The sequence below is a fragment of the Glycine soja genome, chromosome 16 (assembly GCF_004193775.1).
Source record: "Glycine soja cultivar W05 chromosome 16, ASM419377v2, whole genome shotgun sequence".
Taxonomy (NCBI): Eukaryota; Viridiplantae; Streptophyta; class Magnoliopsida; order Fabales; family Fabaceae; genus Glycine; species Glycine soja.
In genome coordinates this window covers 21,379,199-21,451,287 of record NC_041017.1, presented here as the reverse complement: position 1 = coordinate 21,451,287, position 72,089 = coordinate 21,379,199, and the positions used below count along the sequence as shown (strand labels likewise).

The window sequence follows — 72,089 nt, the reverse complement described above, 5'->3', positions numbered from 1 at the left end:
TCGAGGGTCTGATATTATTAGAAAATAAGGGTTTGATTTTATTAAATGTGAGAATTTTGTATTTGAGAATAATACGCTAAATGAATGTATGTTGAATGTTAAACAGAAAACAATAAAAAATAACTTACATTTTGGTCTAATTTTTTTAACTTGCTAACTCATTGACTCGGTAGTAAACTTGAGAGTTTATCGAGTTTACTTAGAGTTTATAAAGTTTATCCAAAGTCTACTGAAAAAGGAGTTAATTTACTCAAGAGTCAACTCGCTAAGGACAAGTGGACTCATAAACTCGTAAGAGTTAACGAGTTAATTCGAAAGTTTGATAATCATGTCTATTATTGTTTTTTTCTTATTGGGGGACGATAACCTATCCTTGAATCTTGATCACTGAAAAAAGTGCTATAGTTAAATAAAACATTGAGACCAATGATTCAAAAAAATGTTAGAACTTAGAATAGTTTGGCTCATTCACTTATTTGGCTACAAATATAATGCAAGTATGTGTGCAGCCTTTGTTGCATATTTTTTTAATATCAAAGAACTATGATGTTAATTGGTTGACTGTATAGACCAGAAATTTGTACATTTTTCTTTTTTCTTTTTTGAAGTTTTATCTCGGTGGATGATTGAGTTGTCCATTTGTTTGGTTAAAAATAAATGATGAAAGATAAAAGAAATTTCTAATACAATCCCATGTAAATCTTTTGGAATGCATTGCCTTGGGTTGTGATTTGTGACTTGTGATACATGAACCATAGGCATGCACTTATCATGATTTTGTTGAACGAAGCTGAAGTTATAGTCTCGTATGAATTTATAAGAGATTTTGCTTAGATTGATCTAGAAAGTTGCAACAGAACTGTATTTTTACAAAGTTTGGTGTTTCAAGCATTGAATGAATGTAAAGATTAATAGATAGAAAGGAAGAAAAAACACATTGAATTCTAAGTTCTAACAAAGCTTTAGTCAAATTGAAAAATGATACCATTCTATGTTGGTAATTCGTTTCTGACAGTGAATCAGGACTGGTAGCTCTATCAACTATTCAGAATTTGCTTGTCCGTTCCTATCTTGCTGCAATCACTTTTAGTGTCATCATTTCCCGATCTTGAAATCTTGACATTCCAAGAATGAAGGATAAATTGAACAGTTTTTTCGGTGTTGGAATTTGGGATTTCTACTGACATACATGATGCACATCAACTAAAAACGTACTATGAAAAAGAGTCACGGGTTCTATCTTTATGTGAAGAATTATTCCCAATATAAGTATGGGCCCGTAGACTTTCTTCCATGGCTCATTGGACCCAAATTGCATTTTCAGATCCGCCCCTCAATAATGTGTGCTATGAAATAACTTAATAGCGATTTTTACAACGTTAGCTATAATTGAATTTTCTTCTAATTGAACCAAAAATCAAGATGAGAAATAATATAGTAGTAAATAGTAATTAAAATAAACTAATACAAATTAAAAATCTTTGTCAGTTGTATTGAAATGTCCATGTAGTGGAACCTTGAAAATAAAATAAAAAATAAAAATACTACTAATATCAGAAAAAACAAAACACGTGATTTTTTTTTATTATTTTTCCAAAAGATAGAACAAAAAGTTACATACTTTATATTTTAATATATGAATTTATCATAAATTTAAAATCTAGCTGTATCATATTATAACTACTGCACCTTTCATAAATTCTTTATATTGCTATAACATAAATATTGATCTTAACCAACATTATTACACATACAAGTCTCCAAGTCTCACATTGTATGATCCAATGTACTATCTTAAAAGTCAAAAACTTAATTCCAAAGAAAAAATATATAAATTAAATATTGAGCTAGCCAAAGTGTATATTTGTGACAAGAAAATGAAGATGCATTAGGTAGGTACCTTTATATCCCTTTGGAGAAGTCTTGTAGAATAGCCTATATGATACTTTCTATATGTTATCTCTTCTGAAACTTCAGAGTCAGCGCCAGGGACGTCCCTGATAACAACAAAGCCACACAAGAATAGCCTAAATCTCCCCCTAAAAATTTAGTAGAAAATGTGTAATTACACTTGATTTATTAAGTGAAAATTGAGAGAGAGAGAAAAAAAGAAGAAACAAAATAAATTGATAAATATGACAATTGATTTAGTAAGACATGAATAGAGAAATAGATAAAAGAAATGCACTGGGAAAAAGTGACAGAAGACAAAATAGGTACATGTTTAGTATTTTTCTAAATAAAATGACAAGTTATATAGTAATGGTTTATTTTCTACAATTGGAATTTAGTATTTATTTTCTTCCTCAAGATGGGATTGAAGTGGTCGGCTCTATTTCATTCTGTCAATTCCATCTTCAATCTTGTTCCTATCTTTTTCAAGACCGATATCTATCTTTTTAAATAAAAAAAATTGAAACATTATTCTTGTCTTTAAATTAAATTTTGGTTATTGGATGAAATATATAAGCACTTGATTAATTATTTAGAGTTGCATAGATATTTCATGCATATGCATTCTCGACTTGGTAGTGTCATCGACAGTGAATTGACAATTTTATAAGTGATTTTTCCTCTCTCTCGTTGAAAAACATGAATCATAGTTCTAATATTAAAAAAAATTCAATACTGAAAAGATGCAATCTTCATTGGTGTAGCAATCAGCTATTAAAAAAAACAAATAATAAACTTTTTTGCTTGAGCATTAAAATTTATAGTACATTAAGACATGCTGGAATAGAAAATAAGTCCATTTAAATGATTTTGATAGAAAATAAGTTGAGGTTTTTTATTTTAGTTGCTTGAAATTTTGTTTTCAAAGCGTGTAAAGTATATTTGTGATTGTGGTTATGTTATTTATATTTCATGCAACTATTAATGGGGTAAGTATATCTATGATTGTGGTTATAGTAAGGTTTTTTATGTCATTTTTTTCACCTAAAGTATGATCATGATTGTTACTACTAATAATAGAGATCATGATAAGATTAGAATTTGACTAAACATGAATGTTCTTATTTTTGAATAAATATAAAAAATATGAACAATATTTTTTGGAATCGTCCTTGGATGTAAGATACATGTTATAGTGGTACAAGCGGTTTGAAAGAGCCTTTTGTCGAGGGAATTGACCAGTTTGTAGACAACAAGATTGTTATCACAATGATGGAGAATCAGATGTCTTTGTGCTAAATGCGATTGTACGTAGGATAGGATTGTCAAGGTTCACCTTTACAAAAATGGGTTCAAGCCTAACTATTGGATTTGGACTGATCATGGTGAATACGTGCCGCATCTGGATTTAAATAAGGGCAACAGTTACATGGATACTTCAACTAGTGTAGAATATGTGGCTCAAGATGAACAATTTTTGTTAATGCAAGACATGGTGTGTGATGCTCTAAGACAACCTCAAGACATTTGAAGAACCTCCAAATAAGGATACTCAAAGATTTTATAATTTATTGGTGGAGGCCAATGAACCGTTGTACCAAGGGGCAACAAACTCAAAATTATCAATATTCGCGAGGCTTTTAGCTTGGAAGTCCAATTGGAATGTTCCTAACGAGTGCTTAAAATTTGTTTCAAAAATGCTTTTAGATGCAATACCTATAAAAGATGGTATGCAACCTTTGATTGATGATCTGAAGAAATTGTGGAGTGGTGTTATGACTTACGATGTTTCAAGAAAGCGGAATTTCATGATGAGCGCAATTTTGATGTTGACTATTAATGATTTTCCTACTTATGGATGCAAACAAATAGCACGCCCCTCTACTAAAATGGGCTGGAATTTCTGTATACCTAATCTATGCAGAGTCGGCCTTCTATTCAGCAATACAGGATGTTCTTGCATAACTTCTTGAAGTATTTTACATACAATCAATTCTTTTTCCCAAATTTTACTCTTAGCAATTCCTATGTTTGAAGCAAAATATTTTCGAATTAGACCAGGAATTAGAAATGTCTGAAAAAAGAATTAAAGAAATAGGGGTGCAGTTTGGTTTTGATTCATCTTTTGATGTGAATTGTATTGGGAGAAGTGACGGTCTTACCCTTCTTTGAGAAGTCCTTTTTTGATTGTCATCTTTTAAATTTTTCTTTGAATCTCATCAATGAATAAAATTTTTCCCCTAATAATAATAGTTGGCGTTTTCATTGGTTACTATAGTTTTCCTTATAGAAGTTGGCATAAACGTTCCTGGAATCTTTTGGGAAGTATCGTTGATTGTTAATGCTTTGCCTTGGTGTTTCATTTGTCTTTGGCCTAGCATGAAACTGAGTCTATTGGACGACTATTGGAGGCGGCTAATTGGCATAAGCATTGGACATGCATAATGTCAAGTTGGAACTGGATTGCAAGCAAGTGGCTGATGGAATAAAGGCACCGGCTATACAGCAAATGAATTTGGTTCCATTCTATTCAATTGTAAAGATAGTTTATCTTATATTTACAATTCTATTAATTTTATCTAGAGATAAGCAAATTTTGTGCCTCATAGTCTTGTTAGAACGTCACGGGACTAGACTATGCTAATTACCATACTTTTTTTTTTTTGAAATACTTTTGATTTTAGTTCACTTTGTATTCGGTCTATTATTTAGAATGAAATAATATAAGTTCCTTCTCTTTAAAAAAAAAAAACGCTATCACTTCCAATTAACAATATATTAGTATTATCATGAACAAATTAAAGAAAAATAACTTATAAAACGTTTACATCAGAACCTAGAGGACGGACATTAAATAATAAGACTCTTGTATTCACCGTTATAAACAAGAGGAAGCCGGTTTTAGTTTCTTTTTATAGTCTTGGTCTCAATTCAAATATTCCTTCATCCTCTCGCTCTCATCCATGGCGTTTAATTTTCAGACTTTGTTCACTGCACTCATAGTAATTGCCATGGTTTTAGCTGGTTTTGTGGTTGCAACATACTGCATCTGGAGCAAGGTCTTGCACACCGAGAAAAATAGTATCACAGCCTACCAAAAGGCATTAGCAAAAGCTACAAGCACAGAAATCAAGTATAAGAAGAAGCATGAAGACGTAGCTGAAGGTCATAAAGATAGCACTTGCCAATGTTTTAAAAACCAGTCCACGGCCGTGAATTCGGGCGCAAAACTAAGATTTTCAGGATTCTCACGTCCACAATGCAACCCCAATTTTAGCCGCATTAACCGTATTAATCCGCAATTTCCCACAACATCAAAAATCATGACGAAACCACAACCGCGACCGCAATTTACAACCTTGACACCTGTGCCTGGGAGACTTTGAGGAGGGTGAAGTTGACAACTGGATGAACTCTTTCCATATGATGCAATTAGCTCTCCTGGTGTAACCGCAACCAATTGATGTGATTCCATCAATTTTTCCGTTTACAAAATATATATCATTAATTAGAACTTTATAATTTTTAACTTGGTACATTTGGGGCATGTTTTCCTTTTCTTAACTAGGATGTATTGGGATTGGAGAGTAAGTAAGCACCTTTATACTGAGCAAATGCTTTTGATCTTTTGTTCATTTAATGCCCCTAGCAGTGCATGCAACACTTCCTGTTGTTATTCTCGTATACGCGTTCCTTTTTTTATGTTTTTTTCCCTTACATGTCAAAAACATAGAAGGACTAGAGAGACAACTGTGGTAACACCAATAGCACCGCGGCTAGGACGATTCGCACACCAGTAATTAGGACAGTAACAATGCCCCCACAAATTGTCAAGAAACTTGAGGTGAGGAGATCTTGGTTCACGTGGCTTGGACATGCTAATAGTTTTATAGCAAGTCTTGCAAGTAACATCTGTTAGATAAAAATTAAAAAACTAAAAAAGCAAATACTAACAGTAGTAATATTTTCACATAGAATCAAAACACATACAATGCTTATAACAAACAATTAATACAAAGGATAAATATAATAAAGGAAGAGTTTAGAAAAACCTGGGTTGAAACCTTAGTGAGAAAAGGTTTCACTATATTACTTGTGATAGCCACAATAATGATGGCAACAACAATGGTGATTGTGCAAGACTCTATTCTGTATTAATTTTTTAAGAAATTGAATGTTAATTCCCGATCAGTGTTTTAAGCCTCAATTACTGTTTTGTATAATTACATTCAGTTTTGGATATAAGAAATTGGTTGTTTAGAATGTTCCTCATTTATGTCAAGAATTATAACTTGTTTGTGCTGTGGGCACACTTGACCCTTGTAAAAAATTAAAATCCATATTGATACTTGGAAAGAATTTCATGGGAGTTTTTTCTGACTTGTGTGATTGACGATGTGGAGTTGAATTACATTGTATGCAAAACTCTTCATTTCCAAAGATATAGGGGGGGAAAGCTGAATTATGTTTTGTTTTTGTTGTTTTTACTAATTCGGCTTTTGAGTTGCACTCTAACTACACCAGCTGAATGTCAGCTTAATTAATAAGAGAATTGCTTAACCACGATGTGCGATTCAACTTATATGATCATATGAAAGCAAGTTGATATTGGGAGATGTTTAAAAATCAGAATTTCTATGGAGTTTATATGCATAAATTTATAGAGGGATTAATAGGTTAGTCCGCAATTTAAATGGACTCGCTAGTGTTGGGATGGGGAATGGCAAGGATCAAGTTCAAATTTGGACAGTATTAAGTCAATGGCCCAAACAAAGTCACAACGGTTCTAGATTAATTATAACTGGCCGCAGGAAATTTAGTGATCAGGGTTTGCAATTAAAAATTGAAAACCAACTTTAACCACACGACGATTCATCATATGCCTTCAACTCTACTCGCACAATTTCCTGTCCCCAGCAATATAGCTAAGAAAGATCAAGTTCAATGCCTGGAAAGCGTGCATGCTAACAATTAAAAAAGACAACTTGAACAACCAAGGACAAAACCAAAGAAATAATCAAAACAGACCAGAGTGCTAATTAAATTAACAGACTTGAGTTCAAACAAAAATTGTAAGGGTGGTGCTTTAAAACTCATGATCTCCATAAAGCTAAGGGCGCAGACCATCAAACAAAAATTTCTCACAACTATAATATGGATTACAAACTGTCTTCTCAAGGACCTTATTTCTTGTCCTCCTTCTCTGCTTCAGCAGCCTTCTTTAGGCGGGCACCATGGTGGCGTTTGTTGGTGCGTTCAAGACGAAGCTTATAGTATGCTTTGAAGGCCTTCATTTCGTCTGTTACCTTAACAAGGTCAACAGTTGGCTTCTCCCTCACAATGGGCAAGAATGGACCCTGGACTTGAGTGGCATTTGCCAGCTCTTCAAGGCTAGAATCACCAGCCTGCAAAGCAAAATTAGGGATGTAAACAATCTCAAACTTCAATGTTTACTACTTACAAGGTAATGATGACCATAAAATAAATAAAATTTGCACATAATCATCAAATTAATGATTGAAGAATTTAGCTTTACCTTGACCTTGTGTGCCCTTCTTGGGAACACAACCAACTTAGCCTTGTAGGTTTTGAGCCTCTGCACATTGGCCTGCAGACTCTCCAAAGAACGATTCTTTCTGCGGTGATCAACAGAAATCCCAATAGTTGGAGCAAGTTTCTTGGGAATTCCTGCAGCCTAGGATATATAAAAGAATTAGTCTGTCAGGAAGAAAAGATATAAAGGAAGAATTTCTAATGTTTTAGACAGCTTTTTTATGTATTTGCTGTCTTAACTTTCCTTTTGGTCCCTTTCCAACATGAATCATGTAAACTTAAATGAAAACAGAGATAATTTAGAATTTCAATGAAATCAACATTTCATAAAGTATAACAAGCAATGTCCATGTTCGGTGGTGTACAATATAGAGCTCTTCCATAACAAGAATGCAAAAAAGAAATAATGCATGGGGCTCCCTTGCAGTTATCTTCAGATATTTATGAATGAAGAGGGCTTAGCTAGTATGAAAAGTACAGACAGATATAACTGTCAAGCCCATTGTATTACGCCACCAATCAATGATCCATAGCAAGTCATAACTCATAACAGTTGCTTTTGCAAGAATGGGGTCAGAATAAGTCATTTTACCTTCAATTCTTCCAGTGAAAATCCTCTCCCGGCTCTGACTTTCATGTTGTATTTCAGAGTCTGGCCATGAACAATAGGCCTGAGAGATCCAGCAGTAGGCCTGGGGAAAATCTTGACAGCCTTCTTCTGCCGAGCTGAAAAAGTGTTACCCACGAGTCAAAATATAAAGATACACACAACAATTGTTGACAACTCAAGCTGATTCTTGTTTCTTGAATTACAAGTATTAAGCCAGACTGATTAATTAAGTATTACAATGTTAAAAAAGAGCAAGAGATTAGGTTAAATTACCCAACCGTCTTCTGGTCTTTCGGGCTGGTTGATTAAACCAAGTCTTCACATAGTTTTGCCAGTGTTTCCGGAAGTGCCCATTGGGGATAACATTATTATGCTTAACCATTGCTTACCTACAAATTACAGCAATAAAAGAACAAATAAAACAACAGGGTCGACATAAGATCATATAAAAAAGACAAATCAACTACAAACCCCAATTAACATACTATACCATTTTAAACTAAATTGATACAAATTTAATATTCTGTATGATAAAGCGCGCTAGAATGATACCAAAAGAAAAAATCCAGTTCTCCAGTGGTTGTAAAATCCTAGAGGTATCTATCTAGGAAAAACCATTATCATTTTTTATACAGTTATGATAACAATCATTGTTTTAATACTGTTCAATGTAAATTTTTATACAAACACAAATAAGAATTTACCTTATCATCACATCGTATAATTTATAAGTTGACGTGATAAAATGGTAAAATCTAATTGGACATTTGCATGAAAATTGTTTTGCACAGACCGTGTATATAAGCTAAACTAAAAACAACAAAAAAATCAGGTTATACATTGGATCTAAAACATGTTAAGAAGATAAAGTATACAGCTTCACATTTCGCATCTTCCTGTGAATTCAATCAAATTCTTAATCATGCCATGTAGCCCTTTAATTAAAAGATTTAATCCAAAGAAACAAGCTTATATCTTCATGTACTATTACAATGTTAGTATCAGCAAGCATAAAATATGCTGAACGGCCTGACCGCACCAATCTTACTAGAACGGTGGACATAATATACTTCATACGAATATATCAACATTTTTTAATTATTTGGTACAAAACAAAATTAATAAACAAATAAATAAATAAAAGGGTTCAAAAATCATATTTCAACACTACAACATCACTATAGAAAACGAGACGTAGTTCATAGTCTAACGAAAGATGCCGCCGATAAAAATAAAAAAAAACAAAAAAAAACTAGGTATACACAAAACAATAACGTGTCTCAGTCACATCTTTCAAAACCAAAAGAAACACAAAAGCCACAAACGGCGATAATTTGAACATCTTTAAGTGAATCCCAAACACAACTATGATTTACGAGTAGAAACCAAAAACGCAACGAATTAGAAGAAAACAAAACTCTAAAGCGATGAAAACCACCTGCGGATGGCTCTTCAGCTGAAACGGCGAAGAAGTGTGGCTGCTGCGGAGAGACACATTCGGCAAAGAAAGGAAGGGTTAGTGTTAGGTTTTTAAAGGGGCTTCTCAAATATGGGCCAGCCCAACCGTGTATGTCTTTATGGGCCTCATTAAAATTAGTTCGCATTTAAATAGCTATATATAATCATCTTAGGAAACTCTTGTGCTAATTGCACGAATTTTGTTAATGTCGTTTTATTAAAAAAAAAATATTATTAATAATAAAAAAATGTCTACTTATTTTTTGATAAATTTAAACCTAACATTATAAACTTTTTTATATTATTTTTAATTAGGTTTTATCTTAATAATTAACATTTTTCATTTTCAAAATTATGAAATTATTTATTACTTTCAAATTAATTTTACTTTTCTTATAATTATTTTCATGATTTTTTTTTATTGAAATGGTTGGTTATGCTTTCTTATATCAATTAAATGGTTGATTTATTTCAATTGATTTATTTGAAAATTTAAAATTTCTTAAACTGAATCGCTTATTTATTTAATTTAGCTGTATAATATATCATAATTTAGCATATTTTATTTATTTTTATTTATATTTATTAAAGGATAAATTATATTTTCTTCGCTTATAATTTGTCTGAAAAACACTGATTAAAATTTGATATGTTACCTCTTTATACTACGTTTCATTAATTGGCCATCTTGATATACTTTAGTCTATTTTTTAATATTACACATTCAAAATATAAAATTACTATTTTCCACATCGTTGTTTAATTTAAAATTATTTTTTTCCAACTTCTAATTTAAAATATAATAAGGTAATTCTCTAAAGTTATATAAAAAATATTTCTTTCATATACAAACAATATATAATATAATTTTAATACATATGGAGAATGCTTAACAAAAAAAAATTATATTTTTATATTATTTATTGTCACTTAATATAAATCACAACATTATACGTGCACACACACACATTAACATTATTTACAGGATTCATTTGTTATATAAAAAAATGTTGTATAAATATATAGTAAGTAAACAAAACAAAAAATTAAAACAAATAAAGGCTTAATAACATTTTCATCTTCTTATGTGATTTTAGTTTACAGTTTCAAACTATTTTTTAATCTTAAATGTTTTATTATTTTATATGTGTATGTGATTATTAAAATACTAATAAGCTGACATACCATGATTGGTGCATGTTGGTTTGTTAGATAAGTTGACATATCATACATACATGTATAATTGACATTGCTTATAGTTAAGGATTTTCGGTGGTCATCCACTTGTGTTGAAGGTTTTCGTGGTAGTTAACCCCTATAGATGTTAAGGTCTTTGTAAGTCTTACTAAGGTAAATCATTACCTCACACTCATCTATTTCTAATACAACTACACTTTCTTCGTAAGGTAAACTTAGGTCTCCACCAATAGTTAAGGAAAAGGATTATGTTAAGGAATGTACTTAAGTTAATCACTTAAAAGGTGAAAATCTCCTTGAAGTAAGCATTTGCATGGTATAACATAATTCATGAATATGTTGCATTTGGATATTTTGGTTTCGAAGTGGATGTTGTTATGTAATTTGGCAAAAGGTTTCCATATTATTAGTGTTTGTGAAATTTCAAATCTCTTTTGAAGTTTATTTTTATTATTTCATGTTGTCATTTATATGTTATGTTTTTTAAATAAAAAAATAAGCTTACCTTTTTTGTTCTATTGAACTATGATAATTGTGTTAGTTGAAATGGGAGCAAACAATGATGTAGCTTCAGATAAACATGTTTTCATGGTTGAGATGGACTTGTTGGTGGACTTAGTATCGAGATTCGACCCTTAATCTTTTTGCTTTGTTGTTTGGATACATGTTGTATTTATGGTTTTGTTGTATTTATTCTCTTAAGAGAACCATTGATACTTGTTTTATTTGCTTGGATATGCTTATGTTGTAGTGCACCAGGCACAATACTATTTATGTTTTATATGACTTGATGATGTTTTTATTTCATGATGGATAATGATTGATGACATGTTTAGAATTGCTAAAACTAAATGAGAATTTTCATTAATTAAATTAAATTCAAGAGTTTTGAAAGAACTTAAATGAATCCTTTTGGGTGATAGCCATAGTGTCCTTTAACAATTTTTGGGTCGTTACAATACTAAGCATTCAACATTTTAATTACCAAGCTTTTATCACATGTTTCAAATTTCAATGGTACCATGGAAAGGATTTAAAATACAAACGTCATTTCAAGAATTATATATATAAAAAAAATCCCCACTTGGTCCAGGTTAATCTTGGTATGGGCCATGTGACACGGTTCTAGTTACATATTGATTGATGACAGGTGGAAGACATCATTATTTCCAATAATGAAAGATAAGCCAAAGGAGACGCCACAAGGGTGATAAACAACCCCTGATAAGTCCGAACAGGTTTAGCCTGGAGAATACCTTCACGGTACACATGTATTTATTTGAAAATTTGTTCATTTCATTGCAATTTCATGTGCATATAGGTCATCAACCTTTAATTATTCTAAATACACCATTAACTTTAATTATGGAGGCAAAACATTAATTCCTAGTGGTGCGCATTAAAAGGCACCAAGGCTACCAACCACTAAAATAAATAAAAGAAAAAAAATGAAAATAAAACTTTATTTAATTCTAAAAAGAAAAAAGTTAGCAACAGCACCCTTTAGCTAATGGGTCTTCAATAATAATCCTGCACTGAAATAATTTGGGTTCAATGTCCTTCGCTGTAGGTACAACTTCAAGAATTGTTGTTGCCACTTATTATAGGGTCTCCTTTGCCTTTTTGTTTATAGGTTCTCCTAGTCCTTGTGTCGGTCCTAGAGCTCCAATGTCTTAATCATCATCAATTTTGGTCAAACTAGATTGAGTCAACCTAGATTTATCTAGGTCGATTGCATAACTGATACGATGACCTGATACGATGACATGTTAGGACCAATTTTATCACTTGTTTGTAATTTGATCGACTGATTCGAGTCGATTTCACAGACACAATTAAAAAGTTGAATTTGGTTCCTCTATAATTAAAAAATAATAATTTGATCCCTTATTTTTCAAAATTATCTCAATCTCGCCTTTGATATCCATTTGAATTTAAAGTCATTATTATAAATATCAGTCATTTAGATTTGTGAATACCTACAATTTTGAATTGCTACTATTTAAATTTTAAATTATTTAATTTTATAAATTTATATAAAAAATTAAATAAACATATATAGTGTTGGTTATAAACCACCACTGATAAGCTCAATGGATTTAGAATGGAAGTATCTAATGATGAAATGTTCTCATCATCCTCGATTTTGGTCAAACTAGGTTGAGTCAACTTGGATTTATCTGGGTCGATTGCATAACTGATATGATGACCTACTAGGACCAATTTTATCACTTGTTCATAATTTGAGTCAACCTAAATTTCACTTTGAGGGACTAAAAACAATAATTAAAAAACCAAAATCATAAGTGTCTCAAATTTGATTGACTAAAAAGATATTTAAACCTTGCATATACACTAGACCAAAAGGACAAGAGAAATGATAATACTATCATATCTTATTGGCACAATAAACAATGATTATAACAAAATAGGATAGTTGTCCTATCATATCTTGACCACCAAACAATGATTATAACAAATATTATAGTAATGGTTAAAAATCATCACTATTTTAATCTTAATTATATTGATGATGTTAAGTTTACACCAAAGGACCATTTTGAAACTTTTTAAAAATATAAAGGACCAAAATGAACTTTTTAAAAGACGAAAGACTAAATTGAACAAAAATAAATAAAATAAAAACACCAAAAAAATCATTTAGCCTTTTATAATTTAGAGGGCTTCATTGAATTTTTCAGAAATAAGAAAGACCTAATTGAACACTCTAAAATAATTAACGGTGACATTAATAATTAATCCCAATTTATATAAAGAATGATCAAATAACAAACAAATAATGGAAAAGGAAAATGTATTTTGATGCTACAGTAGAAAGCAATGCTATCAGACTCGACTCAGACCAATCGGGTCGACCTAGTGACTGGAAAACGATCACCTAACTAGTCTAAGCCACTAAATAGATTGACCACACAACAGACTCAGTTTGACTAATCGAGTTCAGAGGTTGAACCGATGACCCAATTTGACCTGACGAGCCATGCACTTCTTTTTATAGAAGAGCAACATCACTCATACAAGGAAAATCAATTTACACCTTACACTTGTGCTATTTATTGATTTGCTTACTACTTTTTTTTATCAAGCGTAGATGCATCTTGGCATTTAAGATGATAAAGTTGTTGTCACTTCCAATTTGGCTCTTTTCTTTATTTTATATTGTTACCTAGAGTAAAACTTGTATTTACCTTATCTTGTCCAATAAACTTATTAGTTTGAAAAATGATTATTCTTTATCAGAGCAATAATGAGATGAATGAAAAAATAGTCTTGTCTATATAAAATAGTTCTTTATTAGAGCAATAATGAGATGAATTCAAAAATTGCATTGTCTAAATAAAATAGTAGAATTTGTAAAACTTTGTTGAGTTCATTGAATTTGCTTTTATATTTGCCACTCATAATCATATATTAATAAATAAATGGTAATAATATATTTTAAATTCTAACTTAAGATTCTGTACACTGAATTTTGAACAAATATGTTGCTCATCAAAATTTTTAAACAAGTTCATAATTGGTTCCGTGCATTTTTTGTTACAAAACTCATTATAATCTGTTCATAATCAAAATTCTTTGAAAAATAATTTTCAATAAAAATTAAAACAAAACTATTTAATCTATTGTGTGCATAGTATATCTCATATAGAATTTTAACATTTTCAATTTTGATAAACTTTTTTAGTAGATGCAACAATAACATGAATAGTTAATATTATTCTATAAGATGTAATGCATTAGGAAAACAATTAAATGTCTTCAAAGAACTCAATATCATAAAACTTTATTTTGATTCAATTGTTAAAACCTCTCAATTGGCTTTTAATTCTTCAAATAAAATTTGACCATCAAGAGCACAAGAATTATCATGTTTTAGAGAAGTTTCATTTTTTATTGTTTTCTTTAATGTTCCTATTTATCCTTTTTATATTATGCAACCCAACCTAACATAAACAAATTTTCAGGTCCCATTGGAATTGCTACATTATAACATTATATAAAAAAATATTTTAAAATTTTATAGATGTAATAAAAATTTGGTGCCCCTTTAAAAATGATCTCATCACCTCCGTGGTCACCCACCTTAACCATGCTCAAGGTCACCAGTGACTACTGAGGTTTGGTTGAGATGAAGAAAATGGAAAAGAATGAAATAAAGAAGAAATATTTGAATTAATGTGGAGAGAAAGAGGGTGGGTAGACCTTGTTATTTTTTGTGCCTTAGGTGAACAAAAAGAATTATACCCTCGTAATCATTTGAATTTTATCCTTCTTGCAATTTTTGTGGCAAAATCATTAATAATTTGTTCATAATCAAGATTTTTAAATAATCATATTTAATAGAAATCAAACCAAGTTTATATAATCTACCTTGTGTCATAGTTTCTCTTCTCATCGAATTTGGCAGAACCTATTCATGGCGGTGGTCCTCCGTGAACTTCTCCACGTATGGTGGTGGAGTATACCTACAAAGACACTCCGACACTTAAGTTAGTGGGATAACAGTATACAAGTATCATAATATAGGTTGGATTACTAGTTGGTTTACTTAAACCTTAATTACTCCCTTTTATAGAGGTAAAATTGGATATAAGATATCAATTTCCCTTTTAAGATAATGTAAAATAGGAAAAAAATATGATTTTATCTTATCTTTCCTCTAATAATAGATAACATATGGTTTTAGGGGATATCTTTATCTTTTTGGTAAAAGATTAAGTTTCCCTCTAACCTTAATTAAATCCATTTAGATTCTTTGAATCCAAGTAGCCTACTCGATCGGCCACCGAGTACGAAGGCTTGCCAAGTCCGAGTAATACACAAGCCCCTCAAGCTCTAAAGCTGGATGTATGAGCCTTTTTATGTATCAGTGAATGTTCAAATAATGATCTTTCTCATCGTCATAGCGGTTTTGATGTCGTCAATGACTAAGAATCTAGTATTCCCCTTGGTGACAGTGTCGTAGTTAGTGGTGTTATTCCTCTAATCGTTGGTGATGCCACCTCTGCTGGTGGTGTTGGTGCTACTAAGGGAGAGCGTCACCCAAACACTAGAGTTTGCTTCTTCCCAAGGGAGGACGAGGTTAAGTCCCCTCTACCTGTTCCTCCTCATAATGTTATTGACCTAGACTCGAAGGCTACTGTCATCCAAGTTTTGGTTTATCGTCCATTTATTCCTCATCCCCCTTCTCCTAGAAAACCTAGTAAGGTCAGAAAAGAGTTCCCTCCTACAACCCTTCCAGGCTACTCTTGGGTTCACGAGGAATTCCAATTCTATGAAATTAGTTTCCAAACTTATGAATCTATCATTGACATCCTTGAGTTTGTCAAGCTCTATCACATTGATGGACTGAATGTGATGGTCATTGAAACTTGTCTTGCTAGTGAGCATGTCTTTATGCACGCTTATTTGACCAAGACTCACTTTATGTATATGTATTTTACTCTCTTCTCGAACCTACATCTTACTGCCCCTTTTAATAAGTTTGACATAGATGTTCTTTGTGAACTTAACGTCACCCCTACCCAGTTGCATCTGAATGTCCGGGCAGCCATGTGTGCTTTTAGGGTTTTATGTGACAAATTCTTTATTACTCCTATCGCTTCCAAATTCCTCCATCACTATAATGTGAATATAAACAAAAAAAGGGTTGGGTTTCTCTCCTTGGCATTCCCAAACAAGCTATTATAGGCTCATATATCCTTTTATAAAAAAATTTAAGTAAGGGTCATTTCTTCTGAGTTTGTCCCAGTGCCAAGACTATGTCGAACTATTTTACTCGGCAAATGATGACTCATTTCCCTTTTTATTGGACTTCTTCCCCTAACAAAGATATCACAAAACTTGTGGTATGCATGTCTCCCTTCGACTAGGAAAATATGGTTGTACTTCATAAGTTCCCCAGGGCTCTTTATTGTAAGACCCTAATGGACAAGTCTTTCTCCAAAACTCCGACCAAGGATTGGGATTGTGAGTATCTTTTTGTTATATTTTCTTTGCTTTCTTTGTTGAGTTATAACTTTTTTTTTCTTTTTAGGAATTATGGCCAAGTTCGATTACTAATCCATCAAGAAGGCTTAGACTGAGAAGGTTCCAAAAGCAAAGGCTGAGAAGGTTCAGGCCAACAAGGCCAAGGGAAAGCAACAAGACCGCATCGATGACTAGGTTCCTCCTTCCCTTCCCATCAGCCTAGTGTCGCTAAAAGGGCCAATCCAGGTCCTCAACATGAGGGGTCTTAAAAAAGGCGAAGAGTGGAGTCAATGCCACTTGTTGTTACTTCTTCCCCTAACAAGGATATCACAAAACTAGTGGTGTACATGTCTCTTTTTGAGTAGGAAGATATGGTCGTACTTCATAAGTTCCTTAGGGCTTTTCATTGTAAGACCCTGATGGGCATGTCTTTCTCCAAAATTCCGATCCCAGATTAGGATCATGAATATCTTTTTGTTAATTGTTCTTTGCCTTCTTTGTTGAGTTTTGACCTTGTTTTTCTTTTTTTAGGAATTATGGTCAAGTTTGGCTACAATTCCATCAAGAAGGCTCAAGCCAAGAAGGCTGCAAAAGCAAAGACTATGAAGGTTCAGGCCGACAAGGCCAAGGTAAAGCAATAGGACCACATTAATGACTAGGTTCCTCCTCCCCCTCCCATCAGCCTAGGTGTTGTTGAGAGGGCCAATCCGGGTCCTCAAGATGAAGGGCCTTCAAAAAGGCTAAGAGTGGAGCTGGTGCCACTAGTTGTTACTTCTTCCATTGAGAGTCACCCCGTCTTACTTTCTATGAAGGAGGAGACTGTTTCTCTTTAGGGGAAAGATTTCAATCCTAGTGCCCTCATCCAGTCTTCCATGTTCAGCCAATTAGATCACAACATGCTAAAGGGTGTTGGCCCCCATGTCGATGGACTTCATTGCTTGTTTCATGACAAGAACTTGGGGGATTGCTGATTTATGGGCTAAAGAGTTTGAGAAAGTTAATGTTGAGTCCGAAAAGGCTCAAGTTGAGTGTGCCAAGGCCAAGTAGGCCTTGGTCGAAGCTACCAAAGCCAACGAGACCCTACTGCAATTCATTAAGGACTCCTAAAAGTCTCTTAAAGATTCGGAGACAAAGTTAAAGGAGGTCGAGACCAAAGAGGAGGCATTAAAGACCAAGTTAGCCTCCATCGAGAATTCTTCTAAGACTCTCCTAGAAGAGATTGAGTGCCTCTACAAGAAGTTTTCTCTCTTTAAGGTGGGTGTTGAGAATGTTGAGGAAAAGTTAAAGAGTGATCTCGGTGAGGTTGAGTCCAAGATCCTAAGGACTCACGAATTCAATTTTAAGAAGGCGCTATGTCAGGTCAAATTTTTTCTGATATGCCCGAGAATGAAGTACCAATCGGTTCGACCCAAGTGTAACTTGTCTTTTATTTTTTTTTAAAGGCCTGGGACCTGGCCTATCGAATAGGGTCCTCTGATTAATATATATATATATATATATATATATATATATATATATATATATATATATATATATATCAATGCCTTTTATTTTATCCCAAGTGTTGTATTCATTTGTATTCATACTCTAATTCTTAATTAGGAACTACTTGTTAATGCAATCACTTTTTTAGCCGAATCTCTTGATTAGTTTCAATCTCATTTGTTAGTTAACTAACCTAGTCTAGTTTTATCCAAGTATTTTAGTCTAATTTCCAGCCAAATAGCTTAGTTTCTTTGGTCTTTTTTTTAGCCAAAATATTCTAGTTGAGTAACTTTTGCATTTTTTGGCCTACTTTTAGCCAATTGGCATAGTTATCTTTGGTCTATTCTTAGTCGAATAACCTAGCTTTTTTTGTCTTATTTAGCCAAATAGCTTAAGTTATTTGTGGTCTATCTTTAGCCGATGCGGTTCTCGGTTTATTAGTAAGCTGAATCTTTATCCAGTCTTATCTATGCCTTGTTTTGGTCTTTAGTAAGAGAGATGGGTTATTCTTCTCAGATCTATAAAGCCAATAATATTGATGAAAATAATGTTTTTATTCAATGACAAATTCACGTGTGCCTCATTAAAACCTTTCTAACCAAAAATCCCATGGGAAAAAATGTTAGAGTAAGAAAAAGAGTACATCACCACTTACAAGTTCAACTATAATAGAATTTGAGATGAGTGATGTTCCAAGTTCTTGGAATCGCCTTGCCGAATAAATGTTTCTAGTTGGTAGGCTCCGTGTTTGAGTGATTCAGTTACTTTAAAAATGTCTTCCTAGTTTACAACAAGTTTCCCTAATTTGGCATCTTTTCAGGCTTCTCCATATTTTCTTAGTACCAAGTCGCTTGCCTAGAAGTTTATCGAGTTGACTAGACTGTTGTATCTTTTCTCATCCATTCTATGGTACAAATGAAATTTTATGTGGACTTCTTTGATGGTCTCTTTAGCCAGATCGAGTGCCTTTTTAAGCATCTCATTGTTATATTCCTATACAAAGTTTATGTTTCAAAGAAATGGTTATTTAATTTCTATTGGTATCATGGCCTCTGGACCTGAGAGTCAAAAAGGGGTCTCACTTGTTGTTGACTATGGAGAGCAACGATAAGTTTAAAGGATAATAGGGAGTTCTTCAGCCTAGTTAACTTGAGTTTTCTAACTCATTTCTTCACTTATGCAAGTATGACCTTGTTGGCTGCTTCAATTTGCCCATTGCTTTGTGGATGTTCCACTAAAGTTGCTCTGTGTTTAATTCCTAGGTTTGCAAGGAACTCTTCAACACATTTTTCAATGAACCACTTCCCATTGTCAAAGATCTAAGTGTTGGGAATCTCAAATCGACATATAATGTTTTTCCAAATGAACTTTTGGACATTTGCTACTGAGATGGTTGTCATGGGTTCAACCTCGATCCACTTTGTGAAGTGATCAATATGAGCTAAGAGAAACTTCACTTGTCCTTTTGAAGGGGGAAAAGGTCTGAGTATATGTACCCCTCGAGTGGCGAAGGGCCATAGGGCGATTAGACTTTTTAACTCTTCGGCCAGTAGCTGGGATATGTTGTCAAATCTTTGGCATTCTTCACACGTCTTCACATATTCTATGCAGTCTTTTCTCATTGTTGGCTAGTAGTATTCAACTTTGAGTACTCAGGTAGCCATGGACTGAGGTCCCAAGTGCATCCCGCAAATTCCTCTATGCATCTTGTTCATCACATACTCAGCTTGATCCCTAGTTAGGCGTTTTGATAGAGAGGATGTGAAGCCTCTTCTGTATAGGTCTCCTCCTTCTATGGCATAATAGCTCACATATATCTTAAGTTTTCTTGTCGTTGTTGGATTTTTTTGGAAGTGAGCCTTTTCCCTAGAAATCCCAGATCTCAATCACCCATTCTCAATCAATAGGAGTTACACTCTCTATTGCCTTGTCCAAGCTTGGTTCCAAGATTGTTTCTTATTTAACTATTTTGTATTAATCTTCTTCTTTGTATTGGTCAGTTTCAACAGTGAGTTAGCTTTCTGATTGTTTTCTCTTACAATGTGTTAAAGCTCAAACTTGGTGAAGGCCTCTTTAAGTCGGGTAGCCATGTGGTAGTATCTTGTCATCCGAGGATCCTTAATGTGATAATCTCCATTCAATTGACCAGTGACAAGTTTGGAGTCACTTTAACACTTTAAATGTTTGGCTCATACTTCAGCTATGAGGGCTTCATAGTAGGTATGATTGTTTGTTATTTCAAACTCAAACCCTTGGGACGGCTCTAGGATTACTTTATCTAGGATTTCTAAAATGACTCCAACCCCACTTTTCATTTGATGAACCATCTACATCAACTTTCACCATTACAATTTTGTTTCTGTAGTGGTTGTCAATTCAACAATGAAGTCTATCAGGCATTGAGCTCTTATTGGTCCCTTTGGCTTGTACCTAATCCCGAATTCTGATAGCTCAATGGACCAAGCTATCATTCAACCTACAAATTCTAGTTTCTATTGGATTGTTCGGATAGGGTGACTATTTCAAACCATTATCTGATGACTTTGGAAATATGGTCTTAATCTTCTAGTAGTGGTGACTAGAGTTAAGGCTAACTTCCTAATCATTTGATATTGAGTTTTTGCATCTTTGAGGACTTGGCTAACATAGTAAACATGATTTTAACTTTTTTCTTCCTCTACTATGATTATAGAACTTATAGCATGCTCTGATACTACTAGGTATATGATCAGATCCTTACTCAGTTAAAGCTTAGGAGAGGTGGGTGGTGAGGTGAGGAACTCTTTGAGTTTCTGAAAATGGGCTTTATATTCCACGTTCCATAATATTCCATCCTGCTTTTTCAATATTTTAAAGAAAGATTTAGTCGTGTCAGCTACTTTCGACAAGAATCTAAACAATGTTGCTAATCAACCAGTAAGTCTTTGCACTTCTTTCAGAGTGTTTGGACTTCTCATTTCAATAATGGTTGCACATTTCTCCAGGTTAGTTGTTCGCGTATCGACAAGTGTACCGATTTGCACAAGTAGTATTTAATCGGTAAGATCGAGTATCATATCCGCAAGGAATTTGTTTCACCTAGATTATGTACATTCAGTATGTAAACACTTTTTAGCTTTGGAAATGTAATAAAAAATTTAATGATGGTTAAATTTTCTGCAATCAACTACTCTACTTATCAACTTATGAATTAAACTCAAAGATGTAAAAATATGATAAATATCAAGATAGAAAGCATCGGGGAGCCTTCTACTGAACTTTCTCTTGCCGTATAAAAAAAGTTTTTCTCTATTTAATATTATTCTAGTGCTCTTGCACTGAGTATATACTTAGACCTTGATTCCTCATAAGAATGAGCCTAACTCTTTTAGCTTTTGTCCATGATTCCTCAACAAACTTGTTCTAAAAGAGTTGCAATACGCGCACAGTGCAAAACATACTAGATTACTGCATTCTATTCCTAGATACACAGGCCTCTAGCTTGCTCTATCAAGTTTTAAGGTTTTAAATCATTTTCCAACACTCAAAAGCCTAACTAAACATACAAATGGATGATCAAGCCACAAGCATGTAAAATAAGTGCAAATAGAAGCAAAGAACACCTGAAAATAACATTAAATAGATTGTTAGAGGTTTACATTAAGAGTGCTCAGTAGAATACTCCCTAACAATGAGGTTCTAGCTCTCCATTAACAAAGAAAGCTTCATACAAATGGGAAAATACATGTTTTTGTGAAAGAAAATGGAAAAGGATGAAGATGAATGTCTTCTCTCCAGCTTCTCTGCCTTCTTCTCTCTATTTTTACGTAGCTTCAACTTGGTCTAGCTTGGTTACCTTTGGTTTCCTACCAACTCAGTGTTTTAAAGGCTTTTGGACTTCTCGACACACGAAGGTGCGCTCAGCGAGCATGTCTCGTTGAGCGAGAGTAAGTGAAAATCCGCTAAGTGAGCTTGGGCTCGCTAAGCGCGGGTAGAGATAACGTCCTCACTGGATGGGCTGGCTGCGCTCTAAGCACGCTGATCTCTGACTTATCCTCTTCTAGGGTTTTTCATCTGCTAAGCGAGCTGACTGCCTTGCTAAGCAGATGAGGCTCGCTTAGCCAATCTGTCTCGCTAAGCGAGTTCATCAACAACTTTTCACACCTTCTCTTCTTTAGCCTACAAACTGAGTTGAATTCAACATTAGATCACAAAAATAGAGTTTCTACTTTATAAATTCACACAAGAATAAAAATATCTACAATTTCCACAAAAGAACCGTAAATTGGAGGCACATTGCTCTTTTCTTACTTATTTTCAATGCACTAAAAACTCATGAATAACAATTAACAAACTCCCCCAAATTTACAGTTTTGTTTGTCCTCAAGTAAAGAAAATAACAATTTACTTGTCCTCAAGCAAAAGGACTTAACAGTGGTTAACCAAAATGGTGTTTTTCTCACATGTATCAATCACACAAACAAAGATGACTCAGCATGCATCAATCAACAACCTTTCAAATTGAAGTGCAGTATTTTCAAAGATATGAGCATGTGCATTAAGCAGCAAAAATGAAATAAGCTAGCAAGCATGACAAGTATCAAGGAAGGTAAGCCAAGCTTAATCCTCACGGTCACTATTTCTCTCAATCGCACAGGTGTTTAAGGTAGTTCTCCAAATAGACAACCAACACAATTTCCAACTTTTGCATTTCATCTCATTCCATACTGTCATAAACACACAAAATGAATCTGAAGGACTTCTTTGGCTTGTAATAAGGCTAGGCTACAACAATTCATGGTTTTTCTAGGATGCAAAACTTAGGTTCTAGGAGAGCATTCATCTATAGATTAGCTTTTTCTTTAACTTCCAACTTTTCTTGACATACCATAATTAGCGGTGAAGTTAATAGCACAATTAACAACACACAGAGCTTCTTTTATTTTTGCTATTCTTTTTCTCTTTTTTTATTTTTTTAGTAGTTTTTAATTACTGATAATGATTGAAACTTTAATTCTCTGTGTAGTTGTTACTTACATTCCTGAAATATAAACCACCCAAACACACTCCCCCAAATTTGGGACAAATTTGTCTTAAACCATAAAATGCTCTCCTATAACCTAAGATAGGGTAAACATAGATAACATTTACATTTAGGTTCATGGTTTAATGACACATTCATTTACATGTAGGCTCAAACGGGTGCAAGGATTTAATCATTTATGAACATGGTAAGGCTATTTGGCTAAGTAGCTAAATCAATTCAATCATGGCCTTCATCATTTTCAAATCATGCATTCATTCAATATTCAGAGATTCATGCAAAAATCGGTACTTGATGCTAGTCGTCCTCTCACAGCTTAAGGTTCACACAACTCACCGGGTTACAACCATTGGTTACCTTCACTATTTTCCTATCATACAAGCTAACATTTTCACTCACGCCCCTAATTTTCATGCTATTTTTCTTCTACATAAAGCACTTATTCAAGGTATATGATTTATCAGCGCAAGTCACTCATATCATGCAATCAATTTAGTTCAAACCAATATCAAAACAAACACCACTGCTAAATAAAACCATAAAGTGCAGAATAAAACCATTGTTCAAACTTCAAAAACAATAAATTGTTCAAAAATAGAAAAATGCTAAGTAAGTAAAAAGCTAAATTAAAAAATGTTCGAAAATCAAAGTAATTAAATGGGGTCCTATCAACTTTAGTCATCCTGAGCTGGAGTGGGCTCGTCCTAAGGTGGAGTGGGGTCATCCTAAGCTGAAGTGGGCCATGGATCCCAAGTCCCCTGCGTCGTAGTGACATCAGCTACATAATCTTCGTCGATGCCTGCCTCTGCTGCGCCTCCCTCCTTAGCAACCTCCATCGGTGTGCCTTGGTCCTCTGCCTCCACCTCTAGGGTCTCCTCAGCTTCTACCGCGGCTTCTATGGCATCATCCACAGCTGCGTCGGTCGGAGTGTCTTCAGTATCTCTAGGGACCTGTATTTGTGGCTCTTGGGCCACACGAGCCTCACCTCCCCCCAAAAAGGAAGGCTAGACTCTGGGCCAAGCCATCCGTGCCATGAAGTCCTTCATGCTAATAATCATCTGCTATTGAGCTATGAATGCTCTGCATCACCAGGCAAAGGCCGTGGTGAAGGCTCTACAACATCGGCACGATGGCATCGGTGCTTTGCATAAGAGGGCAAGCTGGAGTTGCGATTGGTGTTGGAGGTGGAGGTACTGGTGCTAGTGCAGGCACTAGAGCTGGAGTTGAAGCTGAAGCATCTGAAGGGGTCCTGGCCTTGCGGGACCCAGGGAAAGTGATATAAGGGTCCTCTGGGTTCCAACAATTCTTCCTGATATAGGCCAGATTAATGATCGGGCTTAGGGACTCAAAAGTCAATGAAACAGAGACAACTCCTCTGGCTATGCATAAGGCTGTGATCAGGGCAGGAAAGCCCAACCTAGAGTAGTTGGACTGGGCCATCTATGATATCTGTCCAGAAATGATCGAGCCAAGGTCCATGTCCATCTTTATGACAAGGCCATACACCAACCTCGCTCTGTCCATGTTGAGGTCAGAGGTGTGAGAAGTGGGAGAGAGGTTGAAGAAGTAGGAAAGGACACTCCATGTCTGAGCCAATGTAGTTAGGTCCTTCCTAAGTAGCTTCCACGACACCCCCTCAACATTTAACACAAATCCTCGCCCTGGTATGCATAATTTTGTTGTGAGCTCCTAAGGGTCCGGATGAGTGTGACAAAAACGGGAGTATGCAGAGTACATCTCCCCAGGCTCTAGGACCACCAACGTCTCGAGAAAGGCATTAAGCGTGGCGGCATCGAACTTGATCAGCTTCCCCTACACCTTTCATTGTCTGGGGGAGCAATCCTTTGGGTCATAGAGGTTAGCATAAAACTCCTTGACCAAGGCAAGGTCAATGTGGTTCTCCATTTGCTTGGTCAAGTTCCTATGCCACTGGCGTCTCTCCAGCTCTGAGAGGAACTCATCGTAATGGGAGTAAGCCAACTCCACATTCCTCTCTGGGAGGATATTCCTGTTGTGCACATTAGTTTCATATCTCTCCCAAGTAACCTCAGACAAAAATCTGGATGTGTCATAGGGCTCCTGAGATCGAGAGGATGAAGCACGTCTCTTCTTTAAGGCCATCTGCACCAAAACACAACAAAGGGATGAAGTTAGACAAGATGTTATTGAAAAACAGACCCAAGAAAAACAAACAGTAAAATAGGTTGGGCGCTAAGCGAGATGTGCTCGCTTAGCGCGCCTACAAAAATAGCAGTAATCCGCTTAGTGCGACAACAAAAAAACACTAACAATGGCTAAGCGAGACCCTCTCGCTTAGCTGAAACACAACTGCGGCTAAGCGAGAGTGACTCGCTAAGCCTTATTCACACACAGAGAGGTAATTGCACTTAGCGCATAAGGCACGCTTAGTGCGACAGACTATCTAGGCTTAGCGCCAATGGGCACTTAGCGAGACTCACTACAGCTAACACTAGTGGCTTAGCGAGATAGGTTCACTAAGCCCTATTCTAAGATAGAGAGGTATTTGCGCTTAGCGGGCATGGCTCGCTTAGCGCATGAACAAAACCTACAAAAACTAAATTCCTTGGGCTTAGTTGGACTGGCTCGCTTAGCCCAATTTTATTCCAGAGGCATATTTGGGCTTAGAGAGCTCGCTAAGCCACAAAAGGAATGCAAAAAAGCCTCTAAGTTTCATAACTATCTAAGTGTACTCGCTAAGTGCGGATGGCCGGCTTAGCAAGTTCATGCAAACCCAAAAAACTAAACGCGAAACTCAAAGGGTCGCTAAGCCGTAGTGCAATGGCTTAGCGAGTTCATACAAAAATGCAGAAATTTAAAAAAACTTGATGAACTCGCTTAGCGGAGTAGGGCTCACTTAGCAAGTTCATCCTGAAACCCAGAAATTCAACAAAACAGATGAACTCACTCAGCGAGGCAAGCTCGCTTAGCGAGTTCATCGCAAAACCCAGAATTTGGCTTGTCAGCCTCAACTCCCTAAGCCACTGTTCAGGCTAGGAAGCTTGAGGCTTAGCCTTCTAATCAAAACACATTACAACCTATATTATAGCCCTAATCATAACAAAAACTACACATAAACTAACAATAATTAATAAAAACACAATTAAATCATCACAAAGCAAATCCCAAAGGCATTTATCCTAAGGTTTCAATACATAATTGAATAAAAGAGAAGAAAAGAAAACTTACTTGGAGTAGAGAAATGGAGTGAAAAGGCAAAGTAGCAAAGTGCAAATGGTGTGATGTGCAAATGATGAGCAGAGCAATTGCTGTTATAAAATTTGTGAAAATGTAACTGCCCTAAGGCAGTTATGTTTTCCTTTTTCAGTTTCGATCTGCTCGCTAAGCGAGCACTCTGTGATATTTGAATTTTTAGAATTTAAATTCTCGCGCTTAGTGAGTCAGATTCGCTTAGCCCAATTGTCTAAATTGTGAACCCGAGAGGTTTTTGGGCTTAGCGTGTAGATGCACGCTTAGCGAGTTCTGCAGCTCTAATTGGTCTACAACTTCCGCTAAGTGGGCCATGGCTCGCTTAGCGAATTAAATGAAAGAGGATACAATAGTTGGGTGGCGCTTAGCGAGATGGTCTCACTTAGCACAATTATCATTCCAGAGAGACTTTTGGGCTTAGCGAGATGGCTCGCTTAGCCCAATAAACATAAAAGCCCAAACATAGAGGCTTTTGTGCTTACTGCGCTGGTGCGCTTAGCGAGCTGGCTCGCTTAGCCCAATTTCATTAAATACACAACCCGAGAAGGTTTTGGGCTTAGCGTGATGATCTTGCTTAGCAAGACCCCAACAACCACCAAATGAGGGGTTGGTGCGCTCAGCGAGAGGGTTACTCACTCAACGCATAGGCTGTGGCTCGCTTAACGCATGTGTCGCGCTGAGCGAGTTGGATGACTGAAAAAATTTTCTATGTCTTTCCTATCCTTAGCTTTAGAGAAGCTTATGGCCAACCCCTTTTTCCTTAAATTCATGCTTTTTCACTCTACTCTACAGTCTCAAATGAACAAAACCTAATTAACATGCATTAAAACAACAAACAATGATTGAGAAGGGTAAGAAAAACTGGGTTGCCTCCCAGTAAGCCCTTCTTTAACGTCACTAGCTTGATGTTTGTCACCTCTAAGGGTCCTATAAGTGCAAGATGGTGGTCAATCTCTCAATGTTCCCACCATGGTACAACTTCAACCTTTTCTCGTTCACAATCCAGCTTCTCTCAGGAGTTGTTGATTGAGGATCCATCAACTCCACTGCTCTGTATGGCTTCACTTCTTTGAAAGTAAATGGTCCAGACCATTTAGACTTCAATTTGCCTGGGAACAGCTTTAGCCTTGAGTTGAACAACAGTTCTTGTTGTCCTGGTTGGAAGTCTTTCTTCAGCAGCCTCTTGTCATGATATGCCTTCACTTTTTGCTTGTATAGCCTGAAGGATTCATATGAATTCAGTCTCATTTCCTCCAACTCCAGGAGTTGCAACTTCCTTTTCTCCCCTGATAAACCTTCATCAAAATTCAGGAACTTCAAAGCCCAATATGCCTTATGTTCCATCTCTACTGGTAAGTGGCAGGCTTTGCCATAAACCATTTGAAATGGAGATAGGCCTATAGGGGTCTTAAAGGCAGTCCTATAAACCCATAATGCATCATCCAGCTTGCTTGACCAATATTTTTTGGTAAAGGCCACTGTTTTTTCTAAAATCTTCTTCAGTTCCCTGTTGGAAACTTTAGCTTGACCGTTCGTCTGTGGTATGGTGAGGCCACTTTGTGTGTGACGCTGTAATGGCCTAACACCTTTTGAAGTTGGCCGTTGCAAAAGTGAGAGCCCCCATCACTGATTAGGACCCTCAACACCCAAAGCGAGAAAATATATTCTTCTTTAAGAACTTTACCATAGTTTTGGCATCATTCTTTGGGGCAGCCACTGCTTCAACCCACTTGGAGACATAACCAACAACTACAAGGATATATTCATTCCCAAAAGATGGAGGAAGTAGACCTACAAAGTCAATTCCCCAACAATCAAAGACTTCTACCTCCATAATATTCTATAGGGGCATTTCTTTTCTCCTTGAGATTCCTCCCATTCTTTGACATTGATCGCACTGAGTTGCGTGTTCATGGGCATCCTTGAAAAGTGATGGCCAAAAGAATACTGCTTGCAGGACCTTAGCTGTTGTTTTGTCTCCACTATAATGGCCTCCACAAGGTGAATTATGGCAATGCCACAATATGCTTCTAGACTCTTCTTTTGTTACACATCTTCTCAAAAGATTATCAACACCAATCTTAAACAAATGTGGATCATCCCAGACATAAAATCGGGCATCATGCAAAAATTTCTTCTTTTGCTGCCAGTTCAAATCCTTTGGAAGGATTCCTGCTGCCTTAAAGTTAGCCAAGTTAGAAAACCATGGCCTTTCATTCACCACTAACAACGATTCATCTGGAAATTCATCTCTGATCTCCAGCTCCTTCAAAGTCACTTCTTCAAAGTTAGCAAACCATGGCCTTTCATTCAACCACCAGATTTTCAGATCCTTTCTTGTCTTGAATGACTAGATAAAATTCTTACAGCAATAAAATCCACCTGATTAGCTTGGGCTTGGAATCAACTTTAGTCATCAAGTATTTAATGGTTGCATGGTCGGTGTACACAATAACCTTGGATCCCACCAAGTATGATATGAATTTTTCCAGGGCATAGACAATTGCAAGCATCTCCTTTTCTGATGTGGCATAGTTCAGCTGAGCATCATTTAAGACCTTGCTCGCATAGTAGATACCATGAAAAATTCTGCCCTTCCTCTGGCCCAACACAACACCGATGACATAGTCACTTGCGTTGCACGTGAGCTCAAACTCTTGGCTCCAATCCGGTGTTGTAATGATGGGAGCAGACACTAAGCTGGTCTTTAAGGCGTTGAATGCCTTCAAACACTCTTCATCGAATAAGAAAACAACGTCCTTATTGAGCAGATTACTAAGTGGTTTGGCGATCTTCAAGAAATCTTTAATAAACCGCCTATAGAACCTAGCATGCCCCAAAAAGCTTCTGACTCCCTTGACATTCACTAGAGAAGGTAGCTTCTTAATAACATCAATCTTTGCTTTATCTACCTTAATTCCTTTTACAAAAATTTTGTGACCCAAAACAATCCCCTCTTGGACCATGAAGTGGCATTTTTCCCAATTAAGCACCAGGTTGGTCTCCTTACAGCGTTGCAACACCTGCTCTAAATTCGCTAGACAACAATCAAATGATGAATCAAACACCGAGAAGTCATCCATAAACACCTCAATGCACTTCTCGACCATGTCAGCAAATATTGCCATCATGCATCGCTGAAACGTAGTAGGAGCATTGCAAAGCCCAAAGGGCATTCTTCTATAAGAAAACACACCAAAGGGGCATGTGAATGCTGTCTTCTCTTGATCATTTGGGTCCACATCAATTTGATTATAACCAGAGTAGCCGTCCAGAAAACAATAGAATGATTGACTAGCTAATCTCTCAAGCATCTGGTCCATGAAAGAAAGAGGAAAGTGATCCTTCCTTGTGGCATCATTCATTTTCCTGTAGTCTATGCACATCCTCCACCCCGTGACCGTTCTTGTGAGGATCAAATCATTCTTTTCATTCCTGATTACTATCATGCCACCCTTCTTTGGGACTACCTGTATAGGGCTAACCGATGCACTATCAGAAATGGGATAGATGAGGCCTGCTTCCAACAACTTTAGCACTTCTTTACGCACTTCTTCCTTCATAGAAAGATTCAGTCTTCTTTGAGGTTGCCTCATAGGTTTGTACTCGACTTCCATTTTCATCTTGTGCATGCAGTAGGAAGGGCTAATTCCCTTAAGGTAAAAAATGTGTCATCCTATAGTTGCCTTATGTGATGCAATCCTACCCCCCAAGGGCATTGGATAGAAGACTCCAAGAAGATTGGGTCAGAGATGCAAGAGAAGGCCCTAGGGTTCTCATGAGCCTTAAGGTAGATTTCAGACCCATGGGCTAAGTATGAGCCTACTTATCTTTGTACATATTAGATTAAGGTTTCATTATTTTTGGGCCTTGTATTTAGGGCTCCATAATGTAGGTAGGGTATCCTAGAAATGTAGAATTTTTCAGTCCTTGTATTTTAGGGCACCTAGACTAGTTTTTGTATTAGGGGTAGTTTTGTAATTTCACATGCATTAAGTGAATATTTGATGTGTGTGTTGGAAAATAAATTTAATTGAATTGGGAGAACCCCAATCTAATTAAATTTAAGAGAGGGAGCTGAGCATTTGCTTGCTACACCCTATTGCCACATCATATAGTCACACTTTGTGCATGTCCTTCATGCTTTACATGCCTCATGACACCCAAGCACACTTAGTGAATCTTGGATTAATGGGCTGAATCATAGCTAAAATTCACTAATCCTAATTAGTGAAAATTTGGCTCCACAAATTGAATTTCAAATTCAAGTAAAATTTGAATAGAAATTTAAATTTCTCTCCAATTTTATGTGACACTTAGGCTATAAATAGAGGTCATGTGTGTGCATTTTTCAACTTTGATAATTTGAGAATTACACTTCAAAGTTCAGACCTCATTTGAGGTACAAAATTTCGTGCCCTTCTCTCCTTCTCCCTCCCCTCATCTTCTCCTTCTTCAAGCTCTTATCCATGGCTTACTATGGTGGTGAGCTTCTTCTTGACTCATCTTCTCCTTGAAGTGGCATCTCCAATCATCTTTCTTCCATCTCCATTCCGATGCCATGATCTTTAAGGAGCAAAAGACTCCATTGATGAAGAAGATCCAAGGCCTACAAGCTCCACATAGAGCTACATCATTATGCTTCTTCAAAACTTCTACTAGCCGAGACTCCTCCTCATTAGTCAAGGAGTTACTAATGACCACTGGACTTGCCTCATTATCTTCTAAGAACACATACTTCAAATGCTTAGGTAAGATCTTCAAAACATTGTTCATTTCGCAGTAATGTGATAATCTTATTTTGTTTCCTCAAAAAATTGTACCTAATGTGTGTATGTTGTCCAAAAATCATACATAAATCAAGTATGAGTAGCTCTAATACCAAATGTTGAGATTTAATTCCAAATATAAGGATTCAATCTATCAGCCTAATTTTATTCTAACAGACAATGATCAATCCTAACTACATGTTTTCTATTCATGTAGAGAGAAATTACTGTGCAAAGATAAATATAACCCTTTTGTATTCCCATACTCAAAAATCATGATGAAAACTATATGCGAAAGTGTACCTGAATTAGCCATAATGGAATGATGATGAAAGGTTGATTGATTTTATGATCTTTCAATTATAGAGAACCCTTTTCTTTCTTCTCTGAATTTTTCTCTCTTGACGGGATAAAAAGAAACTGTACGTGATGCGCTCCTCTATACAGATGGAGACCATAATCCCTTATATTAGTAATTGTCATCAGTTATCCCAAATTTGATAATTATAATTTGGCCCCTCATATGAACGAAGGTCTGTTGGAACATGTTTAACTCAAGAGATGTTATGACAAACTACTCTTCACAAGACTATGCTCAAACAATCAATATAAAACATATATTTGTCATAGCATCAAAGGAACAAAATGATTGAAGCGTTCGATTAACAATCCGAGAGAGGAGCAAAGAACAAAAACAGCAACTCAGCCAGTGGAAACAGACACTAGAGTTTCCCTCTCAGCCAACTCCTTCCTCGTAAGGTACTCCTGCAAAATCGCAAGCCTCGTCGTCTCAAAAGCATGCACTATGCAGCACCCTAGGTCCCATGCCACGTGTCAACCCCACCCAGCCTTCCTCCTTGAAAATCTGCTTCACATTGGCTGAAACGCCGTCGTACATAACCGCAACAACCTTACTCACCCCTTCACCCCGTCTTCACCACATCCAACGACGTCGGTGAGGGTTGAGATTGAGATTTCGTGGTGTTTGGGAGAAGGGAGGCCAATAGAGGATGAGACACTGGCCTCCATTTTGGAGAATGAGACTTTGCCGTGGTGAAATGGGGTTGTGGGTGTTCACAAAACGAAAGAGGAGATGAATCGCAACGTGGTCGTGTTTGGCTTTGTCCAACTATTTTCTTTCTGGGTTACAACTTTTACGTGGTGATTCGTGTGAAAAACGTGAAAGCAAAATGTTGCTTACAATTTAGAAAAGGTAATTACAAATGGACTTAAATACATTTTTATTGTTAATAAATTTTAAAAATTTTGTTAATTAATTCTGTTTAATTCGTTAAAAATTATGATATTAAAGATAACAAATAGTTTTGTATTACGTTTGATTAACAAACAATACAAATCAAATAGATTATGACATGATAGAATATTTAATTTTTGCTACTAAAAAAAATTATATTACTTTGTATTTGACCTCTGAAAAAAACACAAAAGATCAAAGAATATTTTAGCTTTAAAACTATTACAATAATAGTTAAAAGCCGTCAATATGTTTAAATCAACTATTTTATATATTTATAAATTAGTTATTTTAAAAATATGAAACACTAACGACATGTTAATGTGAAGCGGGAGGAATCACAAAAATGAGTTAAGTTAGAAACATAAGGATGAAAATGAAATTTTTAAAGATAAAGGACTGGAACAAGAATTATTAAAAAAATATAAAAGATCAAAAAGAGATTTTAGCCGTTTATTTAAATTAAAAAACTAATTGAGTTAGTTGTCCAAGGTTTTTTTTTTTTTGGAAAGAAAAGAAAAGGCAAAGCTACAAACGAGGAAAGACAACTCATGACTAAAAACTAAAGAATCTTCAGAAGCTCCCTTCTTGGCCAAAATGTCCGCACATTGATTTCCTTGACAATGAGTGTGCTTGATAACGAGACTTCTTGGCCAAAATGTCCAAAAGTCTTCACTTTTATCGACAAGTTCGGAAGTTAATTATTAGTTGAGACTCACATATATAGAGTCTTGGTGAAATACTTAGGCTGTCAAAGGATTTTTTGTTCTAACTCGGTTAGAACTTCAGGGGTATACCAAGTTAGGGTAAAGAAGTCCTCATTAGCATGTGGTTATGGTGATAAAGTTGAAATTTTTTGTTGATTAGTGGTTATGGTGTTCACCACTTGCCCTTCGTGTGTCCCAGCGTTGGTTGCAGATGCTATGTTTTGAAGAAAGAGACTAAAAGGGAGGGTGCGTTGTTGCAGCTGCTGTGTTCCCAAGAAAGAAAATAAAAGGAGGTGCAGATGGTTTATTTCACTTGTTGGAACCCACAATGATTTCAACCCATATAATCAATTAATCAGTACACTTCCACCGCAAAGGAGAAACCAGTAAGTATTTTAATTTCTTGGTTTAATATATTTTCAAAAAGTAGGCCTAGCTTCAAAGCATCCAAAATATCCTATCCAGATCAAATGCAATCCTTTGTTTTTACCACAATATTGGATAAATAACCTAGTGTAGCCACAAATGGGCCATTCCTTAATATCCATAGCCTCCATTAGAGACATAGAGTAGGTGAGGATAGTGTCTACTGTCTAGGAAACAAATATTGCTGCGTATACCACCATCAATTCCTCCATGTGGTCACATAAATAGAAGCCTCGAAATCACCATCATCTCCTAAATTAGGGACTACCAACATTGACATTTAGTTTATAAATGTATTCAACTGGCTTTACTCGAAATCTCATTGAATATAGTGAAAAATATGAAGACTAGAGATGGAGAACACTATTTTAGGATTGAGAATCTCTTTAAATAAAACGAAAGAGAATAGAGAATACAAAAGATATGAGATGGATGGTGATGATAGAGTAATTGCTAACTAGTGATTAGAATTAAGACATTTATTCCTAAATTTGGGAGACTTCGCCTAAAGCTGCAGAAAAAAGAAAAATTAGTATTGGAATAGATTTATTGTAAATAATGGCGGTGAAACTTCAATGTATCATGATCATGATTTCACAGGCAAAGCCCATGATGAACCATACGTGGTCCACTCCTATCTTGAAAAGGTAGTCTCCAAGAGATATTTTCAGTGATACCAGTGAGAATATGTACTAATTACTAATGATATCATTTACTGCAGACAGACTTATTATAAAACTTGAAGTTTGATAGTTTACAACATTTAGAAAAGTGTATCAATTTCAAGAATTAAATGGCAGAATTCAAATTAAAAAAAGAAAATTGCAAAAGAAATGGCAAAACTGCATGAAATGCAATTGTGATTTAGACTGCCTATGATCCTTTTCTTTTTCTTACAACAATTATTGCTAAAATAAGGACTAGATGATGGGATCTAATTGACACTCTCATGTTGGTGCAACGGAAGAGAGATAATTTCAAAATTAGCATTCATTGGGAGAATTTCATTTACAGATATACCCTTGTCTATCTTCATGATAATTGTGAGATAAATTCATAAGATGTGATAAGACCAGCAACCTAACACTAGCTTAATTGATGCAAATTTTAATGCTCTGCTTGTACAGAAGGGGTCTAACACAAGGATGCCAATATATTGGTAGTAACTAGGAACAAATAGGGTATCTTGCATTCTTCTTAATTTTCATGCCCAAATTTGATTCACAGTAAGTATAGCTGAACTAGGAGAATATATTAGAAAGCAATGATGAAGATGAAATATGAAGTGGTCAAATTTGAAAGTGGTCTCCTTTTTATTTTATACTTTTTACTTTCGACAGTGGTGTAGAAAGTTGTTAAAGATTTTATCTATTTATTTCCTGGTGCATTGAGCTATTGAATTTAATTTATTCAACCATAATTATTAAGGGAGTGATGAGAATTCAAACATGAACCGTAAACTTTATGAATAAATTATTCAACCAATTATGCTTAGTGCATTTGTTTGTTTAAAACAAATTAGTTGGATGTTGTGAAATGGAAAGAGAAAAAGCGTAATTTGCTACATTCAAATTATACAAAAATTGGAAAAATTCGCTGAAGCATCCTGTAAATTTTGATGCAGATAAATATAGGATGTTATAAGAGAATTTGCATGTATGCATGGAATGTAATTGGGGCTCACGGGATGGAAGAGTAAGAACAATAATGAATAACAGAAAGGAAAAAAGAAAGGTGAAAAATAAGAAAACAACTAGATTTTATAATTAGATGCTGATATAACATTTGTTGACTTCCATTTTGACCAAACTATCAATCTCATAATTTGATCTGGTAATTTATTTTGATGTGTTTCTTGTTTTATAGCTGCTCAAAACGGATCCCCATTATCAGAGCCCCAATGATTTCAAGCTATCCGACCGAGCTAGGCATTCTAACACAAGGGTGCAAATATACTGATAGTAACTAGGAACAAATAGGGTATCTTGCATTCTTCTTCTCATGTACAAATTTGATTCACAGTAAGTATAGCTGAACTAGGGGAATATAGCAGAAAGCATTGTTGAAGATGAAAATGAAGTGGTCAAATTTTAGATATCACAGATCTAAGCACATTATAATGAAAAATAAACAGCATTACAAATATATTATACAATAAAATACAACAATATCATACTGAGTTTCTGCAAAAAAAGATTTTGCAGTTCATTACTTAAATACAAAACATTGTAAACTCCTATACTAAAGAAATATTTCGTACTTGTAGCAGCCAACAATGCTTTCTTCTCTGATCAGAAGCGTTCAGCACATCTGCAACAATCAGCATTTTTTTGTACAAAAATTAATGTGGTGCATTACAAGATAAAGACAGAATTATATTTGTTTATATAAAATTGAAAATGGAAATATACTTGCAGGGGCCATGCCCACCAAGTTTTTCACAAAGTGTATTTAAAATACCATGTAAAAACAATTACGGTCCCCTTAAAATTTATGGAAAAAAAATGTTGAGAAATACTACATGTCATGTTAGTTGACACTTAGGGAGAGGAAAAAAAAAGAGAAGTGTAAGTATAATAGGTAAATGTGATAGTAACAAATGAGATATAAATGTTGAAGTGTACATATATAATTATTCAAAATTATTTTATATATTTAATTATTTTTTCTTCTCTTATATTACCTTCATTCACATATTTAAAAAATAAATAACCAATTCATCAAAATCAATAAAAATAGATAAGTTAGCTATTTTAATTAAAAATATCATAAATTAAAGGTTAAATTACCCATTTGATTTCTATAGTTTCACAATTCTTATCTTTTTTGTTTCTATAGTTTGAAAGTAATTTTTTTAGTCTCTATAGTTTACATTTTAATTCTCTTTTAGTCCCTATAGTTTTGAAAATAGTTTTTTTAGTCCTTATAGTTTTTATTTTAATTTTCTTTTAGTCCCTATAGTTTGAAAGTGATCTTTTTAGTCCCTATACTTTATATTTTAATTCCATTTTAGTCATTACCATCAAAATATGAGTAATATTATCAATTACAATTAACTACAAAAATATTAACAAGTAATTCGTAACTAATTTATCCTAAAATAATTTGTAATAAAAAAAATAATTGATAATTTATAACTAATTTGTAGCTAATTATTTTTATATATTTTTTATAATAAGGACTAAAAGGTAGTTAAAATACAAACTATAGGAACTAAAAATATCACTTTTAAACTATAGGGATTAAAAGAGAATTAAAATACAAACTATAAGGACTAAAAATAATAATTTTAAACTAAGACTAAAAGAGAATTAAAATATAAATTATAGGGATTAAAAACATCACTTTTAAACTATAGGGATTAAAAAAGTAAGAATCATGAAACTATAAGGACCAAATGAATAATTTAACCTAAATTAAAATTTTATTCTAAAAATATACCCATAATTTAAATATTTTAAGTAGTAGTTATATTAATATCATTAATTACTGAATATTTTTTTACCTATGTGATTGACTTAAATTGTTAAGAAACCAACAAATATATCCACCTGTGTATGAAATTATTGATTGTTTAATTTGCAAGCTTCACAATAAAGAGTATAAACTAATTGCATCTATTTTTTTTAAATGTATAATTAATATATTTGAAAGAGATTATGTCTCTAATAATTAGGAAGAAAACAATGTTTCTATTTATTTCTCATATAACTGACTAAATTAATTAGACAGTAAGGTGTTTATGCTTAATATAGTTTTATATTTTTTCTTTATAAAAAAATTTCCAAGTCAAATATTAATTACTAGTTTATTATTATTTTTAGTAAAAGAGATTCAAATTCATAATCCCTTCCTCTTGTCAACCATAAAATCAATCTTATAACTCCAAATATATATATATATATATATATATATATATATATATATATATATATATATATATTAAATGTTTTTATATTTTTGTATAATGTAAAAATTTAAATTATTATTATTTTTCTTGGGCCCATCTAAGTGAATTCCTAGCTCTGCCCTGTATATGATAATAGGGATATGCTAGGTGCACCCAGCATTATTGCTGGTGCACCCAGCAATTTATTGAAAGGTCAAGTTTGCCCTTCATTAAAAAATTTTAAAAGACTCCCTCTTTTCTCCCGGATTCACTTTCACCCAGTGCTTTTGTTTCTTTTCTTTCCTCTTCTGGGAGCATTCTCTTCCACCGCAAGCCACCGCGAGCCCAGCTGCTGCTTCTTTCGCCTGGACGCCATTGCCGTTCGAGGTAAGTTTCGTTAACCTTCCATTTGGTTTTATTATGCACTGTGTAGTTGTAGCATTAGGCTAGGTTAAAAGAACCTTAGGTTAGCAGAACCATAGGGTAGAAGACGAGTGCAGGAGGTGCCGGAAAAAATGGGGAAAGGGGGCTGACGGCGAGACTTCCGGAAGACCCGTTAGGGGTTCTTCCGGAACTTCCGGAAGAACATTTTCCGGAAACTTTCCGGAAGAAGTGTTCTTCCGGAAGAAACCAAACGTTTTCCGGAAGAACCCTGCTTCCGGAAACTTTCCGGAAGAAGGTTTCTTCCGGAAACGTTTGGGATTTCCGGAAGAAGTTTCCGGAAGAAGTGTTCTTCCGGAAAGTTTTTTTTTTTCTTTTTTTTTTTAAATGAAAAATGATTTTTGTTTTTTTTAAATGAATTATTATATTTCTGTTGATTATTTTGTTTTATAGATTTTATGAAAAATGAGGTTTGGATTTTTTATGTCATGTTTTTTTTTATAATTTACATTGTGTATTTTTATTAAATATTAATTTGTAAATTTTTTTTTTATAAAAGTGGTTGTGTTTGTTTTTGTTTATTGTTGATTTTTTTAAATTAGTGTTTTTTCTTTAAAAATGAAGTTGTCTATTTTTATAATTAAAGTTGTGTGTTTTGGAAGTTTTATAAAAATACTATTTTTTTTAAATTAATTAGTTTTTTTTATTATAAATGAAGTATTTTATTTTCTAAAAAAATTGTGGATGTTTACTAAATAATTTTTTTTACATTAGTTGTTTAATTTTTTTAAAAAAATTAAGTTGTGGATGTTTAGTAATGAATTATTTTTATATTAGTTGTGTTTTTTTTATAAATGAAGTTGTTTAATTTTTTAAAAAAAATTAACTTGTGGATGTTTACTAAGTAATTTAGTTGTGTTTTTTTAAGTAATAAAGTTTCTTATTTTTTTTTAAAAATTAAGAGTTGGATGTTTACTTTTAATAATTTAGTTGTGTTTTTTTTTAATGAAGTTGTTTAATTTTGTTTTTAAAATTAAGTTGTGGATGTTTATTAATAAATTTTTTTTACATTAGGAGTGTTTTTTTAATAAATGAAGTTTAATTTTTAAAAAAAAATTATGTTGTGTATGTTTTAAAATAATTTGATTTAAGTTAGTCTTATTTGTTTATAAATAAAGTTGTTTTTTTTATAAAGAAAATTGTGTATATTTTGACCGAAAAAAATACGTGTTCGACATGATTTGCAGATCATGGCCAGAACACGAGGTTTAGGTCGTGCGATAGGTAGAGTTGTAGGCAGAGATAGACCTGCTGATGAGGATGCTGCTGATGTTCCTGAGAGGCGTAGGCCTACTGCCTCAGCCCGTAGGCTACGCGTTCATCAGATGACTGCGGAGGGACGTGATATGGCTGAGGACGTCGCTGACATGACTGATGATGTCCCTGAGCAGCCTACGGAGGCACCTGAGATGCGTGTGGACGCACAGGGTGCTGATAGTGGTGAGGGGTCAGATGGTGATGATGCTGCAGAGGGATTCCCTGGTGGTCCACGAGACCCGTCAGTGCTCACATCATTTGCCGAGCATGTTGCACATGCCGTGTGGAGTGGACAGATATTTTAATTTGTTAATTATTTGTCATTGTTTATTTATTTGTTTATGATAAATTTTTTTTAATAATTGTATAATTTGTACTTCAAATCAGGAACGTCCTGATTTGAAGTTAGTGTCACATGGGAGGAAGGTGACACTGATTGGGAGGCCAGTGCCTGAGATTGAAGGCCTGGTGGCTGCCACAGGATTAAGTCCACTGATAGATTGTTCAGTTATTACTGGCGATCCTGGACTTATATCCGCATTTGTGGAGAGGTGGCACAGTGAGACTAGCACCTTCCACCTTCCTGTAGGAGAGCTGACGATCACATTGGATGATGTGTTGTCCATCCTACATTTGCCCATCACTGGCGCCTTGCACAGTTTCCACGCTCTTTCTACGGAGGAGGCCAGATTCTTGCTTACGGAGTTGCTGGAAGTGTCTGAGGAAGAGGCCAGAGCTGAGACAGCACTCACACGTGGAGCATATGTACGATTAGGATGGGTTCGTGACATTTATGAGACCAGATGTCAGGCCCGGCGGTGGATTGTCGCAGCTCGCGCTTATCTGCTGCACCTTGTCGGTTGCACTCTTTTTGCTAATAAGAGTGCAACATACGTGCATGTGGTCCACCTTGACGCTTTCCGGGACCTCGCTCATAGTGGTGGTTTCGCTTGGGGGGTTGCCGCGCTGGTTCATATGTATGACCAGTTAGATGAGGCTTGTAGGACCACCACCCGACAGCTTGCGGGGTACTTGACGCTACTTCAGGTAAATTTTGTGTTTATTAATATGTTAGGTTCGATTATGATTTAAACATGTTTTTATGTTATGTTAACCTCAATTAAACATGTTTTTATGTTATGTTAACCTCAAATAGTCCCGTTCCCCAGTTCCGTCAACTAACACGTCAAAACAAAGCCTCAAAATCGGAAAAAATAGGAAATGAACCCTTTTTCCATGTTCAAGTACCCATGTTTGGGATTTTTTTGCGTGGGTGTGCCTGTGCCCTGAGACAATGGAGGGCGGCCATTTCTCATGTTTGGACGTCAAAGAATCCAAAAAAAATAGTCCCGTTCCCCAGTTCCGTCAACTAACACGTCAAAACAAAGCCTCAGAATCGAAAAAAATAGGAAATGAACCCTTTTTCCATGTTCAAGTACCCATGTTTGGGATTTTTTTGCGTGGGTGTGCCTGTGCCCTGAGACAATGGAGGGCGGCCATTTCTCATGTTTGGACGTCAAAGAATCCAAAAAAAATAGTCCCGTTCCCCAGTTCCGTCAACTAACACATCAAAACAAAGCCTCAAAATCGAAAAAAATAGGAAATGAACCCTTTTTCCATGTTCAAGTAAATAATTACTGTAATAACCGAATTCATGATTGGCCTAAAGCAAGCAGAGCTAGCATGCACAGTTCCATTATAGGCTACATAACAGCATATTAGACCTAATCATCTTGCTTGTTTACAATGTGATAAACGGATTAATTAAAGGATCCTAAAAAAGATCAAATCTTCCAAATGCACAGAAGCTCCACGATCACAATCTTCAAAACCTATTCATTAAAGAAGCAAGAGAGTTCATTAAAGTTCAAACTTGGAATATTCTTATTCCCCTTGTATTCTTGTAACTCTCGCAAGCATACTCATCGTCACCATTAAAACGCATTCACACATAGAAGGCGGCGCGCACATTCTCCAAGCAATTAATAGCCACCTTAAGTTACATATGATTCACTCTCATCATCGTATATTCCTATTTCGTATTCATATAAATTGCCAACTTCCTTTCATATTCCCCACGTTCTACTACTGTTTCAGCAAGGAAGGGACTTATAATCCTTCTTCAATACTTCAACGTCTTTATATATCTTCGTGTCTGGAGCATGATCATGGAGTCTCAGCCACTTATGGGTTGGAGCTCTTTCTACGAAATAGATGAAGAACCATTTCCATTTACGTGCCAATTTTCTTACAGGTAAACTATGAAACTTCTGTTCTATATCTTGATGCCATGATGAAATAGGAAATGATACACTCAAAGCGAATTTTTGTTGGACCAACAATTTCCTTGCTTAACCAAACGAGTAGTTGATAATATTAATTGGTTAGTGACGGGTTACAACGAATTATATCGCATAATGAATACAAATAAATAAACAATGAATGTTTAGTCTTCATTTAGGTCTACATAGTGTGTTTTGAATGACATCAAGCTTGTGTATTCCTGCATTCTACTAATATATGGAATTGCCCATTGCTTTGCCTGAGAATAACAATTGGTTGACCACAACAGCGCTGGGGGCGGCAACGGACAATGGTCTTTCAAATAAACCTGTTGTACATGAACAAACATTATATCATGCGCTGACCGTGCCAAACGAACAAGCGAAGTCATTGCATAATTGTTACACTAACTATATTCAATGTACCTGAACAAAATGATTTCCAAACACGTGACCGACACATATGATGCGGTGGCCAGAAGAGTCAGGTGGTGGTTGACTTCTAAGAGGGAAAAATGTCATGCTTTGTTGTTGGGACAACGATACAAGGATTACGTTATACCGTGAAGCAATCACATATCCCATGTCTGTTATATCCATCCACTTGTCCACACTAACCTGAATGAACCAAACATACACATGTAAGTAATTTAAACATTGTTATTAAAAAAAATTAACCTAAAAACATACCTTTGAAAATCCATCAACAAGTAGGGACAACTTTAATTGTTCAAATCTCTCTGTGCCACCGAAGAGGTTCATGTACTCATGCGACCACCTGCCAAGTTCTTTAAGCAATTCATTACGCACTAACAGCCACGAATCTTCCCCCATACCTAATAAAGCGCCAATGGACCGATATCCACAGTTACCGTCCGCTTTCACATCCACAACGTCACGAATGAAACCTTGAAAGAATGACGCAAATTGATCCAACATCGGGATGATCCTTGTTGGCTGACGCGGTTGAGAACATGATGCACTTCGTTTCACTGGAGAGTTGCTGCTTTGAACAGAATGAAAAGCATCAACATACTCCCAGTAAGACGGATCACGCTTTGTGGATGTTTGACTTCTTTTCATCGGTTTCTTCGGTGCACCTTTAGTGTTCACCTTTGATGGAGGAGGGCACATAGAGTTATGATCAGGGTATGCGATTTCTCGAAGTTTACTCTTCAGATTTACTTTGCCAGCCACATCAAGTTCATCAAACCTTTTAGATATGACCTCTATTTCTTCCTTGATGGTGACTTCCGTCTCACATAACCCTTGGTCTGAAAAGCAAAGTCTCCTCCAAAAAAGATGGACTGACTCCAATGGGATGCTGCTAGCAGTATACCTAGAAAGCTCACATGCACAAGGAAGCCCGTGCGTGCTTCTCATCACACAACCACAAGAAGAGAGATTGTTGCCGAGATAACGTAGACGGTCAATCTCAGAAGCAATCTGATTTAAAGCATCCCTCGAAACCATCCCAAGAAGCCTCTTGTATAAGGTTTTTTTATATACATGGCCAACCACATGCGTACTGGTTTCAAAGGATGCTTTAATTTCGACGTGTTGCAGCGTGATCATGTTGTTCATGGCATCCCAAACACTACATAGGTCTCCAACGCTATTTTGTAGTACTCTTTTGAGAGCCCAATGAGCTGATTCAACCCTACATTTAAAATACACAACAAACATGAAAATATACAACAATTAAATACCATTTAATATTAATCGTTACTAACAAATAAAATCAGTTGTTAATACCTGTTTGTTGTTGTGTTGCCTAGGTGCATGACCTTATTCGTCCATGCTGTAATAAATTTTTCCTTGTGGGGGATAATCCATGTGTCGTTAACATAGTCAACGAACATCGGCCAAGGCGAACAAGCAACTTGAAACTTCTGATATAACTCATGGAACTCGTATTCGGACGGACAATCAACCAAAGTACCCCAGTTATCCATTACATAGTCCCACGCATTTTTTTCCCCGATTAAAGATTTGCACTTTGCCTTCACATTCTTATCGATATGAAACCTGCACAACAAATTAGTAGACTCGGGAAACACAGTTTTCACTGCATTCATCAGTGCTAGGTCTCTGTCAGTGACAATAACAAGAGGGAGGCGATCGTGTCTTAAAAATAGGCCTCGAAATCGTTCCAAAGCCCATACAATATTATTAACACGCTCAGCCTCCAGATATGCAAACCCAGCAGAGAATGTCATCGCCGTTGGTGTCACTCCAACAAAGTCAAGTAGTGGGAGTCTGTACCTGTTTGTTTTGTAGGTACTGTCTATAAAAAACACTAGATGACATGCATTGCATAACTTTACTGCATCTGGGTGACACCAAAACAGATCACGCACCACAACTTCATCCTTCAATCTATGCCAATGAATGTATTGATCACGTTCGAGAAGCTTCATCAGATGCTGCATTTCGGTATCAGCTCCTCTTATTGAAGAACGATATGCACTTCTTGCATTGTAAATTTGCTTTATCGTGGTGTAACTGTCGGCATTGTGTTCCTTCAACGTTAGCAAGATGTTTTTCGGTTTCACCATCGACTTTGTCATATCAGCAATAATTTTCTTTTCTTCCTTAGTCAATCGCCCGGCGTATGGATGTCCAACTAAGGACTTCGCCAATTCATGATTATGAATCCCACAGATCAACTTCACCATCCAACCTTCCCCTCCACGCACTGGTTTCCCACGAAGCCTGAAGGGACAACCACATTTCCTACTCCCGGTGTCTTTTCTAACGAATTCTTTATTTCTACACTTGTACGTACCACTCCTTTCACACCCAATTAACACAAATGAACTTCTTCCTCTGCTACCGGTCTCTGTGTCAGATCTCATAATCACTGCAACAAATCCATTTTCATGGGCAACTGTTCGAGCCCATTGCAAAACATCATCTCGAGTAGCGAATACCTACAACGCAACCCTAACACATTAATTTTCGTACAAACCATCAATTCAACCAATGACTCAAATTATCTATGATTACCTGAGATGTATTAAAAGCATTTGAACAATCGACATGTCGTTCATTCACTCCACATTCTTCTTGATTATCATAATCATAATCCATATGAACTTCTTGTGACATCGCAAAGTCATACCTCCATTGATCTTCGTCCATCTTAAGGACATATGCATCATACACAAGTACATTCAAATTATCATATAACCACATCCAAAAATTTACTACACCTTAAATAACAAACATATTAATAGGACATATGCATCATACACGACTATATTAAAATTATCACTATATTCTAAATTTATAACTACATTATTTACTTAAACTAAACTTATCACTATAATAAACAACTAATAAAACATTTTTGTACCATTATACATTTAAGTTACCTAAATCATTTAATATTATACCATTATACCTAATTAAATCAATAATCCACAACATATATAAACCAGAAATAAAAAAAAATTATAAAACAAATATATATATATATATATATATATACCATTATAAAACAAAAAAAATTATAATCCACAATATATATCATTATACCTAATTAAACCAATAATTCATTATTAACTAACAGAAATATATATAAAACAGAAATTAAAAAAATTATAAAACAGAAATTAAAATAAATTAGTAATAATTTAACATTCCGGAAGAAGGTCTTCCGGAAGTTACGAAGGCCAATTCCGGAAGAAGTGCTTCCGGAAGTAGTTTCCGGAAGAACTTCTTCCGCAATTGGCCTTCACCACTTCCGGATGAAGGTCTTCCGGAAGTTAAGAAGCCCAATTCCGGAAGAAGGTCTTCCGGAAATAGTTTCCGGAAGCACTTCTTCCGGAATTGGCCTTCGTAACTTCCGGAAGACCTTCATCCGGAAGTGGTCATTCCGGACCTTCCTCCTTCTGTGCCTAAAATTTCTTCCGGATACATTTTTTACTGTTTTTCTTCTCTAAAAGCTAACCGGAAAACGAAATAAACGCGTACCTCCGACAAAATAGGAACAACAGCCACTAATAAAACTTCAAATACGGAACACGGGACCACCAAATCTTCAAATACTTCACTTCACGGGACCACCAACAGACTGCTGAAGGGACCACCACCGAAACAACAGCAAACGGAAGAAGAAACAAAGAAAGCGCAGTAAAACACAGCCTGAAGACGTTAATTTAAAGAAATTTACACAAGGGCAAAATGGTCATTACATACGCATTAAAAAAAAAAATAACTTCCGGAAGAAGCTTCTTCCGGAAGACAATGGAATTCTTCCAGAAGAAGCTTCTTCCGGAAACATTCCGGATGACGTTCTTCCGAAAATTGTCTGTGAGTATTTCCGGAAGACACAAATTATTCTTCCGGAAGAAGGTTCTTCCGGAAACTTTCCGGAAATAATTTTTCCGGAAAGTTTCCGGAAGAACCTTCTTCCGGAAGAATAATTGCTGAAGGGCAGTTTCGCCACTTCACTGTTTGCTGGGTGCCCCAGCAATAATGCTGGGTGCACGTAGCAACTCCCATGATAATATTGTAACAAGCACTTCTTATTTAGCATAGTTAGGAGTTGCCTTTGCAGTTGATGGATTGGGCAGGAGTGGGTGGTGCTAAGGAATCGACACAAACTGTATCTGTTTCGAAATATTAGACAAGCATGGACAATAGAACAAGGTAGTCATATATGCTGAAACAGTACATAGTAACTAAAATATGTTATAAGAAATCGCTCATAAAGTGTAGATGGCTTCATCATAAAAAATGTGAAAATTGAAGAATTTGTGATTTGAGAATAATAACCGTTTCCCAAATTTTCTATGAGAATAACCTTTCAATAACTTAATTCACTCAAATTAAGAGTGCCATATGCTGCACCTAGGTAAGAATAAAACAATTTCTTTTAAACAAAACAAAACAAAACAAAAAATATCTCAATTGGAAAACTTTCTGCTAATTCTTTCACGATAAAGACATCTAAGACAGTATACTAAAGCACGTCTAAGACACCTGAATAAAATGTCACCCTAGCCATTTAATACAAACATATTCCATCAATGAATTATTAAATAAAACATTTATGAGATATTTTTTTAACTCTTTCAAAGTAACACTCTAGTTAAAACAATAATTATTTGAGTAAGCACTAATGAATTTGTTAAGTTGGGATGAAGAAATAAATTATTAACTTCTAACAATTGGTTTACGGTTAACATGAGCTTTCTGTTCAAAATACATATTACCCTTTCTGATCAGTGAAGCAATTCTTGATATATTTAAAACAAAGTCAGAACATAAACCATGAACTTGACAAATAAAATCTAGAACATACCTTTTTGCCTTCGAGCGATCAGCAACAATTCCCACATTCACCATAAGCATACACATACATAGTCTGTTAATCTGTTCAGAAACCTGATGTAAGAAATTCTCCAAGGACGCCACAGTAGTAATGGCCCTAATAAGCCCCAAAATCCAGTGAAGTATCCAATCCCCAAGCTCATGTATAATCCCTCATAGAAAAAAGAATCATCACCATTGACTGGTGGTTCTTGATGCTCTGCTGTTGTCTGATCTCCATCCCCAGGACAAGTTTTGTTAAGTTGTTCACCACAAAGATCAATGTTTCCTTCAAAACTAGAGGCTTCAAAGGTTTCAAAATGTCTTCCTGATGGGATTCTTCCAGAAAGAGAGTTGTGTGACAAGTCTAATTTTCCCAAATCATCAATTTCAGAAAGAGAAGAAGGAATTCTCCCAGAGATGTGATTTCTTGACAAGTCAAGTGATTCAAGTGAACTTAAATTCCCAATCTGAGAAGGAATTTCTCCACTCAAATCGTTTCTTGATAGATTCAAAGAAACTAATCCAAGCAAATATCCGACCTCTTTTGGTATTTCACCCATTAAATTGTTACTAGAAAGATCAATGCTTTTGAGCTCTAACTCTGGATTCTTGAACCCCCGTTCCACACCTTTCCACATCCATGTTATGTCAAGCGTATAACCTCCCAATCCGTAAACACCATAAATTTCAATGTAAGTATTATTATGCCAATATATACGAGACACAATGTCACTTGAGTTGATGCTCTGTTCAGACATTGCAGTCAAATTCTTTAAGCATGTTGGAATTCCTCTTGACAAGTTATTCCTTGAAAGATCCAACAACTGAATACGGTTCAAATAACAGAGATGAATGGGTAGATATCCTGAGAGGTGATTTCCTCGCATGTTCAAGATTATCAATTGCTGCATACTTTGTCCAATCCATGATGGTATTGGACCCGACAACATATTTTCACTCAGGTCCAGCATAAATAAACTGCTGCAATTCTTCAAAGAAGAAGGCAACTCACCCATTAAACCATTGTTTCTTAAAACCAAGGCTTCCATATTAACAAGGGCGCCCATGGACATAGGAATCTTCCCTGACAATTTATTGCTGCTTAAATCAAGAAACAGTAATTGCTTTACTGATTTCCAACAATCTGGGAGTTGCCCCTTTATTTGATTGTGTGATACATCTAAAGTGCCCAAATTTGAAGCTGTGCTTTGGTCACATAAGAATGAAAACAAATCTGAAAAATTATTTTCAGAGAGCATCAGCTGGGAAGCTTGTAGTAAAAATGACGGAATTTTACCCTCAAACTGATTTGAATTCAGAAGTATAAATGGTCTGTAAGGAAGCTTCCACGATATATTAGGAATTACACCAATGAGATAATTGAAAGACATACTTAACAATCTCATATATTGCAAGTTATTCCAAAACCAGTCTGGTACAGAGTCATTAATCCCGTTATCAGAAATATCAAGCCAATTCAAAGAAGTTTGAGTCTTGAGCCAACTAGGAAAAGTGGGGCCCAACTTGCAAGATCTGAGTCCCAATGATCTTAATTGGAATGGAGGAACCCAACTCGGGACGAATTTCAGAGACAACGAGTTCTCTGATAGGTGCAAGTATTTTAATTTGGAAAAATTAGAAAGATGGGATTCAGTGACGTCACCCTCCAAAGAATTCCCAGCCAAGTAAAGATCCTCCAACTCTGATAACAATCCAATGCTTTTAGGTAACATGCCAGTAATCTGGTTATAAGATAAGTACAAGCTCTTAAATATGTATCTGTTGCACCATGAAGAATTTCGGAAGAAGCTAGAAAATTCCCCGTTCAACTTGTTATTTGAGAGGTCTAACCTCTGCAATGTGCACATGTTACCAAAGAAAGATGGAATCTCGCCTTGCAGTTTGTTACCGGAGAGGTAAAGAACTTCAAGAGAGTTCATTACTTTCCCAAATCCATCTGGAATGGTACCTTCTAACATGTTCGCATTAAGGAAAAGGTTTTGAAGATTGGTGGTGGAGTTAAAGAGCCAGTAAAATATAGTTGATGATTTCAACAGATTTGAGTTGAGATCAAGGGAAACAAGAGAAGATGAAGAACTCATATTGAAAGAAGATGACACAAGAAAACTTCCATCCGTAAGACTACAATTTCGCAAATCAAGATTCTGAAGTTTTGAGCTGAAGTTGAAACCACCTTGAAAGACTGATGATGCCATATTATTATAGGAAAGGTCAAGGATCACAAGAGAAGGAAAGTTTGTGCAGAGAGGAGATGCCAAAACAATGTTATTATCACGAAGATAAAGCTCCTGAAGATTAAGGCTAAAGTTTGACAACAGTTGAAATGTTGAGGATGTCAGCTTATTTGAAGAAAGATCAAGGATTGTAAGAGCAGTGGAAAAGTTGGAAGGTGAATAAAACAGAGATTGAATATTTGTATCTGAAAGAGAACAATCAAATAGCCTCAACTCTCTTAAGTTTGGAATAAGCTTGCTGATCATTTGTAGCCAGTGATGAGAAGAGGAAAGGTTGTGTAGTGAACTTAGCTTGAGTTTTGTCAAACAAGACAGATTTGTCAACCACTCTACATCCTTAGATTTCACATCAAAATTGCTACCAAGTCCAAGAGTGTGCAACAAAGGAAGATTCCCAACTTGGAAAGGGAGTGCTCCCGAAAATGAATTTGCATCAAGATCAAGATACCTCAACTGTGAGAGATTTCCAAGTTGACAAGGGAGTTCCCCATCTAGATAATTATCACTTAGATCAAGATATTGTAAATGTATAAGGTTTCCAAGTTGATAAGGGATTTGTCCATGGAGATACATATTGTTACCTAGATCAAGAGACAGTAAATGTGTAAGCTTTCCAAGATCAGAAGGAATACTCCCAACAAATGAACAATCAGAGAGATTGAGATATCTTAAGTTGGTGAACGAGCCCATGAGTTCTGGGATAGGACTCCCTTCAAAATCATTATAGCTGAGATCCAAGTGTTCAATATTTTCAAGGGCAATCAATAAAGAGATATTGATTGCACCTATCAAATATTGTGTATCCTGACCACGGAGATGAAGCATCTCAACATGACCAGTTTGATTGTTGCATTGAATGCCTTTCCATTTGCAACAGTCTCTGTTACTGTCATCGTCCCTCCATGTAGACAGCATGCCAAAGCCATCTATGAGGCCATGTTTGAAGTTGAGGAGTGCTTGTCTCTCACTCTCAATGCACTTAATTTCTGCGCTATTGGAAAGGCTGTTGAATCCAAGAATGGATCCTGCAGCATGCAATAAAAGCAACAAAAGTGCATAAAATAGTTTCAGAAAATAACAACTCATTATATTTTTGTTGATATGAAATGACTAAGAGTAAAACAAAGATCGGTTACTGTGATCAGTTTTCTCTTAAATTGTGAAGTATGAAAGATGGAGACTGCGGCAGGATTTATATAGCTGATAGTATGGCTAAACGACACAATTGTTTATTCTCATTCACTCATCGAAGACAAAAAAATTAAGGAAATTTTTTATTTACAAAAAATTATTTTTAAAATTAAAATACAAAGACTCCATATACGAGGTTTATATAGTTTAATTTCCTCGACTTGAGCACAAATCTCCTAATATAGTTTTTGTTCATACATTTAATATTTAACAAAAATATTGATCCAATAGTGTTGCCATCTCCATTTCTGTTAAATACTGAATATCAAATTAATTATGAACAAAAGTTAAAATGGGGAAAGACCAAATTTACAAAGAAAAAGAAAATGGGGGACCAAATTTCAAAGTTGGCAATAACAAAATTAAACTAAAATAAAACTTAAGTGCCATATTCTTTGATAATGACCTGCAAATCAATTTCTATGGCAATGTTGTAACAACCTTAATAATTTCTTTGACATATCTGCGTTCCATCTTTGCATAAATTGACTTCCAAGTCAATGCAAAACAAAAGACATTATAGCAACGTTTTGCATGGGGTAGAAAATTGGAAACTTTGTGTCGAACTTTTTGGCTAAAGAAACCTCTACTCACCCACAACACACTTTCTATCCCTCTCATTCTCTCCATTGATGATATTTACTTTGTTTTATACTAATAAATAAGCAAATTATAATCACCCCATTAACCAACTAATTTTTTTTAGTAATCCATTAACAAACTCATTTGCAAGATTTCTTTGGCTAATTTATGCGATTATGATTTCTAAACTTTTTGGGATACAAATACCAAATATATATGTAAGTTCTAAAAGATAGAAACTATATAATTCTATTACTAAAATAAAGATGTATTCTTTTTTAACTGAGAAATTATTTAGTTTATTCAAATTAATTTATTCAATATTATTTAATTCCAGTCAACTACTTGCTAAAACTGATTATCTACCTTCACTGAAGTTTGAAGGTTTACAAATTACAAAATGCATTTTAAAGAGAAAAACTAAAACAATAAAATAGATATATGCACGGGCGGACCTACATGTAAGTGAGGGTGTGCACTTGCACCCCCTCATTTTTTAAAATTCATCAAATTTGTAAATAAAATTTTATATTTTTATATTTTATTTTATCTATATTTATATAAGTAAACCCACTGATTTTATTTTTTATAATTTATACCCATTGACTTAGGGTCTTGGATTGGCCGTTGGATATATGAAGTAGAAAAATCAAATAAATCATGTTTGTAGAGAGTTCCAATTTAATTCAAATGAAAATAGTGGTCACAACCTCATATAGCATAACGAAAGGGGTAAGAAATGAACGTTGGTTTGCATGAGGGATGAGATTGTTCAAGGGTGTTTGGTTAGGTGTTGGTAAGATTGATTTTGATTAAAATTAATTTTGAAGCGATGTGATTTATGTTTGAATATTTTATTATAAAATCAAGATAAAAATAAAATTCAATACAAAATTTTGGATCCAATATAAAAGTTATTTAAAATTGCTTCAATCTAGAATTAATTATGGAATCAAAATTAATTCTTAATTCTTCTCTAACGTGAAAGTAAACAACTGAATGTATTCAAAATCCATTCTACAACACTAAATCAAACACTCATGGAGTCTTCAAGCTGTTGGGACCACATGAGACCCAAAAGGGCCAAACAACCAATCAAGGATTTTTTTTTTCAAATTTATCCTATGGGGATAAAATTTAAAATAATATCCCAAAAGAGATAAATCATAACAAATATTACAACGTCTGAATTGAAATATCGGTTATGATTTTTTCTTACACAGAAATAGTAAAAAATTTACAACTTCCATTTTTTCATTTTTTTAAATATGACTTTAAAGTTATAAGAGTCTTTTCACAACTACAAAGTCGTAAAAAAAAATTATTGAAGTCACAAATTATTTTACTATTTTAATTTTTTTGCATGTATTTTTTTTAAATCGTGAATAGCTCTTTACTTTAATTATTTAATGAAATAATGTATGTTTTCTTTTTTAGTTTTATTTAAAATTTTCTATATTTTTTTATATGGTTTTATTTAATATTTTTAAAAATATTTTGTACATTATTTATTTAATATATTTTTTTATATTTTTTACTAATGTTAAAAATTATTATTTTTTATAAATTAAAAAAATCATATGAAAGACTTAATTTTAAATAAAAAAATAAAATCTATTACATATTTGTTTAACAAAAATATTAAAATGCTTTGTTACTAATATTAAATTACAATTTATCAAATAATATTAATAATTTATAATTAACAAAATAAATAATAATTCTTAACATTAGTAAAAAAAATATAGAAAATATATTAAATTAAACAATATAAAAATAGAAAATATACATTAATTCATTAAATACTTAAAATAAAAAATTATTTATGATTAAAAAATACATTATCTCATGTTGTGTTTCCATTTCAATATCACTCAATAGCAACTTCCTTCACCATCGTCTCCGCTGAGTAGTAACTTTCTTCATTGCCACTACCGTTGAACGATGAGTTCATTCACCATAGCATCGATACCATCGTTAAGTTTACTCTTCAACATTCTTTTTGTCATTTTCACCTTTCTTATTATTACAAGTATTTCATATTTATTTTTAATTTTCCTCATTTTTTTTAATGGATTTCTTGATATTTTCATATGAGAAATCAAAAAGGTTTTATACAACAACAAGAAGTTGTGGATATGTGGTGATTCTAATGTCAAGGTTTGATGAACCTACTTGTCATAACCTACTCTTGCTCATTCCAGCTCTTCACAACTATCATGATTGATGATTGATGAACCTGTTTATGGCCCGAAGGCTATCTTTAGTTTCAAAGTTCCTTACCAAAGATCTGGAAATATAAGATAGTCAACTATTTTACATAAATAAAATGGAGATGCCTAGCATAGTTAAGTCCTATTTTCAATCTTTAATCATGTCCACGAGGAAACTACATATTTTTTAATAATGTACACTTCATTAAATCTATGATTTTTTTAGAGGTTTTTACTTTAAATAGTTAAATAGACAATCTACTTAATGTTCATGTTCGCAAAATAAATATTACTTTCAATTAATGCAAAATAAATATTACTTTCAATTAACATGGTGCATGTAGGATAAACTTTTTGGAGGGGGAATAGGATGTTGTGTATTGTTAATAGAAAAGCCTCAATGGCTTGTGAGAATGGTTGGAGGTCAACTCAATAAAAAGGTGAAAAGGAAGACAAGGATGAGATCTAATGAAAATGGTAGCAGAATGAATTAGTTGATATATGACATGACTGGAGAATGTCTTTGCATACCTGCCATCTTTGAAAACAAAACTTAAGGAAAAGAAATTTATCACACTGCATTGCATGGGAGATCTGGTTCAAAGTTTTGCTGTAATATGAATGTGTCATACTTTTGCTTTTTTTGTGTGTTCTTTTTTTGTTTGATATGTGTAGAAGAGTGCGATGTACTTCATTTGCCTTGAGCTTGCCGTTTTGATCTATTTAATACGTATAACTGTAGCAGTGGCTGTATAATAATATGTGTCGTATAATTTTAAAAATGCTGTGTTGTCCAATGCTAAAATATTTAGTATCTTAATAGTATGTAGTTGTCTCATTTCATTCAAGGAGCTCAATTCACGGTTTTACCCTTTCTATTGTTGTCTATTTAATTAATTTTTTAACTATTTAACCACGGTGACATGACATTAGAACCTCAGGTTCAAAAACTTAACTTTTATAATAATTATCTTAAAATTTAAATATATTTTTATCTTTAATAAATAGTTGATTTTTTTATACTCCCTAATCAATTTTTATTTTGCTTTGATTACTTAATTATAAAAATGATTTTATTTTTTATTCTTAATATTTTATTTTAATTCCTAATAAATTAGCAAATTTTTTCTTTACTTCCTGTTAAATTAATAAATTTTATTTTAATCCCGACTAATAACGAATGAAAGAAATTATCGAAAAGTAAACTTAAAATTTGAGAATTTATCATGGACTAAGAAAAATGTCAAGAACCAAAATAAAATTATTATTTTTTATTTGAAATTCAATACAAAGAAAATATTTATTAAAAATTAAATACAAAAATTAAATATTTATTAGGGATCAAAATTATAATTAAAATTTATCTTAAAGATTATATTTATTATAATTTTTAATTGGTTCACAACATATAAATATTTACACTTGCTTGTTAAAATATACTATGATTTCTCTTAAATTTTTTAATGAAAAGTAATAGTAAAATAGTAGGAGCTTAATCTAAGTTATGTTCGGTGCCTAAATATTAGGTAAAATTGGTAAGAGTGTGAGAAATTTGATTATGGATGACTGTTAATTATGTGAATTAATTAATGTGGCTTGTTTAGCCGGAGAAGAAAGAAACATAAAATTTATGAACATCCAGTGTTTGTTTGGATGGAGTAATTAAAATGGGTAAAGTATTTTAACTGAAATATTAAAATGTCTTCTTATAAAATAATCTGTTTGGATAAAATATTTTAGAAGCAATTAAAATGCCATTATTTTATAAAACATTTTAATAGACTAAATTGGAAGAATTTCAAATTCTCACAAAAAATAGAGAAATTAAATTCTCCATCCAGTCTCAGGCACGCTCTCTCTCCCTCTCTGCCATTCTCTCACACCGCACACGCTCTCTCTTCCTCTCAGCCACTCTCACGCACATGACGCTAGCGCTCTCTCTCCCTCTCAGCTTAGTAGCTCTCTCTCCCTCTCAGCCACTCTCACACACCACACTTAGAGTTCTCTCACAAGTAAGTTTCCCTTGCGATTTCGACCCATACTCTCATTGTGCCACGATGTGTTCATTTTTTTCGTTAATTTGTAATTTATTTTTTATTTAGTTGTTTGATTTCATTGGTTTTGTACTGTGGGTACTCATTGTTTGATTTCGTTAATTTTTACTGTGGGCATTTTTGCAAATTTGTTAGGAACAGACCATGCACTGTAGGTGCTTGTGTTTATTCTTCTATAAGAACTTTGGTTTCTTCACTTTGTGTTTATTCTTCACTGTGTTTATTCACTTTGTGTTTATTCTTCACTTGATGGAACAAGTTGACCTTGTACCTCCAAGCATAAAGCATCTACAATTAGATCGATTTCTTAAAAATGGTAAGGGTTTATTTTGCTTAGACCAAAAGATCCACAAAAAAATAAGAACTAGGCAGGGCGAAGTAGCTGTATTTGCTTAGACCAATTTCTTGTATAAGATTTCATCCTTGAAACCATAGTTAAAATTATTTACTAAAGATGTATTTGCTATTTCCTTTCCTAGCAATATTACATAAACAATACCTTATTTCATGTTATTTAATCATAAACTTTGCAGAATCAAAATTTTCTTATGGAAATTGCTATGATGTTTTATATCTTTTTCCATTCAAATTGAAAATTATAATCTTCTACTTTTTTTCTGTTTAGGTTTACTAACACTTTAGTATTGAGACTTGACACCATCTTTGTCCTTCCCTATATTGTTGTTGTCATCCAGGTTTTCTATTATTAATGAGAGTCATCGCTGTGTGACACTAGCTGCATCACTAGTTGCACGGCAGGGACCAACATCTATGGCTGCATTTCAAGTATGTCTGCAGGTTTGGTTGGCAATGTCTCTTCTTGTGGATGGTCTGGCTGTTGCTGGGCAGGTTAGATATTACTTTGTCCAATCAATGCCTTGCTATGTTACTACATGATGGTTTCATGGCAAAAGAGTGGATAAAATAGCAATGATATCCACTTGAATAATGTTTTCTTGTATGAAAAAACTGAAAAGGTTTTAGATAACATGAGTGATTCTTCGAATTCATTTTCAATTTTCAATGCACACTTTCCTGTGAAAAATGGGAAACTGATTAAGTTGTAAAAAAACTTGGTTGGGAATGAAATGAGCTTCCATTTTTTAATGTTACATGGTATTATGATAAATGCATATTCAGCCTTCTGCACTAAATATTAAGGACTACTTCATTATGTTAACTCTCAGGTTGTGGTTGCAATTCTTAGCATCATTTGTCTGCTTATTTTGTCATCCGCTGGTGGTTTCATTGGAATTTAGGTGCTTTGACCATCTATATGGGTCTTAGGGCATTTGTTGGCTTCTTGAGGTAATACTGATTTTTAAGGATTATTATTGCTAATGTTTTCCACCTAATTGAATTGATCACTATCAAGACGCTTTTCACATTTAGAACATTGATTCAATGCATTCTCTTTTAGTTAATGAACTAATGTTGATGCAGAATTGGAACGGGATCAGGACCTTGGGAGTTCCTAAGGAGCTCATGACTGCACATGGCAGACACCGTAGTTATAGCTTCATATTAGGCCTAGGTTTCAGTGGTGTTAGCTGATTACATTTAAGTGAAGAGAAGCTTTCCCTAGGTTTTTAAGTCGCTTAAAAAATTCTTCAGAAAGAATAGGCACTTTTCCCTGCTTGATTGTGCTTGGGGTATTAGTTGAAAAATTTACCTCTGCATCATAAGTATGTACAGAAAAATCTCTAACTCTACTTTCATAGTACATATATAGTGAAATGAAATGAAATATAGAATCAAGCTTCTATTTGTAACCATGCAAATATAATTAATTGCATGAATAACGTGAAAATGAAAGATTGCAGAGAATGGAATAATCACTAGTGCTGAAAAAAGATGCAGAACTCCTTTCGTTTTTAGGAGATTTGTATATGGTAATCACATCAACTTAGTCCTCATTGCAATATAATTTGAAATCAAAGTATTTATAAGACCAATATCACATTTTAATCATTATTAGAAGATGTCAGACTTTTCGGGATAAAAATTATGTTTGAGATATTCATTAAATTATCCATTTACCCAAATCCACAGTATATTAGAAACACTTTTTAAAAGAAAAATAAAAATAAAAAGAGCATATCAGAAGAATCAATGCCTTTCACTAGACATGAAAAAGCAAAAGCAAAATAAATATTTAAAAATGAAAATTTGAATTTCATTGAAATTGAATTACCTCATCCAAACAAGGAAATTAAAATACAAGAAATTGAATTACCTCATCCAAACAAAATATTTACAAAATGAAAGGAATTTAAATCAAGACAATCAAAATTATGTGTATTTGAATTTCTTAGGAATTTTTAAATCCCCCATCCAAACATATGGTCAAGTTTTCACATGGACATTGCATCATATAAAAGAAGTAGAAGAAAGAGCCTACTCCCTCTACATCACAATAAGAGAAATATAAAGAAGAGACATTCCCTCCATTGGGACGTTATTTTTGTGTCTTAAATAATAATATCCATATGAGATTTTTTATAATATTATGTTTTTTTTTTCTTTGTATCATCTTAATCATTAACATGATTAAAAAATCATTTCTTTTAGAATCACTCAGAATTTTTATTTTTCAATTCAAGGGTTAAGATATGCACTTGAACTCTTACAATTAATGAAATCAATGTAACTAAATACATCAAATTAAATTAATTTTTTATTCTTTTATATAAAGCACATATAAAATTATTGTTTACTAAATGAAATAAAGGTGTTTTAGCTAGTAACAAAAATCCAATCATATTTTTATAAATTTGTCGTTGTAATAATTGTGTCACATTGTCAAGAATGATTGATTTATTGTTACCGATTGTATGAAGTCACAATTAGTATTGAATATCTAATAATTTTAAAATTCTTTTAAAAATCTAATAATTTGAAATTATGTTTAACTAGTTGACAATAAAATGTTGAAAAAATAAAAATCCCGTTAATTCTCTTTTTTGATGTAGTGCATGATGATAATAAAATAACATATAATAATTTTCAAGTTCCCTCATGTGGTCATGTAGTTAAACGTAAAGGTAGGGTTAAACTCATAGTCACAAAACATGTACTATGATGAAAAAATTTCCTCAAAATTAGTTGATCCATTTAAGTAAGGGTGCACTTTTTAAAAAACAATTTCATGAGTTAATATTTTTTAAACTTTATTAAAATAAAAAAATTAATATGATTTAAAAAATAATTTACTCAAATTAAAAAAAGAATAATGATTCTACTATTTAAGCACTACACCTTAAATAACTAATTTATTTTCCTACTACTAGAGAAGTTGGATTCTACATCGGTTATTTAAGGCTTACTAAATTGGTTCAGGACCGTCGTCGTAACTGACGTCGTCAAAAGGTCTCGCCTATTCTACGACGGTCGCGTAGACCATCTTAGAATGTGTATAATTCTACGTCAGTGTCTCGGAAGAACCGTCTTAGAATAGTATGCATTCTATGTTGGTCTTTGACACGTGACCGGCGTAGAATGCAATGCATTCTAAGATAGTCTACACATGACCGTCAAGATGACCAATGTAAAATGCTGTGAATTTTACGACGGTCACATGTGTAGACCATATTAGAATGCATTGCATTGTCAAGGATCGACGTAGAATGCAATGCATTCTAAGACGGTCACTAACACGTGACCATCTTAGAATGCATTACATTCTACGACGGTCTCGACAGAACCGGCGTAAAATGTGTTTTTTTTTGTTTTTTTTGCTAATTGGATCTATTTTTTTTTTGTACATTTACAGTGTTCAAACAGTTGTTGAAATACCTTGTCCCTACAATAAACATATGACAATATGGAATTAATTAAATTTTATGCTATCAATTAATTATATTTTCTAGTTTCATAATTTTCCAATCAATCACATATTTTATAGTAGCATAAAAATTAAACAAGAAACCAAAAATTATATATGTGTGTGCGTGTGTGTGTTATAGATCAATAATATTGTATTACAAGAAGCCAAAAATTAAACAAGAACCCTCTGGTCTGAGATCATTTTACACAAACGAAATAAAACATTTACCTGAACTACAAAGTTGCTTCTTTCATAATCCAAGAACATGAGAAAATGAAAATCCACCCTGGACAAAAGTTTGTCATTGACAATTGAGAAACTAATCTGGTCCCTAAAAGTGAATCATCCAACTTCATTGAATCAAAGACATGTAAAAAGATCGCTAATGGGAACATGGTCTCGTACTATTACACATCCTTCAGGAACATCTGCAAATTAGCCATAAAGGTTGAGAAATAAAAATGAACCAAAACCAGTTGCATCTCATCCAACAAGGAAACACAAAGTTTAGCTTACCACTTATAATAGGAAGTTTGGCCTCTGTATATGGAGTCAGTCCTTCATTCTTGTAAAAGTCAATCTGAAAGTCAATAGAGGCATTCTCATACTTTCTAGCAGGTTTATTTGCTTTGGCCTCAACAAATACATCAAAGCGTCTATAATGTTTAGATATTGCAAAACTTGCATTCTTCCTCCACAAAAACCTAAATAAGGATGACAACAATTAATGTGCCAACACATGTATTCTATCAAGAAAATTTAACATAAACCTAGTACAAAGTTACCATAGGTATGATTATTTGTGGCTTAATAAATAATATTCAGGGATAATATACCCCAAAAGGCATATATGAAAATCCAATAAAAACTCAACCTTGATTTTCATGCAAGATACATTATAAATGGTCAATAGCCACCCAACCAAGATGGAAAACAAGACTTGACATAGAGCAAGAGGAACAGAAAGATCTAAAGAGGAAATGCTAAAACCAACATATAGAGCAGTGGACAGAAGAAGCTGCTAATCATTAAATTTTAGTATCCAAATAATAGTTTCATACACTAAAGTAGGCAATTGCCAAGATTCTAGTACTTCAAACCAAAAACAATGAAGCTATAATCCTATAAAAAAATGTCGTAGTGGTTAGCTCTACAAGGTGATAACTGAACTCCATTTATGCTAGCTCCTGATGAGTACTAATGCTAATGAAATAGCAATTTTGGATTTTGAAGAAATGCCTATGTTGCATGGAGACAATTTATTATCTTAATTCATAATAAGAGCAAGCTAAGATGAAGATCTCTGATCTAATTTTATACACAACAATGTTTTGATTTACACAGCATGTCTTAGGCTTGCACTCTGTGTGAGCATAACTTTGTTAGTCTAGATGGGAATTTCTAGATATGGCAATCTAAATGGTATCTTAGGATCTGGAAGTTAAGGAAGACAGTAAATGACTCAAACATGATTTATTAGGAGATGAATAGAGCTACTGTTCCTTTATGGAGGATAAATTTGAACCATGACCAAAATAAGGTTTTTTAAATTTCAGATTTAAGTTATCCTCACTTTTCATTGCTATGCTCTTTAAAGACTACCTACTGGTATTTAATCCACTGAAATAGGAAATAGAGGCAGTTCCACATCTTGAATTTTAGCAACCATATTAAATGCAATAAACTTTCTATTGTAAGACCAGTTATAAGTTTTCTTCATTAAAACTATGCTTACATTCACCACATGTCAATTAAAGACAAATATAGATGCCTTTGATGGTCTAGAAAGAGTAAAATGCCATGTTGTGTGGGAAGGAAATCACATAGTCAAACTTCCAAAATATAATAATGGCATGTTATGACACAAATAACCATTCTTGGTAAGTTCAATAAACATACTACTAGCATATATCAAGATTCACAACTCATAGTGCATCTGTAGTTGTAAGCAGTGCCATTAAGGTGGAAATAAAATCATTGAATCAATTCTACACATGCAATATACTGTATCTATGACGACAAGAATTAGAAAGATGAATCTCGTATCAGACGATGTACAGATGTAGGACTGAAATGTCATCTACACAAGTTTCACATGTAAAATGAATCAATATATTGTATTAAAGAGCAATACTGAAATATACCTTTCAAGGATTTGATATGGATCAACAAGAAGCTCAAGCTTTCCATCAAGCCATATAGACTAGTGGGCATTTGGAACCATTCTATGCAATAGAAGCTTTGGAATATGCAGAAAAGATAGCTTAAGTTACAAGTACATAAAAGTACTATTTTATCAACAAGAAAATAAAATAGTGTCTGACTGAGATATTTTTGTTATTTTCAATTCAAACCAAAAGGAAAAATTATATTTGAATGAAAAGAAAAGCAATAATCAGATCATAAAGAAAAGAGTAATTATCTAAATCAAATCGTAAACAAATGAGTATATGACTAACAACAAATATGTTAATTTCTTGATGGTGCTAGTTGGCATATAATTCTGACCTTCCTTTTGTGTCTTGGATTTGTATAAGGAAGATTATGAGCAACAATAATTCTCCATAAACCAATCTTCTTTTTGGTCCCCAGCCTAGTAGAACTTCTCAAATTAGACTCTATTTCTTCATCTACAAACATAAGAAAGCATACTTCTCCTTTGAATAATCACTTATATTTGTTAGGTCATTTATCCCGTCAAAATTTCCTGAACAACAAATATAATTCATTAGCAACATGCTAGATTAAACATCTAAATGAAAGCAAAAACCATATAATACAAACCAAATATGGCTGATGCAGCAACTACGCCATGGCACTGCTCCATTTCAACGAGGTCATCTTCATCCATGTCAAATCCTATGTTGCGGCCAAGTTTACTTCCTTTTACAAATGTGAATGATGTGAGTAAAAGGATAGGAGAAATACCCTTTATTACTGAAACAAACAAATTATAACCACAAACACCCTTATTCAGTACTCACAGATATACAGAAGGGAAACATCAAACAAAACACGAAACATACCCATAGTGCACACTCATTGACTCTCGTATATCAAAAGATTCATTTCTCTGCCTCAAAGTAGGATATCCACCAAATTCCAAACCACCAAATTCATTATCCCTGCTAAGATTTTCCTTATAGATAAATTCTAAGTTCTTAAGTATTGGAGAAGGTGACAAAAACTTTGGCATAAGTGCAATGGCTTCATCCACAGGAAGGTAACATACTGGGCATGTTGAAACACAAACAAGCCAAAATGTTCAGGATCATACCACTAACATTAAGCAACCTAAAATATTCACCTGCCTTCCATATCCTCATAAACTACCCTAGCTTAACAAACTTACTAATATCTGCAGGGAAGAGGGACACTATTGAAAATACCATATAAAATTACCTAACATAAGATATATGCAGAAACAATAGATCCAATGGAAGAACCTGTATTTCTCCTTGAGCGTCTTCGTGGGTTTGCGTGCTAATTGAATAAGCGACATACCATTGTTTTGAAGTTGTTGTTACTGCTTCTCCAAAGACCCATGATCTACAAGAATCAACATGCATATCTATGTCCCCATGATATTATGTAAAAGATCAGTTACTTAAGCACAAGAGAATAAATTGGAGCTTGCCTCTAATATGCCAACATTCTTTGGCTCATCATCAAATCCAAAACTGACACTGGGGGTTTTTCTTTCCTATCAAAACACCAAGCCATCAAATCCAAGGGCAGGTTGCTCAATGAGGATGGTCATTTTGTGCTGCACTCAAATAACAAAACAGAGAAGAACCAAGGTAGGTAGATCGACCTGAGCAGAACAAAAGATAGAGAAAAAGAAATGAGTGTGGTGGCAGCCTAGTTTGACAAGAGGGTATATATAGTCCCAAGATAAATTTGCCTGAAGTCATGGCAGTATATGTACCTTATTTTTGTTCTTCTTAATTACACAATCTGGCAAATGGAGTACCATAATGCGGATAATGCTAACCTGCACTCAATCAGTGTGCCACAACAAAAACACTTATCCTATGGGGATAAGTACAAATCGTAACCCGAAAACATTGCACAATGACTAAGGTACATAAAATTTTAAGAAAGACTTATACAATAATGTTGAATTAAATGTCATGACCATAATTATTCATGAAGCATAAACAATGAAAACATTAAGTTTCAAACAACAATGTTCCTATGTCATCTAAATTTGTCTAACTTCCATGTTTTGAAGTTGGAAATAATAGGTTGCCCATTTCGTCCGTAGTGTCGTCATGGTGTCATTGTCTAATGTTGTTCCATCTAAAAACCACTACAAAATGTTAAATATTAAATTAGTTTTGTACATCAACCATTAAGTTAGGATTTCATACCAACAAACTGATTACTTATTCTTATAGTATGCTTACCTTATTCCATTCATTCTTCAAACCGCCGCTGACTATGCACCACATCCAATGCATGACATAGTATCCACACTCATTGCACTAATTTCAAAAATAAAAAAAAACGTATATAACATATAGAAGACTTTGTTGCTACATAACAACTGGTAAACCATAAATTTTTTTAAGCTTGCCAATTACCTGTTAATTGCAGCCTTGATGTGAACATCAGGGTTTTTCCATAAAGAACAAAACTAAACTATAAGATTCTCTCGTGGACACAAAACAAGAAGTTGCCAATGTGCCCTGAAGTGAACAAAATCAAATTAACAAATTTATAATGCAAACTTTTTCACAACAGTGACATGAATTTACTTACTGATTCAAGTAAGGTCCTAAGTACATTTCTTGATGTGATTCCTTGACCCACATTTCTATGTATTGTTCACATTCTTGATGTTTGTCCTTTGGGTTGTATATAGACTGTGGCTCCAAGAAACCATAAACTGGGGCAAAGCCTATGCTTGTACTCCAATCATTCATAAACCTTTTTGAAACACGATAAAGAATATTGTTAACCAAATGTTGTAAGTACAATTAATTATGACTTAGATAAGGAGATCTAATTTACTTACATCATCCACAACTGTAGTATAGATATGTTTAAACATTTGTCACTTAAAATGATTTCAGTAACATCTGCATGTGTGATGAAAAACCCATTTTTTGAATTTGGTATCCCAAATTTCGCCCTGTCCCACGACAACTCGACTGGCTTTTGGTAAACGTGAAATAAGTTCTTCACCAATTCTCCTAGGGGATCAACTGTAGTCACTGTAATGCCCCTTTTAGCCTATCCAACCGAGTTGGGCAAACGCTTTTGTGAATCCTACAAGGTTAATCATAATAACAATTAGTGTACATGTAATTCATTACGACAAAATCACAAATGCTTTATAGGGAAAAGAAATAACCTCATGATGTAGACAACGGATCAAGCTGAATGTTTTGATGATGCCAAAGGATCACATGCTTCTCAAAGCTTTATTCAAGACAAAGAAATTAAAGATATTCAAGATGGATGATCAAGACAGTCTCTAGATTCTTAGGAAAGGTATATTAAATAGGAAGGGAATTCCTAACTGAAGTAGCAAAAGGTTTGGCCAAGAAATTTAAGTTAAAAAGTCTTTTTCAAGAGATTTACTCTCCGGTAATCGATTACCAGTGGCAAAAAATGATTTACAACAGCTATTAAAATTTGAATTCAAAATTTTCATTGTGTAATCGATTACACATATATGGTAATCGATTACCAGTAGTTATTGAACGTTTTAATTCAAATTTTAAAGCTTGTAATCGATTACACACATACTGTAATCGATTACCAGAGGAGTTTTTCAGAAAATATTCTCAACAGTCACATCTTTTTATTTGATTCTTGAATGGCCATCAAAGGCCTGTATATGTGTGACTTGAGACACGAATTTGCAAAGAGTTTTCAGAACAAAAAGGTCTTATCCTCTTAAAAAAAATTATTTTATCCTCTTACAAATTCCTTGGCCAAAACACTTGTGATTCAATAAGGAATTATTTGAGTGCTCAAATTGTTCAATCTATCTCTTTCAAGAGAGATTTCTTCTTCTCTTCTTCTTTATTCTGAAAAGGGATTAAGAGGCCGAGGGTCTCTTGTGGTAAAAGAATTCTAAACACAAAGGAAGGATTGTCCTTGTGTGTTTAGAACTTGTAAAAGGAATTTACAAGATAGTGGAACTCTCAAGCGGGTTGCTTGAGGACTGGACGTAGGCACAAGGGTGTGGCCGAACCAGTATAAATCTGAGTTTGCACTTTCTCTTCCTTTAAACTCCTTTATTTATTATTGTTTTATATTCATATTCAAATTGTTCTATTTGAATCAATATTTAAGAAGTTCATTATTAAGGGAATTATAACTTGATAGAATTTTAATTGGGGAAATAGTTTGTAATATCTTAATTCAATCCCCCCCTTCTTAAGATATCTGAGGCCATTTGTCTAACAAGTGGTATCAGAGCTTCATTCTTGTATAAAGTTTAGAAGCTTCAAGAAAAATGGCCTCAGCAAACTCCTTATTTCCAGAAGGAAATTCTATCAATAGACCTCCAATTTTTAATGGAGAGGGTTACCACTACTGGAAAACCCGAATGCAAATTTTTATTGAGGCAATAGACTTAAGTATTTGGGAAGCCATAGAAATAGGGCCATATATACCCACCACAGTAGAAAGAATTACAATAGATGGTAGCACATCAAGTGAAAGCATAACAATAGAAAAACCTAGAGATAGATGGTCTGAAGAGGATAGAAGACGAGTACAATACAATCTAAAAGCCAAAAACATAATAACATCTGCCCTGGGAATGGATGAATATTTCAGGGTTTCAAATTGTAAGAGTGCTAAGGAAATGTGGGACACTCTACAATTAACACATGAAGGAACTACAGATGTTAAAAGATTTAGGATAAACACACTAACCCATGAGTATGAACTGTTTAGAATGAATGCAAATGAAAGCATTCAAGACATGCAAAAGAGATTTACACATATAGTAAATCATCTGGCAGCCTTAGGCAAAGAATTTCAAAATGAGGATCTCATAAACAAAGTGTTAAGATGTTTAAGTAGAGAATGGCAACCTAAAGTAACGGCCATTACTGAATCAAGAGATTTATCTAACATGTCTCTTGCCACTTTATTTGGAAAGTTACAGGAACACGAGATGGAATTATTGAGATTACGCCAACATGAAGAAAATGACAAGAAAAAAAAAGGAATTGCTCTTAAAGCATCATCTTCAATCCAAGAAGAAAGTGATAAGGAAAATGATCTAGATGATGATGATGATCTAAGCCTTTTTGTAAAAAGATTCAACAAGTTTCTTAAAGTAAGAGGAAATCAAAGGCGACCCAATTTTAAATCTAAGAGAAGGACAGAAACTTCATCCTCTACTCTAAAATGCTTTGAGTGCAATCAACCTGGACATCTGAGGGTTGATTGTCCCATCTTTAAGAAAAAGATGGAGAAGTCTGAAAAGAAAAATCTTAGTGAAAAGAAATTGAAGAAAGCATACATCACATGGGATGAAAACGATATGGAATCTTCTGAAGATTCAGAAAATGAAGAGATAAATCTCTGCCTTATGGCTAAAAGTTATGAAAGTGATGAAGAGGTAACATCTTCAAATAACTTATCTATTTCTTTTGATGAATTGCAAGATGCATTTGCTTATCTGCATAAAGAGTCAATTAAACTTGCAAAGTTAGTTTCATCTTCTAAGAAAACAATTTCAAATTTAGAAAATGAAATTTCAAAATTAAACAAAGAATTAGATCATCTTAGAAATGAAGTCTCAATTTCTAAAACAAATGAAAAAGTTCATATCTCTACTATTTCTGACAAGAAAATATCAGATTCTTGTAGTTGTTGTGAAAAATATGAAAAAGAAATTAAAGAGTTGAAAAACTCACTTGCAAAATTTTCTTATAGTAAAAATAATTTAGATGTCATATTAGGTAAACAAAGATATGTTTCCAATAAGGCTGGACTAGGGTATAAATCTGAAAAAGAACAAAAGTTTCATAAAAACTTCTCTACTTCCACACAAAAATATAATTCTAGTTCTATCACTTGTTTTTGCTGTGGAAGAAAATGACATGGCATATCTACTTGCTACTTTAAAAAAAATTACAGCAACATTAAAATGATATGGGTCCCAAAAGGATCCTCAGTTTATACTAACATACAAGGACCCAATAAAGTTTGGGTACCTAAGTCAAAAACTTGATTATGTAGGAGTCTTTGAGGAAGAAGTGGTACATAGATAGCCGATGCTCAAAACATATGACTGGAGATGCATCAAAGTTTACACATATCTCTCCAAAGAAAAGCGGGCATGTAACATATGGTGACAACAACAAAGGTAGAATCCTTGGAGTTGGTAATATAGGTACAAATTCTTCAAACTCCATTGAAAATGTTCTACTTGTTGAAGGCCTTAAGCACAGCCTGCTTAGCGTTAGTCAATTATGTGACAAAGGCTATCTAGTATCATTTGATTCTCAGAAATGTTTTATAGAACATAAGCATGACATTAATATAAAGCTTGTAGGACATAGAGTCAATAATGTTTACATGATAGACTTAAGCCTTAAACTAGAAAACAATCATTGTTTTCTTAGCAAAGATGATGATCCATGGTTATGGCATAAAAGAATTGCTCACATAAACATGGATCACTTAAATAAATTAATTTCAAAAGATTTAGTAGTTGGTTTGCCTAAATTGAAATTTGAAAAAGATAAACTATGTGATGCATGTCAAAAGGGCAAACAAACTAGAGTCTCATTCAAACCTAAAAATATTGTTTCAACCACTCAACCCTTACAATTATTGCATATGGATTTATTTGGTCCGTCTAGAACCATGAGTTTTGGAGGAAATTACTATGCCCTTGTTATAGTTGATGATTTCTCTAGATATACTTGGACATTATTTATTACACATAAAAGTGATGCATTCCAAGCATTTAGAAAACTTGCTAAAGTTATACAAAACAAGAAAAATCTTAAGATTGCATCCATTAGAAGTGATCATGGGGGTGAGTTTGAAAACAAAGATTTTGAATCATTCTATGAAGAACATGGTATTGAACACAATTTTTCTGCACCTAGAACCCCTCAACAAAATGGAGTTGTTGAGAGAAAAAATAGGTCATTGGAAGAAATTGCTAGAACTTTATTAAATGATACTTTTCTTCCAAAATATTTTTGGGCTTAAGCGATCAATACTGCATGTTACATCATGAATAGGGCCTTAATAGAACCCATTTTAAAGAAAACCCCATATGAGTTATATAATGGTAGAAAACCCAACATTTCACATCTACATGTTTTTGGTTGCAAATGCTTTGTGCTCAATAATGGTAAAGATAATCTAGGAAAATTTGATGCAAAATCTGATGAAGATATCTTTCTTGGATATTCATTACAAAGCAAAGCATATAGGATATATAATAAAAGAACTATGAATATTGAGGAATCCATTCATGTTACCTTTGATGAATCTAATGCTATCTTGTCAAGAAAGAATATGCTAGATGATATTGCAGATTCTTTAGAGCAAATGCATATTCATGGACAAGATTCTAAAGGAAATGATAAAGGAAACAATGAAGATCCTCCAGAAGAAGTCAAATCCAATGATGAACTTCCAAAAGAATGGAAAGCTTCAAGAGATCATCCCCTTGACAACATTATTAGTGATATCTCAAAAGGGGTAACAACTAGACATTCTCTTAAAGATTTATGCAATAATATGACTTTTGTATCTATGATTGAACCTAAAAATATAAAAGAAGCCATAGTAGATGATAACTGGATCATTGCCATGCAAGAAGAACTGAATCAATTTGAAAGAAACAATGTGTGGAAACTAGTAGAAAAACCTGAAAATTATCCTGTCATAGGAACAAAATGGGTTTTTAGAAATAAATTAGATGAACATGGCATAATTATTAGAAATAAGGCTAGGTTAGTAGCAAAAGGGTATAATCAAGAAGAGGGAATAGACTATGAAGAAACATATGCTCCAGTTGCAAGATTAGAAGCCATTAGAATGCTCTTAGCATATGCATCCATAATGGATTTTAAGTTCTATCAAATGGATGTTAAAAGTGCTTTTATAAATGGCTTAATTCAAGAAGAAGTATATGTTGAACAACCCCCAGGTTTTGAAATCCCGGATAAACCAAATCATGTTTATAAATTGCAAAAGGCTCTTTATGGTTTGAAACAAGCCCCTAGGGCGTGGTATGAACGTTTAAGCAATTTTCTTCTAGAAAAAGAATTTTCTAGAGGAAAAGTGGATACCACATTGTTCATAAAGACAAAGCATAATGATATTTTGTTGGTTTAAATATATGTTGATGATATAATTTTTGGATCCACTAATGATTCATTGTGCAAGGAGTTTTCCCTTGATATGCAAAGTGAATTTGAAATGTCAATGATGGGAGAACTAAAGTACTTCCTGAGATTACAAATCAAGCAAACTCAAGGAGGTATATTCATCAATCAAGCCAAGTACTGCAAGGAATTGATCAAAAGATTTGGGATGGAAAGTGCAAAACACATGGCTACACCGATGAGCACTAGCTGTTACTTAGATAAAGATGAATCTGGTCAGTCTATAGACATGAAACAATATCGAGGTATGATCGGATCTCTTCTCTATTTATCTGCTAGTAGACCTGATATTATGTTTAGTGTATGCTTGTGTGCTAGGTTTCAATCCAACCCCAAACAATCACATTTGAGTGCAGTAAAGAGAATCATGAGATATCTATTAGGTACAATCAATTTAGGATTATGGTATCCTAAGAACTCAACATGTAACTTAATAGGATATTCTGATTCTGACTTTGCCGGATCTAAAACTGATAGAAAAAGCACAAGTGAAACTTTTCAATTCATTGGATCTGCTCTTGTCTCATGGCATAGTAAGAAACAAAACAGTGTTACTTTATCCACTGCTGAAGCAGAATATATCTCTACCGGCAGTTGTTATGCACAAATTTTATGGATGAAGCAACAATTATCTGACTATGGTATCCTTCTTGATCGCATACCTATTAGGTGTGATAATACTAGTGCCATAAATCTATCCAAAAATCTTGTACAACATTCTAGGACGAAACATATAGAAATTAGGCACCATTTTCTAAGAGACCATGTTCTAAAGGGAGATTGTTTGTTAGAGTTTGTTGATACAAAGAATCAGCTTGCTGATATCTTTACAAAACCTCTCCCAAAGGATATATTCTTTTCAATAAGAAGAGAATTAGGCCTTTTAGACCTTAGTGATTTGGATAGGTAAAGTTTATGATTGATTGATTGTGTTTTGATTAAGTATGACGCTTGTTTCTGTTCAATTTATTTTACCTTTCTTGTTGATATAATTAACTCTTAAGATAGTATAAGTTTTTAGACTTAGAAATAAGTTTTCTTTTAGGAAAAGGCTATTATTTTGTTCTGGTAATCGATTACATGAATACTGTAATCGATTACACTAGAACAAATGGCCTGTAATCGATTACAGTATTCATGTAATCGATTACCAGTAGGCTGCCTCCACCTGTAATCGATTACAATGCGTCCTGGTCTATAAATACCACGTTTTTTAGAAACCCCTGCGCAGCCTCTTCCTCCTTGCGACGTCCCTCCATTCCCAAACCTTCAAACCTTCCTATCTTACTCATTTCTTCATCAAATCGACTCTTGTAACTTGCAATCTTCCTCTTTTTCATTTTTCGTTTGATTTCACCGATTGCAATCTGCAAAAACTCCATCATATGGCAGAATCATCAAAGAAACGTAAGGGTTCATCCACCTCCGCTTCGGCTTCAAGAGTTGATCGTTCCGGAACCACCAGCGCATCCACAACACCAATTCCACCCTCATTATCCTCTTCCACACTGTTTTCTTCCGAGGAACAGCAGAAACGGTACTCAAACCTTTTCTCATCTCATTCCATTATCGACCCTAAGTTCATAGATATGGAATTCTTTTCTGGTGAAAGTTTTGATTGCATTCAAGCATTTCAGAACTTAGGTCTCATACCTTTCATGTCATTACAATTGCCTGTTTATCCTGAATTGGTTAAAGCTTTTTATTGTAACCTTGAAATTCAGGAAAGCACTTTGATTTCTGAGGTTTTTGGGATAAAAATGGTCATTGACCAATCCCTTTTCCATAACTTAACCCAATTGTCCAGTGACGGTGTACCATTTGAAGGTACACTGAATGACGATTGGAAATTTGATTTCTCTGCACATGATGCCCGCCAGTTGGTTTGCACCAACCATGCGGATATGACCGAACGCCTTCTTGCCGGTTCATTGGCTTTTGAAAGTCGCATCCTTCATTATCTCATTGTGCGTATTTTGCTTCCACGATCTTCCAACCTTGCCCAGGTTTCTGAGAAAGATCTTGTTATCATGTGGGCCTTTCATACCGAGCGTCAACTTGACTGGGCACACTTAGTCAGATATCGCATGCATAAGGCATTGTGATTAAATGCTCCATTGCCATATCCACACCTTGTCACTCTCTTTTTTTCGCCATTTTCAAATTCCTCTTGATTCTGAACCTTATGTTCCAATCAAGAGATCTTTTTTAATTGGTGCTGCTGTGATTGCCTCCTTTGGTTACCACAAAGAGCATGATGGCTCTTGGGTCAAAAAAGGTGCTCAACCCGCTGATGATGAAGGCAACCTACCAGTTGAAGATAATTCCTCTCTTCTTCGAAAGCTTTTGGACAAGTTCGATGGTCTTCAGACTTTTGTTGGTGACATGTTTGATGCCATGGAATTGCAAGTCGACATGCGGTTCAATGCCATGGAATCAAGGATCACCAAGGTTGAAGAAGATGTCTCCTTCATCCATACTTGCTTTGATCCACCACCACCGCCTCCGTCATCCTCTTAGCTTATTTGTTATTATTATGATTAAGTATTATTAGTACTTAGTTTTATCGCCGTGTATTTGACTTTTTGTTGCTCTAGTTATCATAATCTTGCACTTCTATTATATTTCTCGACTTCGCTTTGGTTGGTTATGACAATGTATGGACTTATTTTGGTTTAATGTTTGGCTCTGTTTGGATATTGATTGTTTTGCTTAGTTCTTTTTTATGTTGCCAAAGGGGGATAGAACTTGGGTTAGAAATCAAGTTCAAATTAGAAATCTAGCATTAAAAAAAAAT

The 72,089-nt window shown here is 34.2% G+C and overlaps 2 protein-coding genes and 1 pseudogene across 2 annotated transcripts; all 3 read right to left on the bottom strand.

Annotated features, from left to right (window-relative positions):
* Positions 1-6,838: 6,838 nt before the first annotated feature.
* Positions 6,839-9,626, bottom strand: LOC114390834 (60S ribosomal protein L13-1-like). Its single transcript, XM_028351729.1, has 5 exons — positions 9,495-9,626; positions 8,330-8,445; positions 8,039-8,172; positions 7,430-7,588; positions 6,839-7,298 (listed from the first exon to the last, which is right to left on the bottom strand). Exons 2-5 carry the CDS (start codon positions 8,436-8,438, stop codon positions 7,077-7,079), a joined length of 624 nt encoding a protein of 207 aa, XP_028207530.1. The 5' UTR covers positions 8,439-8,445; positions 9,495-9,626; the 3' UTR covers positions 6,839-7,076.
* A 26,176-nt stretch (positions 9,627-35,802) lies between these two features.
* LOC114390157 (receptor-like protein EIX2) lies at positions 35,803-50,186 on the bottom strand. Its single transcript, XM_028350844.1, has 2 exons — positions 46,776-50,186; positions 35,803-35,905 (listed from the first exon to the last, which is right to left on the bottom strand). Exon 1 carries the CDS (start codon positions 50,125-50,127, stop codon positions 46,813-46,815), a length of 3,315 nt encoding a protein of 1,104 aa, XP_028206645.1. The 5' UTR covers positions 50,128-50,186; the 3' UTR covers positions 35,803-35,905; positions 46,776-46,812.
* An 8,670-nt stretch (positions 50,187-58,856) lies between these two features.
* LOC114389855 lies at positions 58,857-70,632 on the bottom strand (annotated as a pseudogene).
* Between the last annotated feature and the right edge of the window lie 1,457 nt (positions 70,633-72,089).

Bases quoted from the DNA above. Each gene is read 5' to 3' on its own strand.
- LOC114390157 (XM_028350844.1), bottom strand. From the start codon at position 50,127: ATGAGTTGTTATTTTCTGAAACTATTTTATGCACTTTTGTTGCTTTTA.
- LOC114390834 (XM_028351729.1), bottom strand. From the start codon at position 8,438: ATGGTTAAGCATAATAATGTTATCCCCAATGGGCACTTCCGGAAACAC. The intron at 8,173-8,329 runs GTAATTTAACCT...ACACTTTTTCAG, and splicing joins AAAGACCAGAAGACGGTTGG to CTCGGCAGAAGAAGGCTGTC. The intron at 7,589-8,038 runs GTAAAATGACTT...TATATATCCTAG, and splicing joins TTTCACTGGAAGAATTGAAG to GCTGCAGGAATTCCCAAGAA.